Source organism: Lissotriton vulgaris, chromosome 5, assembly GCF_964263255.1.
Source record: "Lissotriton vulgaris chromosome 5, aLisVul1.2, whole genome shotgun sequence".
Lineage (NCBI taxonomy): Eukaryota > Metazoa > Chordata > Amphibia > Caudata > Salamandridae > Lissotriton > Lissotriton vulgaris.
The window spans coordinates 493,385,335-493,457,423 of NC_141693.1; positions in this window are offsets into that span (position 1 = coordinate 493,385,335).

Genomic DNA, 72,089 nt, shown 5'->3' on the forward strand with positions numbered 1-72,089 from the left:
TATAGAGCAGCTCTGCTGATCTGGTTATCTGGCTCTACAACAGCGCTGCTGACCTGGTTCTCTGGCTCTAAAGCAACTCTGCTGGACCGGTTCTATGGCTCTAAAGCAGTTCTGCTGACATGGTTCTCTGGCTCAAGAGCAGCTCTGCTGACCTGGTTCTCGCCCTCTCGAGCAGCTCTGCTGACCTGGTTCTCTCCCTCTAAAGCAACTCTACTGACCTGGTTTCTCTGACTCTACAGCAGCTCTGCTGACCTCGTTCTCTGGCTCTAGAGCAACTCTGCTGACCTGGTTACTAGGCTCTAGAGCAGCTCTGCTGATCTGGTTTTCTAGCTCTAAAGAAGCTCTGCTGACCTGGTCCTTTGGCTTTAAAACAGCTATGCTGCCTTGGTTCTCTGGCTCTCGAGCAGCTCTGCTGACTTGGTTCTCTGGCTCTAGAGCAGCTCTGCTAACCTTTTTCTCTTGCTCTAGAGCAGCTCTGCTGACCTGGTTATATGGCTCTAAAGAAGCTCTGCTGACTTTGTTCTCTGGCTCTAGAGCAGCTCTGCTGACCTGGTTCTCTGGCTCTAAAGCAGCTCTGCTGACCTGGTTCTCTGGCTCTAAAGCAACTCTGCTGGCCTGGTTCTCTGACTCTAAAGCAGCTTTGCTGACTTGGATCTCTCCCTCTAAAGCAGCTCTGCTGACCTCGTTTCTCTGGCTCTACAGCAGGTCTGCTGACCTTGTTCTCTGGCTCTAGAGCAGCTCTGCTGACCTTGTTCTTAAGCGATAGAGCAGCTCTGCTGATCTGGTTATCTGGCTCTACAACAGCGCTGCTGACCTGGTTCTCTGGTTCTAAAGCAACTCTGCTGAACCAATTCTATGGCGCTAAAACAGTTCTGCTGACATGGTTCTCTGCCTCTAGAGCAGCTCTGCTGACCTGGTTCTCGCCCTCTAGAGCAGCTCTGCTGACCTGGTTCTCTCCCTCTAAAGCAACTCTGCTGACCTGGTTTATCTGACTCTACAGCAGCTCTGCTGACCTCGTTCTCTGGCTCTAGAGCAACTCTGCTGACCTGGTTCTTAGGCTCTAGAGCAGCTCTGCTGATCTGGTTCTCTAGCTCTAAAGCAGCTCTGCTGACCTAGTTCTTTGGCTTTAAAGCAGCTCTGCTGCCTTGGTTCTCTGGCTCTCTAGCAGCTCTGCTGACCTGGTTCTCTGGCTCTAGAGCAGCTTTGCTAACCTTTTTCTCTGGCTCTAGAGCAGCTCTGCTGACCTGGTTATATGGCTCTAAAGCAGCTCTGCTGACTTTGTTTTCTGGCTCTAGAGCAGCTCTGCTGACCTGGTTCTCTGGCTCTAAAGTAGCTCTGCTGGCCTGGTTCTCTGGCTCTAAAGCAGTTCTGCTGACTTGGATCTCTCCCTCTAAATCAGCTCTGCTGACTTTGTTCTCTGGCTCTAGAGCAGCTCTGCTGACCTGGTTCTCTCCCTCTAAAGCAACTTTGCTGACCTGGTTTATCTGGCTCTACAGCAGATCTGCTGACCTGGTTCTTGGCCTCTAGAGCAGCTCTGTTGACCTGGGACTCTGGCTCTAGAGCAGCTCTGCTGACCTGCATCTTAGGCTCTACAGCAGCTCTGCTGACCTCGTTCTCTGGCTCTAGAGCAACTCTGCTGACCTGGTTCTTAGGCTCTAGAGCAGCTCTGCTGATCTGGTTCTCTAGCTCTAAAGCAGCTCTGCTGACCTAGTTCTTTGGCTTTAAAGCAGCTCTGCTGCCTTGGTTCTCTGGCTCTCTAGCACCTCTGCTGACCTGGTTCTCTGGCTCTAGAGCAGCTCTGCTAACCTTTTTCTCTGGCTCTAGAGCAGCTCTGCTGACCTGGTAATATGGCTCTAAAGCAGCTCTGCTGACTTTGTTTTCTGGCTCTAGAGCAGCTCTGCTGACCTGGTTCTCTGGCTCTAAAGCAGCTCTGCTGGCCTGGTTCTCTGGCTCTAAAGCAGTTCTGCTGACCTGGATCTCTCCCTCTAAATCAGCTCTGCTGACTTTGTTCGCTGGCTCTAGAGCAGCTCTGCTGACCTGGTTCTCTCCCTCTAAAGCAACTCTGCTGACCTAGTTTATCTGGCTCTACAGCAGATCTGCTGACCTGGTTCTTGGCCTCTAGAGCAGCTCTGTTGACCTAGGTCTCTGGCTCTAGAGCAGCTCTGCTGACCTGCATCTTAGGCTCTATAGCAGCTCTGCTGACCTGGTTCTCTGGCTCTACAATGGCTCTGCTGCCCTGGTTCTCTGTCTCTAGAGCAGCTCTGCTGAACTGGCTCTCTGGCTCTAAAGCAGCCCTGCTGACCTGGTTCTAAGGCTCTAAAGCAGCTCTGCTGTTGTGGTTCTCTTGCTCTAGAGAAGCTCTGCTGACCTGGTTCTCTGGCTCTAAAGCAGCTCTGCTGACCTGGTTCTCTCCCTCTAAAGAGCTCTGCTGACCTGGTTCCTTGGCTCTAAAGCAGTCCTGCCGACCTGGTTCTCTCCCTCTTAAGCAGCTCTGCTGACCTGGTTTCTCTGACTCTACAGCAGCTCTGCTGACCCGGTTCCCGGTCTCTAGAGCAACTCTGCTGACCTGGGTCTCTGGCTCTAAAGCAGCTCTGCTGACCTGGTTTCTCTGACTCTACAGCAGCTCTGCTGACCTGGTTCCCGGTCTCTAGAGCAACTCTGCTGACCTGGGTCTCTGGCTCTAAAGCAGCCCTGCTGACCTGGTTTCTCTGACTTTACAGCAGCTCTGCTGACCAGGTTCTATGGCTCTAAAGCAGTTCTGCTTACCTGGTTCTCTGTCTCCACAGCAGCTCTGCTGACCTGGTTCTATGGCTCTAAAGCCGCTCTGCTGACCTGTTACATGGCTCTAAAGCAGCTCTGTCCACTCCTACAATCATCCTGACAGAAGCATTTCCTTATTTAATCACTCTGCTGACACATAAGTGCTTATACACATATCCTGCTGTCAACTACTAGCACGCTAGGAACCCAGTCACTGTCTATGCACCTGCAGAATTACTCAGGCATTGTGACAAGCAGTGGTCAAATGTGCACAATATATGAGGTCCCTTAACCCCCTGCAGACTAGTGAGTACGTCCTGCAAAAGTCCAGGTAATAGTCATGCTTGTCTGGAATCACACTGTGAGTCTGAGTCCACTCCTACATCATCTTGAGATAAGCATGTCCTTATCTAATCAGTCTTCTGAAACATAAGTGCTTATAAACGTATCCTGCTGTCAACTACTAGCACTCTAGGAACCCAGTCACTGTCTATGCACTTATTATTATTATTATTATTATTATTATTATTATTATTATTATTATTATTATTATTATTATTATTATTATTAGTAATATTATAGTTGCTTGTAGAGTGCAGCTAACACCCTTCGGGTAACCTGGCGCTGTGATAGAATGTAGACTTAGTGTAAAAAAAAAACTGTTGCTCCTGTCAGGCGAAATTAACAGGAAACTGGGGAGCATGCCTGGGAAAAAAGCCAGGTTTTATCCTCTTTTTGAACTGCAGAAGGTTATTTATATGTCTTATTTCAGATGGCAGTTTATTCCAAAGGCAGGGGGCTGCCGTGCAGAAGGCCCGGCCTCCTGATTTATCATTCTTGACTCTATGTACCCTAACCAGGTTTGCCGAGGTAGAGCGAAGCACTCGGGGGGAGCATACCAAATAATTTTTTCCTTTAGAGATTTGGGTCCCTGTCCATGCAGGGCCCTGAACATTATGCATAGGGCCTTGAATTGTACTCTCTGCAGGACTGGCAGCCCATGCAAATCAGAGAGTGCCTGGGAGGCAGAGGAGCGGCGTGATCGCCCTAGTGCTAATTTTGCAGCCATGGTCTGTATTCTCTGCAATCTATCTATCAGATATTGTGGGGAATCTAAGAGCAGTGCATTGCAGTAGTCCAGTCTGCTAAGAATAGTACTACAGACCATCAACTTTCTAGCCTCCAAGGAGAACATCAGGAAGATTTTCCAGAATGCTCTAAACAGACTGAAGCAACTTCCAACTGTCTTGTTGACATGTTTCACTAGTGTCAATTTGTTATCAAGCATGACTCTCAGGTTGTGTACAGCATTACTGGGAGCCAGAGAGATACTGGAAGAAGTTTTCCAAAAATTCAAAGGAAGTGGAGAAATAATTCTCCCTACTGCAGAATGCAGAATCTCTGTCTTCTCAGAGTTACATTTAAGAGACTTCTCCCTGAGCCAGGTTGCTATATCCTACAGACACGTATGAAAGTCTGCTAGAGACGCTGAATGCTCACCCTGAGGAAATATAAATTTTATGGTCAAGAAATGTTCCCTAACGTGTACCCCACCGTCTCCATGTACAAGCTTAAAGTGCATGTAACTTCCCTCCTGTGCCAGCTATGAAGACGCAAATACATTTGCGTCCAACGTTAACATGTCCTCTTTCAGATCCACCCCGAGCGGGTTGGATATTCCGTTTCTAAGTATGCCGTGCCAACGTCTTTTATGTAGTGTACTTTACACGTTTTCCAGCCCAGGCGAAGTAGGCCCTGAATTCTGCCATCGAGCCTTTTCCTGCCTTCTGACTCAGAATGCCTCAGCCTGGGGCTGCCTCTGTATCCGTGACCTTTACCTTACTCCCTGCGCGGCTCACGGCACTTAGCTCAGCCTGCTGCCTGCCAAGACTGTATTCAACCTTCGAATTATCTGCTCCGCTCCTCAAACATACATTCCTGCCTACTAGTTCAAGTAAACATCCTTCCAGCTGCAGAGCAAAGGGCCCGGCCTCACTGTCTCCGTGCAAGTAATTCATAGCTTCTGTTACCATGGTAGGCCCATGCCCCCTCGCATCTCATGTAGACATGTAGACGCTTATACACGCACTCACAGTCAGTATAGGATAGCCTCTGCCCAAGAGACCTTTCCCTCTAGATAATATGGTTCCCAAACATCAGATATCAGATATGATATAGGTACAAGTTGATCTGACATGCCAGACTTCTGTCTCTTTCCGCCAGTGTAGATGTCAAGTCCCCTGCACCCTCTAGCTTCACGTCAATCACACGTCATGCAGCTGCGCGCGCATCCAGACCTCAGATTTCTGCTGACATTGCAAGATTCTGCTATGTACCCACCCACTTGTGACACTTTCATGTGACGTTTCTAGCACACACCTCTATGTTCACGCCTAGTTCACGCCTTCTGATTACGTATTGCTAACACGTGTGTGCTTTTATCTTGTTTCTCTCAGCTGTTACGCCTACTGTATTGGTTTTCAGTATATGCCTTAAGTATAAAAGTTATGTCTTGTCAATAAAGTATGCTCTATCCCTTCCTGAACCCCAGTGGTGTCAGGAACCCGATATCCGGTTCAAGAACCATTCCTTTTTAAGGAATAAAACCCCTAAGAACTCTAACACCACGGACTCTGCGTCTTTCTTTCCGATTGAGTTATTTTTGTTTAAGTACTTGAGAGATAGGATAAGCTGAGTGTCACCTGCATAGTTTCCTAAATTAACATTATGAGATCGGATGAAGGCATGTATTATGTTGAAGAACCTGGACCGTCAAGGGGGAAGGGCTACTGCCTGTTGTCTGTTGGATAATTAGGAGTGCATGTCACTCTAACATCTTCAAGCCTTGTCAAGAGAATCCCATGGTTTACCGTATTGAATGCAGCAGACAGGTCAAGGAGACCCAATATGGCCAACTGTTCCCTGTCTGCTCGCATCCAGATATCATCCATGACGGTCACCAGGGCAGTCTCTGTCCCATGACCTGGGCAAAAACCAAATTGTACTTTGTCCAGAATATTGTTTCTTTCTAAGAACTGGGAGAGAGAGCTCTACTGACCACCTGTTCCAAAATTTTCACTGGATATGGCAGAAGGGATATTGGTCTATAATTTTTTAGACAGGCTGGGCCAAGTGTCACTTTTTTCAGCAGGGGTGTCACCGACACCTGTTTCCGGCAGGCCGGCATGGAGCTATTCATCAGGGATTGGTTACAGATTTGCCGCAATGCCGGAAAAAGCTCAGGAGCCAGTCCCTTCCATATTTTGTGTGGCAATGGGTCTAGAGGCAATCCTGTGGATACTCCCATGGCCATTTTTTCAAAGTCGTCTGCGGAGAGCTAATCAAAATGATCTAGGGGGTGTAGTTTCTCCCCCTCAGCTCGACTAGCAGAGAGTGGCTCCTTGGGCATGTTGCCCAAGAGTAACCCATTGAGAATGTTGTCAATCTTGTCCTCAAAGAAAATTGCCAGTCTGTCACATAATCCCTGACTAGGCACAATCTCATTCTTTGAGTATTCTGGGTTAATCAAAGTATCTATAATCCTAAAAACATCTTTGGTACTGTTTTGTGCCTTCAGAATGGAGTTTGCAAAATACTCCGTTTTTGCTACTATCATTTCTTTCCTATATTCCATAAAGGCTATCCTCCAGGAGATTTTGTCCCCCTCCATGTAGGCTCTGCGCTGTTTACTTTCTGCTTGCTTGCAGCCAAGTTTCAGAGTTCTAATTTTCTCAGTAAACAACAGGGCTAAAGGTCTGCCAAGTTTCCTATGGTTTTTAACAGGAGCAATTTGGTCCAGCCTGGTGGTTATATTATCGCAATAAATTGCGTAATTATCCTCCACTGTCTTATTAGTGTCACAGTTCTCAGTGGGCATAAATATTGGGACGGCTGTTGCCTTCTCCAGAAGGCCCTTCCAGTCACTACTTTTGAAGTTTCGGTCATTCTTAGGGATTGAGTGATTTAGCCCGAGATTGTATAACTGGAAAATGATCAGATTGTGGTCTGACCAGCATACTGGTAGGACCTCAATTGGTCCCATTATGTGTTCATTAGAGAACACTAGATCCAGTATATGTCCCCCCCTGTGTGTGGACTCCATAACCCACTATTGAAGATTAAGGGTTTCACAGGATTGTATAATGTTGTAGTATCCTGAATCTAATATTCCGTTCGGCCACAAATTGAAATCCCCTACACTGAGTAATCTGGAATGGGACAGTGCCAGGTTACTCAGGGCATCAATAAATCCTTGTTGAACCGGAGGGCTAGCTGTTCCAGGGGGTCTATAGCTAACTAATACAGTCAGTAATTGTCCCTTAAGGTCTTTTGATGAGAAACCCAGAAGTTCTATACCCTCTGGCTCATCAATGTTAAAGGGGGAAAAATCCCAGCTATCTCTGAAAATAATCCCCACCCCGCCTCCTGTACCACACAGGTGAGGTTTGTGGAAGGCTTTATATCGAGAAGGGCAGGCCAGACCCAGCCCAAATCTTAGCCAGGATGTGTCCATGTTTCAGTCATAAACAACACATCCAGTCCATTTATTTCCACCAACAGTTGAGTCTCCAAAAAATGCTTTGGCGGAGACCTGACATTAAGCATCCCACACCTTAGGATATCTCTTTTTACAAATTCAGACTCCACTCCTGCGGTCTCCTCCAGTCTAAACCTACCTCTCCTACCTCCGCTACCCCAAGCTCAAGTAACTGCTCCCTCAAGTAGCAGTACCTTATATCCTCGGTTCCAGTTTTCCTGTTACGGGAGGCATGGCTGGCCCTGAGCGTGGTCGGTGCGTGGACTGGGGCAGACGGGCTTGCCTTAGGTGCGCCAAAGGTGCACGTCCGCTGCGCAGCCACGCCAATGTGATGTTTTTATGGGTGTAGGGACTAAAAAGACCAGACCGGTGACCTCAACGTGGGCAGGTCCGCTCTAACAGGTGGGCACCGCGAGGTAGGGAAGAGTCCGGTAAGCACTAAAATTAATTTGCAGCCTGCGAGCAGTTCGGGCAAATGTAAATGTTAAAAAACAAAATACAGTACAGTTTTCCTAAAAATGAGAGTAAAGTGCAACATTCAGTATTTAATTTCCAAAAAACAAGAGTTGAGTGCAAAGTATGGCAGAAGCAGAAAAGATCTTGCGTTCACGTTCACAACAGCTCTTAATGCACCAGTCACCTCATATCATGCTGCTCAGCCACAACAGTGTGATGCTTTTATGGGTGTAGGGCCTAAAAAGGCTAGACCGGTGACCTCAACGTGGGCGGGTCCGCTATAACAGGCTGGCACTGCGAGGTCGGGAAGAGTCCGGTAAGCACTAAAATTAATTTGCAGCCTGCGAGCAGATCAAGCAAAATTAAAAAAACAGTTTTCCTAAAAACAAGAGTAAAGTGCAACATTCAGTATTTAATTTCATGAAAACGAGAGTAGAGTGCAAAGTATGGCAGCAACAGAAAAGATCTGGCGCTCACATTCACAACAGCACTTAATGCACCAATCACCTCATATCACTTGCAGAATGACTCAGGCATTGAGACGATACATAAGCACTTATACATCAACTGAGCACTGTTTGCTGCACTGCCATCATTCTAGTTACCAGTGATGTTCTGCACCAACACATGTATGCGTACAATATTCTGTGCACAATCCCTACAAACCTCTGAGCAGATACATACTATTGGTACACTCCACTAAATACTGAAGTAGTGCTCATGCACCCTAGGATACCTCCTGTCAGTCTTATGCAGTTCGTCAATCAGCCATCCAGCACTATGTTCTTATTGTATCACTCTGCCAATACCTAAGCACTTATGGGGCAGATTTACAAGCCCCCGGCTCCACCAGTATGTCACTTTTTTTAACGTAGTGATGGCGCTGGGGACTCTTCCATATTTACAAGGAGAGGAAAAGCCATCCTGCGTGGCTTTTCCTCTCCTTGAAATTAAGACCCATTCAAACGCAGCACTTTACGTTGAAGGTGCTTTCCATGGGTGTTGCTGTGTCTGTTCCCACACAACACCCATGGAATAACATATCTCAAGACTGAAGAGAAAGTGTAAATCTGTAGATACGTGTAAATGGTGCGCCACCCTAAAGGTGGTGTAGCGAGGCACAACAAGGAGAAATGTTTTAATTTCTCCTCGTGTTTTCCTTTTTCAATGCATGCTGCATTCCACAGCACACATTGAAGGAGGAAAATGCCTTTAGTGATTGTTTTCTTGCAGGAAGTAGTCCCTTCCTCCACAAAAACAATCTCCCCATGACACAGATATCCTTGCACCACGGTGCAAGTGTGCCTGCATCCCTGCATGGCTGCAGTTTGTGTGCTAGTGCAGAGGGAGCACAGAACTGCGACATATTCATGGAAATATGTCACATCCCTGTACTTCAGAAGTGCCGCAGCGCGGTGCAGCTCAAGGGCTTGCAGTGTCACGCTGCAGCACTACCTCTAAATTCACCATCAGTACTAATGCATTCTTTCAGTCAATCATGCTCTACACATACATTCAACCAAACTTTCAGACATTACCATGCCATTATAGTTCTTTTTTTTAAACAAAATATGGTAGTTCTCAACTTTTTTTTATTCAGTGTTTTGTTTTCTCTTTTTTTTTAGTTTTTTTACCAATTTTGCACTTTTTTGTGTTTTTTTAAAATTGAACAAAAAAGTAAACAGTTAGCTTTTGGAATTGAACATCATTCCAAAAACAAAAAAAATGCATGTGTGGTTCCGTTGAGCTGCACAAATAGCGTCCACTGACTGCTCACCATAACAGATGATGTTTTTGCACTTAGTGCAGTGCTGCAGAAAAGCAAATTCTGGGCAAATGTCTACTGGTGGTGCTGAAATGGAAGCTCCGGAGGTGCTAGCAATGCCTGGTGGTGGATTTTTTGCAACACGCCTCATTTCATCTTGTGCTAAATTCTTCGGGTGAATGGTCCGCAGATGTTTATACATACTGGCTGTTCCACAGGAGTATTTCTTGTCACTGCCTTGCGACAGGACCCTGTCACACAGCAAGCATGAGACTTTTCTTGTGTTGACCTTTTTTTCTCTGGCACGAAACGTGAACAATTTCCATACCACTGATTCAGGCCTCTGTTTGGGTGGATCTGACTCCAAGATATCTTCGTCTGAAGAATGATGAGGAGTTTGTGAACCAGATGCCAATTCTCCAATGCAATTTTTTAAAAACACCCAAAAAATTCCAAAACCAACTCTGGAAGAAGAGACGTCTCTCATCAACTCCTCCAAACAGAATAATTAAAATGTGTGAGGTCCTTCAATAGTTACAGTGGGAAATTTTATGAACCAATCAAATCTTTTTTTTTAGGTCACTTGGGATCTGCGCACCGTGCGCTCATGAAACATGCACCCGACTTGACTTCGCAAAAATATATTTAAAAATAATATGTTTATAACAAGTAGAAATATATTATTTTCAAGAATTCCTTAGATAATCTTTTGCCATGATATGTACATTAAAGACACTTACATATCATTCTAGAACATAAGCAATTTAACTGGAGTCACACACCCAGTGCAACCCAGCACGGATATGACATTACGTGGGGTGTCGCGGACTGGTCGCATACTGGTCGCGCACACGACATAACATTGTACGTTTATGATGTAACTGAAAAAAACTCACAATCATCGCTCACCATATGCGGATCCTTCACGACTTTTCCAAAATGGCAGCTAGAATACCCTGACCCACTGCGGTAGGTACGCTTTGGGTGCGCAACTCCCCCAAAAAAATATTGGAAAAAAAATTTAAAGAGAAAATTATATAAATATATTAAAATACAAACACATATTTCAGTTTTAAATGTATTTTAATTTTGTTTGTGCAAGTTTCAGAAAAATATATAATGTTGTTTATTCAATAAAATATTTATAAATAAACGGTTAAAAAATTGTAGAAAGTCAGTACGAAAAAATAGGTATAACTCCTACTGCACTTAAAAATTAGCATTTAAAAAACACCTTTGAAATTTACTGAAAAAACTATAGGGTTCAGAGATGTTATAGTTAGAAATTAGCATTTAAAAAACCTTTGAAATTCACTAAAAAAAACATCAGTGATGTCATCAGTGATGTCATTTGAGGTGTCATCAGTGATGTCACTGACCATATCCTGAATTATATAATATATGACATCATCAGCAGTGCATTTTGGGCGCACAAGTTATAGTTAGCACAACTAACTATAACGGAGGAATTTCTATAGTTTTGTATGACTGAAATGTCCAGCTAACTATAAAACTCATGAAACCTATGGTTTTTTCAGTATATATATATATATATTCACTGAAAAAACCATAGGTTATAGACCATATATAGTTAGGGATTAGCATTTAAAAAACCTTATTTTACTCGCACAAAACCATTGAAATTCCCATATATAGTTAGTTGCACTAACTATTTATCGCGCACCCGCAATCCACTGCTGATGATGTCACATATTACATCATTCATGACATGGTCAGTGACATCACTGATGACATCACTGATGACATCTCAAATGACATCACTAATGACATCACTGATGACATCTCAAATGACATCACTGATGACATCTCATTTGACATTACTCATCACATCACTGATGATATCATTCATGTGATAATACGATGAACCTCTTCAGATTCTAATGTAACCTTAGATACAATCAGTGTAAACAGACACTCACAGACTGTCACTCATCCATGGAGTTACTCACACACCTAGTCACTCATGCAGAACATCAATCACACCTCCATTTCCTCAACTATACAGTTATACACACCTTACTTATTCAAACATATACTAACACATATTTACTCTCTTATATAATCCCTGATACAAGTTTACAATGATCCATACAGCCACTCACACATTCACTGGCTCATATGCTCAGTAATGTATATATGACAACTCTCACATGTACTGTGTTTTACATATGTACTTACTTTGACATGTATCACTGAGATATACATTCACTCACCAATACACCCATGCACACAGTCAACAACCCATACAGTTGTTTCCACATGCAGTTTTCAATCCATACATCTAGTGAATCAACTGTTGACACATCTATGCACAGAGTCACACACCTCCCAGCCACCCACACACACACACACTCTCCCATACAAATACTTGGGCAACCAATCAATAACCCATATAGTTACTCATATAGCTACTGATCAACACATGCAGCAGTTTACAGAACAACAGATATAATGATGCACAAATTAAGACAGTTTAGTCACTAACCCATGCACTCAGTGAGACTCATTTAATCACTCTCTCCTACAGTCAGTCATGCACCTACTAAATGCTTCATCCAGACACTTATACGTCCACTCATTCTTTAATATGTAAGACATATTTTAACTTTACAGAAACATACAGTCACTGGATAATGTCATCAGTGATGTCATCAGTGATGTCACTGACCATGTCGTGAATGATGTAATATGTGACATCATCAGCAGTGGATTGCGGGTGCGCGATATATAGTTAGTGCAACTAACTATATATGGGAATTTCAATGGTTTTGTGCGAGTAAAATAAGGTTTTGTAAATGCTAATCCCTAACTATATATGGTCTATAACCTATGGTTTTTTCAGTGAATTTTCAAGGTTTTGTAAATGCTAATTCCTAACTATATATGGTCTATAACCTATGGTTTTTTCAGTGAATTTCAATGGTTTTTTAATAGCAAATATCAAAAGCTGTAAAATGTATTCTTCTTTTAAATTACACTTTTTCCCCAAACTGCCTTGGTATATTCCAATATATGTCAAAGACAAAAATGTAAGTGGTCCAATCAATTTTTTCCACAATTTAAGGAAGCACAGAAACGTGAATAAATCTGTTTCTGTTTACATGAGAGACTATGGAATGGGTTTAATATACAACAATAACGTGCGTTCCAACATGAAACACATCTACAGAAGAGATGGTGTGCACTTCTCTGATGAAGGGAATAGAATATTCGTCCTTTATTTAAAAGTGTGCATTGGAACTTACTTGTAGGTACCTAAATTAGCCACAGAACACAATAGCTCTTTTCAGAGCTACCCTACCTCTGATCATTCAAAACGTTTATCTTTTTCTATTTTTTTTTTCTTCACCAAAGTACGCTCTCCGGTTCGCTTACCGGTGCGCGTACCGGCGCTTCCCCCGCAAAATTTTCAAAAATGTTATTTTTGTATTTTTCCATATATCAGCGTCCTAATCCCCCCTCAGAAAACCTAGAGGGTCATAAACTGTCTACCGTGCCCCCTTCTACCCATTCCGTACATTGTTTGTCCTCCATCCTATGTATCAATTCTACCGATACACAAAATGGAGGACTCCCGCAATGCTGCCGGTTCGCGTACCGGGGAGCGCACCGGTAAGCGCTCGATAAAAAAAGGTGGGAAAGTAATTTACAGAAAAACTACTACAGACACTTTCACCAAATTTGGAATAGTCCCTACAACATACCAGTCCCTACCATTTTCCAAAATTTGATGGAATTCCATAGAGCCATTCAAGTTGTAGCCCTGTCTAAATAACCTGAGGTAAATTACATGGCAAAAACACATTAGAAAGAGTTGACATTTTCAACCAATGATAACATTACTTTCAAGTTGTATTTTTATGTGCTGACATTTGATTGGTTTGTTACATGAATATATATGAAAAATAAGAGGGAAAGACAGCCATTTTGACCGGAACTCCCTGAGGCACATTTACAGAGCATTTCCTGAGAAGCCTAAGACACTTTTCCAAATGTAAGTTAATAGTTTTGAAGGAGAAATATGTTGTGCACCTAAAGATATTTTTATAAAAACGTTTCCTGTTAGATATTTACTGTCCCTCAGTTATAGTTATAGATTGCGTAAGGCTTCTCTGTTGTAGTCATAGATTGAGTTAGACTTGATCACATGCAGTACTTTATATTTCTACTTCCTGCCTTGTAGAATACACTGCCCAAACATAAATTCACTCTTAAAAACTCAGAACTATGTTGTACACGTTAAGTTATAAATAAAAATGTTGACGTTTCTTACTTAAACTCTATTTGTCTCTCTCTTTTTTTTCTACCTTAACAGCAATTATGGATAAAGAAGCACAGGATTCCAAAGTACAACCTGAAATACAGGACAATAATGATGATTTTTTTAATGTGACAGTAGACGAACAACTGTTGGAATTTATGGACAATTTTGATAAACAAGAGACAATTTATGAAAAAAAAGATCATGAAATTTCAGATGAAGTACTACTTGAAATTTCCACAGATTTTTTAAATTAATATCAATACAATTTTATTTATAAATTAAAAATTGTTTAAGACATTATTCATTTTTTTCTAAATTTAAGATATAATAGTAGAGTAATTATAAAAAAAGTCAGACTAATGGTAAAGAGTACAACATTTGTATATTACTATGTGCTCAGGGAATGCTCAAAGGATCTGTTTCTACTTTCCCATGAATCTAGGAGAATAATTTACTTACTTGATGTGTTTTAAAAATGTGTTTTTTGACTTAAAATGGCTCAAAGGCTTTGTAAATATGCCCCATGCTGACTATGAATCTCTAGCAGTATATATCAAGAAAACTAAAGGACTTCAATAAACGTTTTTAAACACATCAAATAAGCAAATTATTCTCCCCCATTCATGGGGAATTTACTTAAAATGCCCTAACACACATGAGGGCGTATTTACAAGGCCCTTGCACTACTTTTGCATTACTTTTAACATGGGAAAAATAACTTGAAAGTGGCTTAAAGGCCTTGTAAATATGCCCCATGCTGGCTATAAAACTCTAGCAGTACATATCAAGAAACCTAAATGACTTCATGAAACGTTTTTATACACATCAAGTAAGCAAAATATTCTCCCTGAATCATGGGCAAGTGAAATATTTGTTTAAAGAAGCAGACACCATTTTTTCCTTCTCTGGGGTAGGTCTGGAAATGCTTTTTAAAGGACACCTTTGAGAAATTGATGGCACTTTTTCCTCAAACTGCCTTGGTATATTCCAAAATATGCCAAAGACAGAAATGGAAGTGGTCCAATCAATTTTATCCACAAATTGAGAAAGCGAGGAAGCATGTAAATAAGTCTGTTTCAGCTTACATAACAAACCATGGAATGGGCTCCATCTACAACAATAACTTGCGTTACTACATGCAAGATATCTACAGAGGAGATGGTGTGCACTTCTCAGATGAGGGAAACAGAGTTTTCATAAAAAATTTAAGACAGTGTATTGATACCTACTTAGAACTTACACAGAACCCAAAAGCTCTTTTCAGAGCTATCTTAACTATAATTACTCTTTTAAAATTTCGAATGTACCTTTTTTCACTAATTTTCACTCATGTTCGCTTCCCGGTTCGCTACCCGGTTCGCGTACCGGCAGCTAACCACACGAAAAAATCTAATTTTTTTTTTCTTACGACCTATATGAGCCTCCTCAGCTACCTTCAGAAAACCTAGGGGGTCAAGATACTTCTCCCATGCCCCCTTACACCCATTTCCCACATTGTTATTCCTCCATCTTGTGATAAAATTTGTCCAAAACACAAAATGGCGAACTCCCGTTACGCTGCCGGTAAGCTACCCGGTTCGCGTACCGGGACGCGCCTCTACGGCGAAAAATTGCAAAAAAAAAAAATTCTTTTATTTTTTGCCCCGTGGGGCACTTTAATTTCCCCTCATCAATCTTAGGGAGTCAGAAGGGGTCTACCTTGCCCCCTTTCATTAAATTCCCCCTTCGTTTTTCTCCACCTCTTGTCTCTCAATCCTACCGAGAGACAAGATGGCGGCCGGTCCAGACTGTTTAGAATGTTGACAGACACCGGAGAGCCAATCAGCTTCTCCCCGCGAAGTTCGTTACGCGTCAGTTACGCGAACCGGGGCGCTAACCGGGACGCTGTCACAGATATATCTGTTTTTTAGAACGTTAATTTCTCAAAATCCACTGGAGCACATATATTGAGACCTAGCAAAGGCACATTGGGCTAACAGTCCCTACAATTTTGCCAAGTTTCGTGCAAATCCATTCAGCCGTTCGAGCTAAAAGTGAGGCCAACCGCCCTATGGAAAACTCAATGTTAAAAACGCGTTTTGGGACCCCCCTTTTTTCTCAACCCCCCCTTGACTAAACCCCCCCAAATTTTCAGGGGCTGCTCAGAAACAAAATGTGCCATTTTCCTGAAAATTTCAGCCAATTCCGTCCACAAACGCCAATGTTATTAGACATAGAATTTTCAAAAATCCCTTAGGGAAAAAATCCTAACTATATATACCTACTGGCGACCGCCAGTAGGTAATGTATATATATATATATATATATATATATATATATATATATATATATATATATATATATATATATATATATATATATATATATATATATATATATATATATATATATATATATATATATATATATATATATATATATATATATATATATACATATATATATATATCCTACTAGTGGCCACCAGTAGGTAGTTATAGTTAGGACCAAGTTTCCATAGGAAGAGCATTTTTTTATTTTGATTATAACTTTGGCGTCGTTTGATGAATCTTCATAAAATTTTCTACGCTAATTCTTTGTTCATATCAGCTTTTATGTTGAAAGTTTAGGGGTGATTCGTCAAGGGGGGGCAGAGAAAATACTAGGAACCCAAAACATGTTTTATCCATGCAATTTACACAGGAAACTCTAGACAAGGCTACAGGTCGAATGGGTGAACGGAATTACCCCAAATTTGGCAGGGAGAAGGCTCTTGGTCTAGAAAGCATGCTTTTATTTATTTGGTGTAAATCCGCTCAGCAGTTTTAGAGAAATATCGAAATGTACAGTTATCGATATTTGGGAATTCCACCATCTGATTGGCTGAGGCCTTACGAGCACAAGATTGCTGCTTATTGGCTGAGAACGGTTGCAACTAGAAAGTGTTGGCAGCCATTTTGTGTTTCCAGTGAAGCGAGTAAGGGGAATAAAGGGCGAAAAAAGAAGGAAAGATGAGGGTAGGAGCACTGTGAGCTCTGTCGGGTGGTTAGGGTGTGCTATACACGGAGTGTGAAGCAAAGTCTTGACCCCTACTGGCGTGAAAGTACTGTTTTGCCCACAGTGAGATGGTGCTGAAGTGACATGCCAGTACACTCGGGGATGAAAGCATGTGCCTAAACTGTGAGCTGAGTTCTGTAATCTGATGTGCTCTGGGCGCTGTAGCATACTGGCCGAAGCGAAGTATTTACCCCTACCGGTGTGAGAGTGCTGTTTTGCCCACAATGAGATGGTGCTGAGGTGAGGTACCAGTTTACTCAGGGATGAAAGCGTGCACCTAAACCGTGAGCTGAGTGCTGAAAAACTGATGTGCTACGGGCACTGAAGTATACTGACCAAGGCAAAGTATTTACCACTACCGGTGTGAGAGTGCTGTTTTGCCCACAGTGAGATTGTGCTGAGGTGAGGTGCCAGTACACTTGGGGATCAAAGTGTGTGCCTAAACCATGAGCTGAGTGCTGTAAACTGATGTGCTTTGGGAACTGTAGCATACTGGCCGCTGTAGCATAGCTGTGCAGGTGGTGTTAGTATGCATTTAGACTATAGCAGGAGTGGGAAGGAAACTACTCACTTGTACCAGTCTGAAGACTCGGGATAAAAATGTGATCGTGAGCTGATTGATTTAAAGTGATGTGCTGTGGGTGCTGTAGGATACTGGCCGCTGTAGCATACCTGTGTAAGTAGTGTTAGTGTGCGTTTATACTATAAAGGGAGTGGAAAGCGAACTACTCACCCCTATCGGTCTGCAGAATCGAATGAAGTTTTTTAGGAAGCAGGAATAAAGAAATAATTGTGAAGAATATGCAGAATGTTGCAATGCCACAGAAGAGAAATGGTAAAATCAGGTGTGTCTAAAAAAGTGGCTGTGTGTAATAAAGCAATGGAGTCTTAAAGCTATATAAAAAGTGTCATTATTTAAGTGCCATAAATGGAACCACTGGTGCAAGAACTAAGGCATCCAGCTGAGACAATCTCCAACCGCTTCTGCTGTATTCAAACATACGCTACTGCATTAGTGAATTCCACATTAAATGATACAGTTCCATGTGACATAAACAATACCTATTAAACTTGAATGATTCTAAATTCTATAATGAAAATAACAGTAGGATACGATTACCACATGTATCCTTTAAGAAAACAAACAAAAAAATTAGAAAATGTAATCATCAAACCTCTTACCTACCCTGGTACTCCTTTTTTGTACCACAAAATTATCAACAATAGAACAGTCAGCAATCTCTTGTTTAATCTGGTGCATGTCAGAATTGGTAATAGTTCTACCCACATCAAAACTTTGAGGAGGAACACAAAATTGCGCTTCTGAGAAGCACATTCGGTACTCTTTTTGGCGAACCATACATTACTGTATTTAGCTCTTTCAAAAAAACATTCTTGTGCAAAGAGCTAAGGCATCGAGCTGAGGTAAACTCCAACCACTTCTGCTGTATTCAAACCGAAGCTCCTGCATCAGTGAATTCCACATTACATGTTACAGTTTCATGTGACATAAACAATAGCTGTTAGACATGAATGTCTAAATTCTATAATGAAAATAAAGGTAGGATAAGATTACCACACTCTGCCAACCAGTTCTCAAACAATGTTGTGTTTTTTTATCTTGATTGCCAGCTCGTGAGCAGAGGCTGAGGATGAATACATTTGTGTAAAAGGGCTTCATGGATAACAGGCAGGCAGAGAGACGTGTGCACAAAGAATAGACATGGTTTCAAAATGAATGTCGGGTTTAGGCTAATTTAGCAAGTAAAAAGCATATTTGCATAGGTCATACGTCACCCATCCCTGGTTAGACTGGAGACGTAAGGGGCAATAATGAAAACAGAGTTCAAATGTCTGAGCATACTTAGAAAGTTATTATATGAAAATAGTTCAATTAAAGTGTATTAAAAACATTTTAAGAAAACAGTCAAAAAATTTGAAAAAAATCAATTAAAAAATAACGTAAATTTCTTACAAGTCTTGGAGATTGCAGTCCGGAAGTTCTTCAACGCTTGAGATGCATAATGTTCCAAGAGTTCATTGTTGCCATTCTGTGAGAAAAGCGAAGCAATCCAATTCATATCCTAGAAGGGACAGTAATGTTCCTCGAATGTTGGAGCGGCAATTTGAATTGGCAGGCAATCTGCGATGTTGTGAAAGGTTGCACATTGCAGGAGGTTGCACGCTGCACAGGAATCCCATTCCGCCACAATACCTTTTTGCGTTGCATCCGCCATTCCTCCACTGACTGAACAATCAAGTTTATGGTTTTCATGATACTCCATTTCCGGCTGGATGTCGGGAGCGATTGTTCAGATGTTGACAAGGCCTAGATCCATTCACCACTCGAAAGGGCAAGTTTTGCAATAAAAAGAGGGTTGCATGCAGATTGCATATATGTAAATAAATGTCATGTTGTAGATGGCTCCGATAATAGATAGAGGCAGGCAGCCGAAAAGTTGTTACATTTTTTCAGGCTATTGATGTAGCTTCGCGTAGAGGAGTATTCTGTCTGATATGGTTATTACAAGCAAAAATAGTAGTAGGATGGCCGCAAAGAGAGCGAGAATTTTGGGCACTGTTCCTGTTATTTGTGAAACTAAACAAGGACCCCCTGATAAGGATCAATTTCCTGGGTCAGGGAAAACAATTTATGTGAATACAACACCCAGGCAAATATCTAATTACCACTAACACATGAATACTGGCATTTGCAAAACACGAATAATGATGATCAACAACTGTTTTTACACAAAGATTTACAGTTTAATTCCTTTTACATAACATACTGATTGATACAAATTGATACATAATTATAAACAAATGATAAAATATTTTAGCATTGTAGCATATGCATAATTTCATACATTCATCAATTAAAATATAAAAAAGCTAATAGATGGTTTCCTGTCTACGCGTCTCGACACAGGTGTGTCTTCCTCAGGACTGTACCATCGTACTTCTGAAAGAAATGTTTTAAAAAATATTTTTACAAGATGATATTTACAGTGCAAAAACAGTTTGTCTTTTAACTACAATATCATGTGTTAGATACTAGTGGTTAACCTGTATTGATGATACCGCTCACAAACGTATACTGATATTCAAATTTTCAAAAAACACATAATTTTCATATCTTTACATTCATTTCCATATTATCTATCAAACATGTATTTACATTTTTAACAGCATCATTCAAGGTCTAATCTGTTCATTTTGTACAATTTCCTACATTTTACTATTTTCCTCAGAAAGTTTTATTCTATTTAAACAACCTAACGCTAAAGATAAGAAATGAGGGGTATATGAGGGAAAGAGGAAACACAGAAGAAAAGAAGAAATGTTCAGTATTTCTATCTAAAGATATTGGGTTTAGATAGAAAAAACCTTTTAAACTCTTTTTATCATGAGTTACAGTTGCTTTATGGTAATCTATATTATTGACTTTTGTTTATCTACCCTCTTTTAAGTGTCCTCAATTTGTTGTTCTAAGCTTATCTTGCTAATTTAGTTTCCTGTCAGAGTGCATTGTTGATAACCTCTTAGGAGCAAGTGAGTACTTCTTTATTCATGGCGGTCCTATATAAAAAGTACACATACCATCACTTTAATGTCAGTTTAGGCTTACCTATATGGTATTCAAATTATGTGGCTGATGTCAGATGCTTGGATAAAATAAGGTATGTGGATATAGCGGTGGAAACAGCAAGTTTGTTCCTCTGTAAATAGATAATAATCCATCAGCAATAAAATCACCCTCCATTTGAATCGAGCTAAATTTATTCGCAGCTTTATGTTGTATATACTGTTTGGTCATACGCTCTGTTAGAATTGGTCTACGATATAGAGATGGTATATTTTTGCTAGTATTCAGTGAACTACGTTATCCTTTTATCTTAGTTAAAGGTGAATCGACATACCTGATATAACATAAGTAACAAATGCTACTGATACATGGTTTACTTTTTACTATGAGACGTCACGCTTACCCTGTTTTTTAAATATTTAAATCAAAAAGCGACGTGCAATGTTAATTGACGTATATTATGTCGAGTTAACCGTTTGTTATTCCATCTATAAGAAGCGGTACAGCTCGCATTCTGCAATTGTCTAGTTTAAGCATGTCCTCTTTCTAACTTTCTAAAAATTGATAGATGTCTTACCAAGTATAACAATTTATATAATATTAGATTTCTGTGGAGTAAACTTGTGACACTGGTTCAGTCAGGCGTCTCCGATATGTTAATCTTTTATCTAAATGAAAAAGAAGGCAGCGCGCATTACGTAACCTTGATTGAAGAGTTAGTTCTTCCAACTGTATTAAGAGGGGTAATTTGCATTTTGTGGTTGTCTAGTTGGTGCAAGTCCTTTTGTTAATTTGCTAAAAAATAATGGACTTCTTACCAAAATATCACGTGATGTGATTTTTGTGGGGCGCCGTATAGCATTGATGCAGTCGGACGTCCTAGGTTTTGTGATTTTTTCTATAAATAACAGGAGAATGGAAACGTGCATTTTGTTACGATATGGGCATCTAATTTGGAGAGTGATAAACGTATTCAGCGTTTTACAGCAGATTATTTTATTACCTGTGTTTATGTAGATTAAGACGTACAGGCTGCCAAAGGTTCCCGGCGTCTTTTATCTAATGGGAGACAGTCGGACTTCCCAGGTTTTGTGATTTTTTCTATAAATAACAAGAGAACGAGAATGTGCATTTCGTTACAATATGGGCATATATTTTGGAAAGTGATAAACGTATGCAGCGTTTTACAACGGACTATTTTATTACCTGTGTTTATGTAGATTTAGGCGAACCGGCTGCCAGAGGTTCCCGGCGTCTTTTATCTAATGGGGGACAGGGACGCGACTTACGTTATATTTTGGATAACATATGTTAACTTTGAATTGAAATATACTAGCGCCTACAGCGTTCTTGTGTGGGATAGTCCTTACCTTAAGTTTAGGCAGGTGTAGCGGACCGGATAAAATCAAATCCCGGCGGTATCTGTATTTTCAGCCAAGAGTTTGACAAATGGATTTTCGGTGGTTTTTATAACACCCCAGTCCATTGGCTTATCGCGTATCACGTACACCTTAAAGGGAAATGGTCCCTTATTAGTGATTGCGATGTATCTAGGGCTTTCATGATAACATATGTTAACTTGAAATTTAGATATACTAGCGCCTACATCGTTCTTGTGTGGGATAGTCCTTACCTTAAGTTTACGCAGATGCAGCGGACCGGATATAATCAGATCCTGTCGGTATCTGTATTTTTAGCCAAGAGTTTGACAAATGGATTTTTAGTGGTTTATATAACACCCCAGTCCATTGGCTTATCGCGTATCACGTGCACCTTAAAGGGAAATGGTCCCTTATTAGTGATTGCGATGTATCTAGGGCTTTCACGATAACCTCCATGGTACTGATTCATGGAAAGTATATTCGTTACTCATTCTTTCTTAAAACATTTGTTACTAGGGTTTTTTGGGTACTAAAGGGGACCTGAGTTTTTTTATATATGTAGACATTAGTATTGACACAGTATATAGAGTATTGAGGAAGTCCTAGGTTTTGAACCATCTATTAGCTTTTTTATATTTTAATTGATGAATGCATGACATTATGCATATGCTACAATGCTAAAATATTTTATCATTTGTTTATAATTATGTATCAATTTTTATTAATCAGTATGTTATGTAAAAGGAATTAAACTGTAAATCTTTGTATAAAAACAGTTGTTGATCATCATTATTCGTGTTTGGCAAATGCCAGTATTCATGTGTTAGTCGTAATTAGATATTTGCCTGGGTGTTGTATACACTGTTCCTGTTATTCCAGAGATGATCGAATGAATGAAGTCTGGTATTTTACCAAAATCAGTTTGAAAGCCTGTGACAAGGCCGGAGGAGAGTGTGTTAAAAAAGTGTGCCAGACCTTGACTGTATTTTACTTGAAGTTTGTGCTATCTGCAGTCAATAAATTTCTTTTGCAGAAGTGAGGGACACTTTTGTTCTGAACAAAAGCGCTTTCAGTTTGGTTAGGTTAATGAAATCTGTTTTCAAAGTAGGTATTGAAGGCCAAGTTGAAATTTGGAAGTTACTTTGTGTGGGTGGGAATAGACATTGCTACAGGAAGTTACTCGATTTAAAACAGTAAGGACATACGGTATGCCAGCTCACATTCTGTTGTAGTGCATATTATTGAGAAGCAGACAACTGCCGTTAGAAATCTGTGTGAATGTTGGTCTGCTTGTGGGAGTCGGCGTGCTTTTGGGGTAGCACGCAAGATTGGGGGCTGTAAGGTTCGAAGTGTTTTCAGTTGGACATTCTTGGATAGTAATGAATGACAGCCATTGTGGTCGCAATTTTCACCTGTGAGAAAACTTCGGGGAGAAACCACTGCTCTTGAGTAATGTGCTACTTTGTATATTCACATACGACATGACAAACAACATGTATACCTATCAGATACAAGAACACTATGTACTGTGGGAACCCAGTACACATCAAAAGAACACCCTTTCAGTATTAGCTTCCCACATACATATTGCAAAAAGGAAGCATGGAGCTTTAGGTCATTCCAAAGTTTTAGGTGGCGGTCAGCTCCTTTATATGGAACACTCTACAACTAGGGGTGGGCAGTAAACTGTGATCCGCCCAAGGAGTTTGCCCTCTCGGTGCTCTGCTTAGAGTGTGGAGTTTGGCAAAAACTCTGCCGACTGACTTGTGACTGAGTTTAATGCCCACCCCACAACAAAAAGCTTGGCAACTTCCTAAAATTACTCTTCTTCTGGCTTTCAAGGTGTCGGACTCATCACATGACCACAATCACCATCCGTGCTCAAGCAATGCATGCCCTATGCTCTTCCCTTTTTGACTTTTCATATTCTAGTACATCAGTAGGCAGTACAGGGAAGATGTCTGCCACTCTCGCTCTCTCTCTCTTTCTTGGCCATTGGTTTAGCACAGTGTGCCTTCTGTAAGATACCAGGTTTGTGGCACTGTGAAGGGCAGAGAGGGAGGGCTAGCCAGTCTCTGCGATGACCTCTACTACATCCATGCACAAGTGCACACAGGACTGGGAGGAGCTGCAAGACAACTATCAGCAGCTTCAGGTGGCTTCACATGACCCTGCCACTACGGCAGTCAGGGTACAATGCAATGGAATCAAAGCTGTGTGTATTATCCATTGTTTCCATAAGTGGTGTGCTTTTTATGGTTATTTTCTGTTTTTGTGTAGCAATTATTTTATTGTTAAAAATTTTGAATTGAGCAATAAGAGCAAATTCACGGACGTGCAAGTCCAGCTTATTTGGATATTGAGCTTCAGATGTTAATTGTGATACATGCACCAATAACAAACCATATTAAAGTTTAAGATAAGATGGAAAAAGGGAGAAAGGGGTGAGAGAGAATAAGCTATAGAAGTAAGAAAGGAAGAAGGGGAGACAGAGAGACGAAGCGAGGACAAGACAGAACTTCAAAACAGGGAATAATAACACAGGTGGCTGGAGAAAGGTGGCTTAATAATTGTGATGAGGAAGACTTCAAAATCTATGTGAAACACCAACAGGCAGAGTGATGGAGCAACCCTGTAGCCTGAAGCTGTGCCTGGTACAGTGCCAGCCCAGAAGGATCATAAAAGACTGAGCTTCATCCATGCCTCATGGACTCCTCGTTCTAGGGCCTTCAAAACTTCCGTCCATTCTTTCCCATCATATGCCACCTGTAGGCAAGCCTGCCAAGTCATCCTGAGGCTTGCGAATTAAGGGGGTCATTAGGATGGCGGACGGAAGTGCCTCCGCAGCCCCAGAGTATGCGGAACAAGCCTATTTTCCGTGCGTCCGTCGCGGACACTCCGTCCGCCACATCAGGATACGAAATACGTGCCAAAATCCGTCCGCGGCGGTAGAACACGGTCCGCCGCACCACCACACCCAACCACGCGGCGGACGTAACCTTTCCAGAGACTCCGCCGTACGGACTGACGACTAGGACCGTCCTCCAAATCAAGATGGCGGAAAACACACATAAAAGCGCGGCGGAAAAACAACCTGCCTGAACACGGCGGATGCTCCACAGCGACCATACCCACCACGAGCCGCACGCCGACATGGACCCTGCACTACAGGCTTACCCGATACTCTACACGATCCAGTACGTCCTCGTCTTGGCCCACCATCGACAACGACGCAGGTAGGCAACTAAGCATTCGCTGTCTGGAGAGGAGTACCGGCAAGGGCGGTGACGCAGGGAGGGGGGAGTGACATGCCCCGAAATGCACATATGCCTGTGTACGGCAACGCCTCCAAGGGCCGTGACCCAGGTAGGGGAGAGTGACACGTAGCAGAACCCACCGCCCCCAACAAAATACCAATCCACACTAGCATCACACACGCAAGAATTACTCTGACAAACCACGACACATTAATCCCAATTTTATTAACGCAGATTCGGAGCAAAGTCACAGTCTAGGATGGAGCATGGCCATAGTGGACACCAGAGCAGGAACATCAGAGGCAGTAAATCAATATCAGAACATCAACAGGGCAACAACAGGGCAGTGTTGCGACCAGAGCAGGTACATCAGATGCAGTACATCAGTATCAGAACAGCAACATGGCAGCAACAGGGCAGTGTGGACACCAGAGCAGGTACATCAGAGGCAGTACATGAGAGGGGCTAAGTGCACCAACAGTCCATGGCAAGGCACAGGTCCATCAGAGGCAGTACATGAGAGGGGCGAAGTGCACCAACTGTCCATTGCACTGAAAACGTCCATCAGAGGCAGCACATGAGAGGGCACAATGCAGTATCAGAACAGCAACAGGGCAGCAACAGGGCAGTGTGGACACCAGAGCAGGTACATCAGATGCAGTACATCACTATGAGGATAGCAACAGGGCAGTGTAGACACCAGAGCAGGTACATCAGAGGCAGTACATGAGAGGGGCTAAGTGCACCAACAGTCCATGGCAAGGCACAGGTCCATCAGAGGCAGTACATGAGAGGGGCTAAGTGCACCAACTGTCCATTGCACTGAAAACGTCCATCAGAGGCAGCACATGAGAGGGCACAATGCAGTATCAGAACAGCAACAGGGCAGCAACAGGGCAGTGTGGACACCAGAGCAGGTACATCAGATGCAGTACATCACTATGAGGATAGCAACAGGGCACTGTGGACACCAGAGCAGGTACATCAGAGGCAGTACATCAGTATCAGAACAGCAACAGGGCAGTGTGGACACCAGAGCAGGTACATCAGATGCAGTACATCAGTATCAGAACAGCAACAGGTCAGTGTGGACACCAGAGCAGGTACATCAGATGCAGTACATCAGTATCAGAACAGCAACAGGGCAGCAACAGGGCAGTGTGGACACCAGAGCAGGTACATCAGAGGCAGTACATGAGAGGGGCTAAGTGCACCAACAGTCCATGGCAAGGCACAGGTCCATCAGAGGCAGTACATGAGAGGGGCGAAGTGCACCAACTGTCCATTGCACTGAAAACGTCCATCAGAGGCAGCACATGAGAGGGCACAATGCAGTATCAGAACAGCAACAGGGCAGCAACAGGGCAGTGTGGACACCAGAGCAGGTACATCAGATGCAGTACATCACTATGAGGATAGCAACAGGGCAGTGTGGACACCAGAGCAGGTACATCAGAGGCAGTACATCAGAGGGGCTAAGTGCACCAACAGTCCATGGCAAGGCACAGGTCCATCAGAGGCAGTACATGAGAGGGGCTAAGTGCACCAACTGTCCATTGCACTGAAAACGTCCATCAGAGGCAGCACATGAGAGGGCACAATGCAGTATCAGAACAGCAACAGGGCAGCAACAGGGCAGTGTGGACACCAGAGCAGGTACATCAGATGCAGTACATCAGTATCAGAACAGCAACAGGGCAGCAACAGGGCAGTGTGGACACCAGAGCAGGTACATCAGAGGCAGTACATGAGAGGGGCTAAGTTCACCAACAGTCCATGGCAAGGCACAGGTCCATCAGATGCAGTACACGAGAGGGGTGAAGTGCACCAACTGTCCATTGCACTGAAAACGTCCATCAGAGGCAGCACATGAGAGGGCACAATGCAGTATCAGAACAGCAACAGGGCAGCAACAGGGCAGTGTGGACACCAGAGCAGGTACATCAGATGCAGTACATCACTATGAGGATAGCAACAGGGCAGTGTGGACACCAGAGCAGGTACATCAGAGGCAGTACATGAGAGGGGCTAAGTGCACCAACAGTCCATGGCAAGGCACAGGTCCATCAGAGGTAGTACATGAGAGGGGCTAAGTGCACCAACTGTCCATTGCACTGAAAACGTCCATCAGAGGCAGCACATGAGAGGGCACAATGCAGTATCAGAACAGCAACAGGGCAGCAACAGGGCAATGTGGACACCAGAGCAGGTACATCATATGCAGTACATCAGTATCAGAACAGCAACAGGGCAGCAACAGGGCAGTGTGGACACTAGAGCAGGTACATCAGATGCAGTACATCAGTATCAGAACAGCAACAGGGCAGCAACAGGGCAGTGTGGACACCAGAGCAGGTACATCAGAGGCAGTACATCAGAGGGCACACTACAGCAACTTACAGCACACTATCAGGTGGATTGCGTGACGTACCCGCATCGGACACACTGACAGCACCAGAAACCGGAGTGTGACACACAGCCACAGATGTAGTGACTGACACGTGAGCCACAGACCCAGATACACTGCCAGCACCTGATACATGAGTGTGAGACACAGCCACAGACCGAGTGACTGACACATGGCCCATAGACCCAGATACATTGCCAGCACCTGATACAGGAGTGTGAGACACAGCCACAGCCCGAGTGACTGACACATGGCCCATAGACCCAGATACATTGCCAGCACCTGATACAGGAGTGTGAGACACAGCCACAGCCCGAGTGACTGACACATGGCCTATAGACCCAGATACACTGCCAGCACCTGATACAGGAGTGTGAGACACAGCCACAGACCGAGTGACTGACACATGGCCCATAGACCCAGATACATTGCCAGCACCTGATACAGGAGTGTGAGACACAGCCACAGCCCGAGTGACTGACACATGGCCCATAGACCCAGATACACTGCCAGCACCTGATACAGGATATGTCTCGACTGATACCCTGCCACTAACAGACACATGCGAGTCAACTGCACCAGCGCCACTGTGACCACTGAAATGATGAGCCACAGGGCTGTATGGTCCAGGAGGCAGGGTGGCTCTGGGAGCGGGGGATAATTGCAATTGGCCGACATCGGATTGGGCATGTGTCAATGCTGTGTGTCTACGCTTCTTTTGGACATGTGCCTGCACCCTGGACAGGACAGGACTCACAAGTCGACCGGACTGAGAAGCAATTTCACCCACCATGGGAGGTGCATGTGCTGGGGGGAATGGTCTCTGGGGACGTGCAGGAGCCTGCTTGTCGTTTGCTATGTGGCTGCCTTGTGGCCTCTGCAACATGTGTCATGGGGGATGCCACTACAGGGTCCAGCTGCATCCGTCCCTGACGGGCCATGATGGGAGTGGAGGTAAGGGGTGACTCCACTGCGGAGTCTTCTGTATTCCATTTCCCAGAAAACAGCTGTCTCAGTGCAACAATGGGTGACGTATGCCTGTCCCTGACAGCGCCACTGTTCATGGGCAAGTCCTTGGGCCTTGGATGTTCCATTTCAGTAGGGGTACTGTAGTCTGCTGACTTGCCCTGTTCCCTGGATGGTGCCCTCTTCCAGGCAGCAGACTTGTGGTCTGTGGTGTACATATCCCCAGGACACCCCATCTGCCCGTGTGTGTCCCTGCCCCTGGGACTGTCCGTGCTCCTCTTATGTGCATTTGTCTTGTGACTGTCCTTGTCCCTGCCCTTGGGAGTGCCTACATCCTTCCTGCTTTCCCTGCCCTTGGGAGTGGCACCTTCCTTCGTAGTCTCCCTGCCCTTGGGAGTGCCTACATCCTTCCTGCTTTCCCTGCCCTTGGGAGTGGCACCTTCCTTCGTAGTCTCCCTGCCCTTGGGAGTGCCTACATCCTTCCTGCTTTCCCTGCCCTTGGGAGTGGCTCCTTCCTTCGTAGTCTCCCTGCCCTTGGGAGTGCCTACATCCTTCCTGCTTTCCCTGCCCTTGGGAGTGGCACCTTCCTTCGTAGTGTCCCTGGCACTGGGAGTATGCGAGCCCTCAAGAGATGTATTCGTCTTCTCACTGTCCTCGTACAGGGTAGTGTCAATGGAAGCGGGAGAGAGTCTTGGCCTGGTAGTACATTGTGTGTGGGATGGCTGTGCAGCATGTGTAGCCATTACACCCAACCCCTCTTTTGCTTCACGTGTGTGTACTCCACTATATCCGACGTTGTCCTTGTGAACAGATTTACCTGACCTAGGGGATGGGGTCTGAGGCCTCCGTGCCTTGACGTGCTGGCTGACGCTGCTTCTAGTGCAATAACCTGTATTAGAGTCCAGGTCAGAAAATTCACTCCCCCCTGACACATCCAGAGTTGTAGATGGTGGAACAGAAGTACCACCCACTCCATGCGACTGTGCAATGGCAGACGACACACTGTTAGACAATGACTGCAGTGTCCTGTGTACACCAGCCAGATCACCATGCATACCTTCCATGAATGCCACCACCTGCCCCAACTTCCTATCGTGGTCTTGAAAAGCATTAATCATATTGGTCTGCCCCACACACAGCTGTCGCAGCAGATCAACAGCCTCAGCACAAAGTGCATTTTGGCTCACCGAGGCTGGGGCAGCGGTGCCGACACCGAACACCACTCTGCTCCCCCTACTCCTGCGTGCACGAACAGTACATGGTGCAGTTGGCGGCAGGGTGGGCCCTGTGTGCTGTGTCCCGACCGAAGGTGTTGGTTGCCCACTCCCAGTCTGTGACAACAGTGCTGACTCACCAACACTGTCGGAAGATGATGACGATGTTGTCTCCACATGCGAGTCCTCCGGGACGGTCCTGTCCCCCTCTCCGGCGCTGGCCCCTTCGGTGTCAGTCTGCGTGTGCGCGACGTCTGATCCGGATGCATTGCCTTCTGTCATCTCCGCCGTCTGAGGCTGAGTGCCCTCTGCCAAAGCTGAAATGCACAGGAAATGGGTGTAAGTAATGGGCACACACACGTACAGTACTGCTGCGGAATCCCTACAGCCACTGATGACAATGTCCATCGATCCCCCAACCTACACACGGCCCACCCCAACCAGTCATCCTCACAGGAATTCTGTGGCGTTGGCCGTAATACATGTACAGCATGCACACTGGGCATGAGGAACTACATCAGCACACAAGTGTTGCCAAGGGGTGACGGAGCACTACAGCATGTGCATGACAACTGAACAGCTTAGCAGGTGGCGTCTCAACATGCCGCACCTGCAACTGAAAATTTAACTGTGGCAATGTCACCAACATGCCATTGGAAAGAGACTCACGATCGACGGAAGACCCTAATGTGTGTGGGCAACCATACATGCATTGCACTCACAAGCAACATACACTGACAGTATGCTTACCGCCACGTTGCTGTTCATCCACACGCAACCGCTCGGACAGGTCAGGATGCGTCACAGCTATGATACGGTGCATGAGAGGGGTCATTGAGCGTCGGGCCAGACGTGCCGTCCTTGGAATCAGCCCTAGTGTCACTTCCGCTACATTCTTGCTCAGTCTGGAAATGTCGTCCCAGCGTTTGTGGCAGTGTGTATGTCGTCTATTGGACACCCCCGCTGCTCGTACTTCACGTGCAATGCTCCTCCACACGTCCTTGCGAAGGTGCAGCTTCACCTACCATGACGGGAGACAAAAGGGTGGAAGTCAGGGGACAGTTGGCCAGTCACACAGATAGGAGCAACACATTACTCTCAGCAGCCATGCACATATCGATTCTTTAGTTGTTCACACATCACACCGCCAAGTTTCCAGAGCCCAGGTGCCATATGACACCTCATGCACTACAACTCATCCCCCACAGCACTTACCGCCTGTCCGGGTGCGCCGTACAGGCGTCCGTAGTTGCGTAGCACAGCGTCCACGAGGACATCCAGCTCCGCGGCGGTGAAGGGACGAGACCGGACCTCTTTGACTCCCGACATGGCAAGGTCACGGAGTATGGCACTAGAGCGACAGTCGGTTGTCAGCTCCGCAGCAGCAGGTGGAGGTGATGGTCACAGGCAGCAGTCTGTGGTCAGCTCCGCAGCAGCAGGTGGAGGTGATGGTCACAGGCAGCAGTCGGTGGTCAGCTCCGCAGCAGCAGGTGGAGGTGATGGTCACAGGCAGCAGTCGGTGGTCAGCTCCGCAGAAGCAGGTGGAGGTGATGGTCACAGGCAGCAGTCGGAGGTCAGTTCCGCAGCAGCAGGTGGAGGTGATGGTCACAGGCAGCAGTCGGTGGTCATCGTAGAAAGTATGCTTTTGAACATCACACATATATAGGGCCCAGTGGCCATGTCAGTGGCATACGGCGCCAGCCATTGGTCCGCCGTGAGAGCGTGTTTGGAATTGGGCCAATGATTGGCCCTGGTGTTGCGGTGAACAGCATACGGTACTTGCAATTGGCCAACCGTGGCCCATGTCCACACCTCCCATTGGCTGCACGTGCACAGACCGTCACGCTCACACACCGGCAAGTGCACGTGCTAGACACCGGGACGGATGCATCATTTGCAGCAAAGTTGTAACAGTGGTGCCACCATGGCGGGGCACGTATTCGGCGGGGGAGGTGGAGGCCAAAACATCCATAAGCTGATGTCCATGCACATGGCAGTTCATGACCCCCCTTACAGTGACATTGCATCAGCCAGCCTACACCGGCCGGCCCAGCTCTACCCACTACTGCCGTGCCAGGCCATGCCAACTACCGCCGCTTCAGGCCCCCTCCACTACCGCCGTGCCAGGCCCAGCCCATGACCACCATGCCAACTACCGCCGCTTCCGGCCCCCTCCACTACTGCCGTGCCAGGCCCAGCCCATGACCGCCATGCCAACTACCGCCGCTTCCAGCCCCCTCCACTACCGCCGTGCCAGGCCCAGCCCATGACCACCATGCCAACTACCGCCGCTTCCGGCCCCCTCAACTACCGCCGTGCCAGGCCCAGCCCATGACCGCCATGCCAACTACCGCCGCTTCCGGCCCCCTCCACTACCGCCGTGCCCTGGCGGCCCTGGCAAGGCAGTCATGGGCTGGGCCTGGCACAGCGGTAGTGGAGGGGGCCTGAAGCGGCGGTAGTTGGCATGGCCGGAACGGCGGTCATGGGCTGGGCCTGGCACGGCGGTAGTGGAGGGGGCCGGAAGCGGCGGTAGTTGGCATGGCCGGAACAGCGGTCATGGGCTGGGCCTGGCACGGCGGTAGTGGAGGGGGCCGGAAGCGGCGGTAGTTGGCATGGCCGGAACGGCGGTCATGGGCTGGGCCTGGCACGGCGGTAGTGGGTAGAGCTGGGCCGGCCGGTGTAGGCTGGCTGATGCAATGTCACTGTAAGGGGGGTCATGAACTGCCATGTGCATGGACATCAGCTTATGGATGTTTTGGCCTCCACCTCCCCCGCCGAATACGTGCCCCGCCATGGTGGCGCCACTGTTACAACTTTGTTGCAAATGATGCATCCGTCCCGGTGTCTAGCACGTGCACTTGCCGGTGTGTGAGCGTGACGGTGTGTGCACGTGCAGACAATGGGAATGTTGAACGCGGGCCGCGTATGGCCAGACGTCAACAGCGGAAGCAGTGCACCGCCATGGCGGCGTCAATGAGTGCATGTCTGCTGACGATGCACCTTGTTTCATTGTCTGCAGCTGCATGATGAGGGTTGTGTGCGTGATTGCGTGACTCCACACTTCATGCTCTATCCCATGTTTTTCCATACCATGCCCATCGGTGTGCCAATAATGACCGTCACGTTTGGGTCATGTCACATGTCTTGTTGGCAGTGATGTTGAGGTGAGACAGAGTGCATTGGACATGTTGCAACACATCATGTAGCTGGTGGGTGCACATTGCTACGTCAGTCCATGTTGTTGTGACAATCAGAGGTGTCACACATATGCAAATAGTACACTGCCTATTACATGTTGTATAGAGTGCTGTGACATGTGAGTCAGTTGCACAGATATGCGTTGTATGTGAATTGACTACCATTCCATTTACTCCCACACAGGAGGGCTCAAAATGTCCATCGCCCATACATTGTGCTGGAGGATATGGTGGACGAGGAGGTGATCCGGAAATTCAGGCTTGATCGACGTCGATTGCTGGAGCTTGTGAACAAGTTGTCTCCTCACCTGCAGCCGCGGAGAACTTATCCAGGCTCAATCTCACCCACCCAAAAGGTGATGGTGGCACTCCATTTCTTTGCAACAGGCACATTCCAGTACACTATAGGACATGCCGGGGGAATGTCACAGGCCATGTTCAGCACGGTACTTCGGGATGTACTGACAGCCATGATGCTCTACAAGCATGACTACATTCATTTCCCACAGGCGGCAGAGTTGGCAGCGGTCAAAGCAGACTTCTATGCCCTGGGTCGCATACCACACGTTGTGGGTTCCATTGATGGCACGCATATTGCGATCATTCCGCCACGGGCACGTGAGCAGGTGTTTAGGAATCGGAAGCACTTCCACTCCCTTAACGTGCAGGTGGTGTGCCAGGCCGACAACATTATCTCACATGTGTGTGCAAGATTTCCTGGCTCTGCACATGACGCCCACATCATGCGGAGCAGCATTGTCCCCCAACTGATGGCAAATCTGCGTCCGGCACAAGCCTGGCTTGTTGGTGAGTATGCTGTGGTGACTGGAGTGATATCTGGGTGGCTTGGTGTGGCCACATGTTCAGGTAGTGATGTTTCTCTCTCTCTCTAATTTCCACATACACAGGCGACTCGGCTTACCCAAACAGGCCTTGGCTTCTAAGTCCAATTCGCAATCCCACCACAGCAGGAGAAATGCGATACAACGATGCCCATGGTAGGACACGTCGAGGGGTGGAACAAACATTTGGCCTGCTTAAGTCTAGGTTTCGGTGCCTGGATAAGACTGGAGGGGCCCTGCCTTACGCACCAGGCAAAGTATGCAAGATTGTGATTGCCTGCTGCATGCTCCACAACCTGGCTGTGCGAAATAACATTTCACTGATCTTGGACCCAGATGAACAGCAAGTTCCTCGCCCTCCCGACCCACCCATGTCGACTGATGAGGATAGTGGTGAGGAGGAAGGTGTGGACCAGAGGCGCCAGCTCATTGAACGCTACTTCCCTTGATTGTGAGTGTGCCCCTCTTGTGCTGCTTGTGTATGCCCTGTGTAGGTTGGATGCCCATGTGTCATTGTGTTGTGCATCATCTATGTGTTTTGTTATGTGATGTATGCATGTGTGTGTGTGTCTTCATTTATGAGTACATGCACTTCTCCATTATGTGTGTAGTGTCATCCCTTCGTGTAGTGATGTGTGTGGTTTGTTGTAAGTTGCACTGCAGTGTTTTGGGATGAGTGTGATGCTGTTTTCTAACGTCTGTTTTCGATTTCTATGTTTCCCTAGGTCACTCCCTTGCGGCATGATTCTGTACCTGTTGGATCCCTGAACCTGGTTACGTCTGTTTCTGATGCAATCATGTGAATAAACATGGAGGCAACACATCATTGAGTGAGTAAGTGGTATTTATTTACAGATTGTGCCTAGGTGTAGGTGCATATTTACAAAGGAGTGAAGGGGTGGGGGAGTGACAGTCCAAGGTAATGGAAGATGAGATGTCCGTGCAGACACCACATAGGGTGGTGTGTGCCTAGTGCAGCAGGCCTGTGGCAGGTGGGACCGGATAGTTACCAGGATGGATCGGAGGCTCAGGTACTCCAATGAGTCAATGTCGGCTCCTCTTGGAGCGTGTGGCATGAGCTCCGACACTGCTCTCACCCACTTCCTGCCTCGGACGGCCCCTCCGTCTTTGTGTAGGGACGGAGTCAGCTGGGGGCGCAGGCTGATCCGGTACCACATCCGCCACCAGGGGCGCAGGTGGCGGTGGCAGTGTTGTGGCCGGTGCCGTTGTTTGAGGGGGGGGGGGGGGGGGGGTGGGTGGTGTTGGCGGATGCCCTGGTGCTGAAAATGTCCACGAGTTGGCCAAGCCGCCTCTCGATGGCCCCCAACATGGCGGTGTTGTCCACAAAGTCCTGGTGGGCCCGGTCTGCATGTGCCTGGCTACGTGCATAGCCCGCCTCCACCCGGACTAGTGCTTCAAGACACTGTTGCACAGCATTCAGTGTAGTGTCATCAGGCCTTCTTTCCGCCGTGCTCCTGCCTGCAGGATCTGCCCTTGCATTGGTGGTTTGCCTCACTGTCTCCCTGCGTGGCTGGGATGGCGCTGCCCCAGCGTTGGCCGGTGGGTTGGGCAGGGTGGCAGGTGCAGAAGTGGTGGTAGTAATGGTGGTGGAGGTGGTGCTGGAGGCAGCTGTGCAGGTCACAGTAGCCGGTGTTGTCGTGATGCCAGAGCCCGTTGTTGTTGTAGGTGCAGGTGTGACCTGCGTGCCAAAGGTCCCTGGCTGGCTGCTTGATCCGGCACCATCCTCTGCCCCGGAGGTGGCTGCCCAATCGTCCCCTGAATGGTCAGAGTGTGGCGATGCTGGAGGCCTGGTGTCAATTGGAGCAGTCAGATTAGGATCCCCTGCAAAACAATAATGTGAGGATGAGTCATGTTGCCTATACGTGTACATTTATTTATGTTTGAGATTCAGTCGGCAATGGCACTCACCCCACCCACCACCACCACCACCCTCTCTATGGACATGGGGGCCTGTTGGAAGTAGGACTAGTGACCCCTCACACACCCCACCCAGCCACCACCACCCTCTCTGTGGACATGGGGGCCTGTTGGAAGTAGGACTAGTGACCCCTCACACACCCCACCCAGCCACCACCACCCTCTCTGTGGACATGGGGGCCTGTTGGGAGTTGTATTTCCGTCCCCTCACACACCCCACCCAGCCACCACCACCCTCTCTGTGGACATGGGGGCCTGTTGGGAATTGTATTTCCGTCCCCTCACACACCCCACCCACCACCACCACCCTCTCTATGGACATGGGGGCCTGTTGGAAGTAGGACCAGTGACCCCTCACACACCCCACCCACCACCACCACCCTCTCTATGGACATGGGGGCCTGTTGGAAGTAGGACTAGTGACCCCTCACACACCCCACCCACCACCACCACCCTCTCTATGGACATGGGGGCCTGTTGGGAGTTGTACTTCCGTCCCCTCACACACCCCACCCAGCCACCACCACCCTCTCTGTGGACATGGGGGCCTGTTGGAAGTAGGACTAGTGACCCCTCACACACCCCACCCAGCCACCACCACCCTCTCTGTGGACATGGGGGCCTGTTGGAAGTAGGACTAGTGACCCCTCACACACCCCACCCACCACCACCACCCTCTCTATGGACATGGGGGCCTGTTGGGAGTTGTACTTCCGTCCCCTCACACACCCCACCCAGCCACCACCACCCTCTCTATGGACATGGGGGCCTGTTGGGAGTTGCAGTTCCGTCCCCTCACACACCCCACCCAGCCACCACCACCCTCTCTGTGGACATGGGGGCCTGTAGGAGTGCTTTAGAGGTTGGTGAGTATGTGGACTGCATGCAAGGCTGGGGTATGTGGGATGTGTCTTCAGAGTCGTGTGAGGCACACCGTGTTGTTGTCTTTGTGGTGCTTGGTTGGTACTTACCAGCCTCTTCTCCATCAGCAAGCCCATCGATGGTCTCAGGGTGCAGGATGGTCAGCACCTTCTCCTCCCACTCGGTGTATGGTAGGGGCTCCGGGGGGGTTCCACCGCCTGTGTGGTTGGCCCGGAGGAAGTTCCTGGCTCTAATGGACTTCACCCGGGTCTTAAGGTCGTGCCACCGCCTCTGGATGTCATGCTTGGTCCTCGGGACGGTCCCGGAGGCATTGACCCTGGTGACTATCCGGTCCCACAGGCTGTTCTTCCGAGCTATGCTCGTCTGCTGCACGAGGGAACCAAAGATGTGGGGTTCCACACGAATGATCTTATCGACCATTACCCTGAGCTCGGTGTCGGTGAATTTCGGATTCTTCTTGGGTGCCATGGTGCTCGGGGTGTGAGTTTGTGTGGATTTCGGAGTTGCTGGTGTGTGGTGTTTGGGTATGGTGTGGTGGGTGTTTGTGTGCAGGGTGTGTTTGGGTGTGGGTTATGTGTATGAATTAAATTGTTTGCTGTTGGCCAAGTGTTGTCTCCTGCTGGCAGCTATGCTGTGATGCAGAGGTTTACGGGAGTGGGTGGGAGTTAATTTATAGTCTGTGTATTGGCCCTGTGTGAATGTTGATTGGCAGTCAGGTGATAGGTGGGTGTGTTGTCAGGTGTGGTCTATGCAGTTCTTGGGGGTGGGTCATTGTGTCTTGTGTTTGGTTTAGATGTGTCAGGTGGGTGGGCGTCCATTTTGCTGTGTTTGGTGATGGATTCTGTCGATATGTATGCCATTGGTTTGACTGTAGGGATGTTGGACTTCCGCTGTGGTGCACCGTTTCTCATAGCATTGCTACCACCGCGGACGTGGATCGCGGTGGCTACCGGGGTACTTGCGGAGTTATCCTAATTGCGGACACGGAAAGTACGCAGGTATCGCGGGGGAGGTTGTTGTTCTCCTGGTCATGTGCGTACGCGGCGGTCGGTGTTTTGTTGGTTCCGTCCGCATGCCGCGGACTCAGGTGTACTTCGACCGCCGCGGACGGGGATTGTTGTGCTCCGTCCGCCGCGGTCGCCGTTTCGGTCACATTTGATCCTAATCGCTAATGCTATTTTTCCGCGGGCAGGTCCGGAGTATCTTGCCACCTTCCTCGGCGGACGGAGCACGTTTCCGTCCGCGATCCTAATCGACCCCTAAGTTTGGTAGTAAAGATGGAGAATCAGGCACTTGTAGAATTCAGACATCACGTCTTTCAACTGACCCAAAGTACTGAAGCACCGAGAGCAGGGATAGTCCAGGGTTGGGGCCCAATCTGCTCAGCAGGCAGTGATGTTGTTGGACTTGGCCTTTTTTAAGGGTCATCCCAGAACATTTTACCTTCCTCCTGTATTTTCCCTGACCGGTTGCTGGTGGTTTTATGACTCTGTGCACTTTATCGCTGCTGATCAGTGCTAAAGTGTATGTGCTGTCTGTTGTAAACTTGGTAAGATTGGTTTACACCTGTTTGGTAAATTTAATTTACCTGTCAGTCCCTTGTACAGTGATATCCCATATACCCAGGACCAGTAAACTAAATGCTACTGGTGGGCCTGCAGCGCTGCTTGTGCAACCTACTTAAGTAGCCTTTCAAACCTGTCTCAGGCCTCTGCCACTGCAAGGCCTGCACACACAGTTTTCGTTGATGTGGCATTCATAGTGGTTACTAAGTCTACAACTCCCCTTTTACTACATATCATTCACCCCTGAGCCAGGCCCTACCTACCCCTATGGGCAGGGTGAGGTGTAGGTAAAAGGTAAGACATGTGCCTTACCTGCGTGGCATATCCTGGTAGTGTTAGACAGCCTATTTGTTTTATCACTGCTGTGAGGCTGCTCTCTCATAGAGATTTTTTGGGGATTCCCTGATATGTTCTTCAGTGGTAATTCCTGACATGAAACGGGTAGCCTAAAAATGTGAGATATGTTTAGAATAGAAGTGATTAATGCTTCTTATTGGTGAAAGCAGGTTTATTATAACTATTTTAGAAATGCCACTTTAGAAGTGGGCATTTCTGTGTGCTAAGTGTCTTTGTGCCTGTCTGATGTGTATTGAGCCTTTGGTTCTTACTGAAAGGAAAGTGGGGAGGTGCATTCCCTCCAGCAGGTCCCTGGGGAGGTTGAGGTGTATCCTGCCCTGCTTGGGTGACTCAGCGCTAGGCTGATTAGACCTTGGCTGAATTTAGAATAGGGAGAGGAGTTTCCCCGGGCACCTGAATGGGCCTGGCCTGCATTTGGAGTAGTGGGCGGAGTAGCACCAGCACCTGAATAGGGCAGAGGCGGCCTTCGACAATGCTGTCTCTGCCCCCTGTGGTGTGTCTGGGGCCAAGGATTATATTAGGAAGGAAGGTGTTGTGCATGCGTGATTATATTTGTAAAGTGCCCTAGAACAAAGAAGTGTGGACTATAAGTTCTGGGGCTGTGACCCCATGTTGGTTGAACTGGAAGTGCACTGAAAGAAGTAGGCACAGTATGGACTGCTGTGGGACAGGAAGAAACGCCATTTGGGACTAAGCTGCTGCCTGCTGGGTGGTTGAAGGGACTGCCCTCTGCTTAGTGGTCCTGCGTGCTGGCTTGCCTGTGCCCTGTTCTCTGGCCCTGTGCTGTGTGCTGGAGAGATTGTAGTGCTGGTGAGCGCTTTCTAATTCTGCTGCCCCAAAGAGTGAGCTTACGTGGGGTTGACTTGGAGAGGAGCACTTTTTGCCCTGCAGCATGGTCAGCGCCACCCTCTCCTCTGTGGCCGGAGCAGTGGAGGGTAGAGCCAAGTTGAGGAAAGCGCTCTCCCGCTCCTGGACGTGCTCCCTGCTGTGCTTCCAGTTATTGGCAGCCGGGGCTCTGCTACGTGGCCCCAGGATGTGAGGAAGCACCTAAACCACAAGGAATCCCTGGCTGTGATTTCCTGGTGACATCGGGAAGGGGCGGAGCCCACCGCCCCCTGGAAGGGACTGGAGCCTCGCAGGCTCATTACTGGAGTGCCATGGGGGTCATGTTGCAGTACCCGCAACCCTGTTTGGTTCCCCTCGAGGTAGCATGACATTGGAAGCTGCAGAAGGATCCAGACTGCTGGAGAAGAATAGCTAATGTCTGTGCAGCCAGCAGTGATGGTGCGGGCCCCACCCTCCCTGAGGAAGACGGGGCTGCAGAACCTTTGTTTTCCCGGCATTTTGGGTGGCACCTATACGGCAAGCTCAGGGTAGCTGCTTGAGGGGGCGATTCTGGGTTCTTTTATCTTGCCACCACTGGCGGATCCTCAACGGAAGCCCCAGTGCTGGGAATCACTGCCATTGCCCAGGTAGGCGCACCCAACAATCAGCGGCCTAAGAGGTCGGCCCCAACGAAGTCCAGAACCCTACATGTGCAAGGAAAGGTGTGCTGGGGATCCAAGGCTCCTGGGGTGGGGGGGGCTAATAGAAGCACAAGAGGTGTTGTCAATACGGGCCTAGGGGCACTGTGACCTCTACATTTTTATTTATGATAAGTGCCTCGTGGTCCAAGGGACTTATGTGATGAGTGCAATCTAGGGGTAGTTACCCCTTTGCCCTGCTTGTGGTACATGCGCCATAGTGTGCTGGGTTATGCCCTGATTTAAAGTTGCCTATTGATGGGATATTCCCAATGGGGAAGTGCTTCTAATGTATGCACTTTACAGGTGTCTACCATAGTGCACTGCTGATGATGTATGCTCATAAGGTGTTAAGCTAAAGGTAACCTTACCAATAGTTACTAGTCAGCCTAATTGTGATGATGCTGACAGTGGCCCGATTGGCCTAGTGATTTATGCAATCCCTGCAAAGTCATGACGAGTGCCTGGTGGCACTGTGTATACATGCAATTGTGTTCTAATGTGTTTTTATGTATAATACAAAGGCTGTTTTTATATAACCTGGTGTGGAGTATCTTTGTGGTAGGCCTAGGGTGTCACTGCTGTGTGAGAGTGTTGCGCAACCGATTTACACATTGCCTCAGGGATAAGCTTGACTGCTCTGCCAAGCTACCAAGGGGGTGCGCAGGGGTTATATTCAGTGTGTACCTCCCTTGTCCTCCTAGAGTGGTGGGTTCTGCCTAGGTATGGGCGGAAAATCCGTTTCGCTCGCGGATTTTGCGGATTTTCGGGAAATTCGCAATCCGCGAGATTCGCGAATCTCCCGCAAAATCCGCAAATCCGCGAGCAGCGGATTTTGCTCGCACTGCTCGCACTGTTCGCGTGAGTTCGCGGCTTCCCAGTACAACTTCGCGCCCCGCGAATAAGTGCTAAATTGCAGAAATACGATCTTAGCAAAACTGAAACTACTTACCAGGTTCAAAAGTTCAGGCTCATCATTAGTAGCCATTTCCTGTAGTGCTTCCTGAGGGGCCCCTCCAGAGTTCAGTTGCCAGTTGCAACTATTATGTGACCCTGCTCTGAACCTCAGAATAGTTACACATATGCCACAAAGGTCCTGAATTACAGCTAAGGGAGACAAGCAGGAGCCAGGCTGGAAGTTAAAATCCATTAATCAGCCCCTAATTCATTATTGTCAGTTGGGGCAGGGCAGGTGTTGTAACTAATTTTGCAACAATGAAAGCACTTAGCAAGTGCAAAAGATCACTAATCAGGGCGCACTAAGGAAGCAGGTGCCAGCTAAAAAAATATTCTGTGACACATTAATCAGCCCCAAATTAATTCAGGTCACTTGAGGCAGGGAAGGTGTGCTTTGCTTTGCCGAAAATAATGTACACTGGACAACCAGAGGGTGTGGTGATGAAACAGAGGGTGGCATGGGTGGGCCAAAGGGTGGCATGAGTAGTCAGAGAGTGGCAGTGGTGACAGAGAGTGGCAGTGATGAAGAAGAGTGTCCCAAACAGGCTGGACACGTAGAAACAACAAGTTCGCAAAACTTGCGACCCGACAGGTAAGTTCGCAAATTGCGAAATTGTAAAAACCCTCGCGAACTGGCAGAAACACGGGCGAACACAAAAAAAAAAATCCGCAAATTCGCGGGAATTCGCGGATTTTGCGGATTGCGAGTTCGCAAATTCGCGAACGCGAGATCCGCAAAATTCGCCCATGCTTAGTTCTGCCTGGTTTAAGTGCATCCCTAGCCAACCAGAAACCCCATTTCTAACAAATGATGTGTATATCACCGTTGTCGGGTAAGCAACAAGTCAACTTCATCCTGTAGCATCTGAAGGGACTTGAGTTCACCACAAGAGATCAGGTGTGTAAAATTCAGGAACCCAGCTCTGCACCAAAGCGTCCCAATCAATAATTTCTCCACCTATGTAAATGTCAATATTATTCCAAGTGGGATATTTGTCACGAAGATGCGTGTTTACTGATAAGAGCTTAGGGGCCCGCCTACAGTCAGCATACATGACTAATCTCAAATTCTCATCCATAGGACCACGTTGTAGACCGAGCAGATAGCGGCTCTGGCCTGCCTGTAGTAGTAACTCGATCAAGAGTCTCAAATGAGATGATACATTTAAGCTTATGTTCTCTTTTATTTTGTCACTGCCTCTCTCTAAAAAGTATGGAGAATATGTAATTGGGTTTCTCTAGTGCAGAGACTATAATCAACAGGAGCTATCTGCTGAATGTGAAAGCATTTCAATTCACTCGCAAATCTCGACTCAGACGCAATTCTTATTGTTCACAATAATCTCAAACTCTGGTTTTTACAGTCGATCATCAGGGGGAATAGACAATTTTAGTGAACTGCGCTATAAACATTTACAGCCATTGCCAGATGGGATATGCAGCAGAAAGTGACTTTCTTCGTTTCAAACGTCGGATAGACATTGCAATATTTTAATAGGATCAAAAGAAATGCATATAAATGAATACCTGAACGTGGGTGTTGGCGGGTGCTCCTGATGGCCTCGTGATCTTGCAAATCTATTGTCATAATAAGTGAAAGATTAACAGTCTAATTGCAGACGTAGAGCGACTAAATAATTGGATTAATGTTGCTTCTTAAATGTTTACGCTTTATTTAAAATGTCCTGACGAAAAAATGTGCCTGGACAGTAACCAGAGTCTTGTGCTGTACCCAGCTGTAGCCCTTTGTGTTGCCAGAGAGTCTTGTGTGTGTGTGTGGGCCTTAACATACTGCCCCTTATCTTTTGACATGCGTAAGTACCGAACTCCGAGTAGATTTATCTCAGCGATGCAACGCCCCCATAGAGCAGTGTAGGACGCCCAAATGGCCACACCGTCGTATTGAAAGGGAGTCCCTGAGATCCAGTGTACACGTCTACTCCGTAAGATTGGTTTGGTCGTGTGAACCGCCGGGGCTTGTGAAAGCTGCTATGAATTTAGCCGCACACCGCCCTGGTTATTTAGTACATTAGAGCAGAGGTGCCCAATTGAAGGAGGTGAATGGAGCGCAATATAACATCCTCGCAACCAAAGGGGCGCAATGCAAAACTCCCACCCCTGGGGGAACGTGGGAAAAGTGACGCAAAAGTGGTGCAAGGGGCTTGTAAATCTGCCCCTGTGAGTTCTATCCTCCCCCATCTGCAACATCATCAAAACTCTAAAACTGCGCACCTTCAATGTCTGTCTTTCTAGTAAATATTGTAAGCATAGGCACATGCCATGCCGCATGAAATATGCTTGAGGGCTTACTTATGAGCCTTTGCGTCACTTTTGCGCCGCTGGTGCGTCACTTTTTGTGACGCACCAGCGGCGTAATAAGTGAGTCTTGTTGCACCATATTTACAAAGTGATGCATCTACCTAGATGCGTCAATTTGTAAACCCCTGCGTCATATTATACCTGCACCAGGTATATTGTGTGCAGGGGGGTCGTTTCAACGCAAGAAAGGGTCATAGAAGTGGCGCAGTGAAATTTTTGAGCTTTCACTGCGTCACTTCTAGAACGCAAATGCATCAATATCTTACGCCTACCTCATTGCAGGCATAAGACTGACGCAGGCACGTCTCACATGGGACTTGCCCATGTGTAATGACACATTGCTGGAGTTGTGTCACCAGCGATGCGTCATTTTTGCGCCTATGGATACGTCAGAAATACTGACATATGTGTAACTCCTTGCGACATGATGCGTCATACTGTAAATATGATGCATGATTGTTGTCGCAAGGAGGGCACAATGAAAAGTGATGCATCGCTGTTTTCTCGCCCCGATGCGTCACTTTTCATAAATGAGGCCCTTGGTGGGGATGTCAGTTGCTAATCCTACGCTTAAAAGGCTTTTCTTTAAAATGGTGACTGTGCTAATCCTATCCACCGACTGTACAGTTTGAGTCACACTAGAATAAGTTATGACTATACCACCACATATCAGGAACACACTATAAATATAGTGACGAATGGTAATAATATTAGAAATGGAGTTTATCTGCTTGGTAACTTCCCTCCAAGTCCAATGGGACCTACACTGACACATAATTTTAGGACACCCGGCTGGCACCTCCAAAATGGCCTTCAGATATTAGAGTTAACGTTTCAGCTGTTTGGGCATGGACTGCAGGATGACTTCGTTAGTCCACACTACATTGACCAGACCTTACTTCAGGTATGATTCCTCCAACATGTCGAGGATAAATGCACTAGCGGTTTAGTGTTTGGACATTGACCGGGATATGACGTGAGCTTTCTGCCTCACACTTTCATTGAAACACGGAAGGCCGACATTAAGAGGATGCATCGGCTGAGGGAAAGCAATATTGGAGGATTATTGACTTTGGACACAGTGTGAGCAGGGAACATCGAAAGCGTAGGCATATTTAACAAGACCCCTGTAGTGCCATTTTTAATGCAAACCGCATTTGTATATTTCCTTCTGTTATACAGTTATTGATTGGTTTCCGTACGTGGCCCTGAACAATGGCTTTACACATCCTTTTCTTTAGTTTCACTGTGCTTCAGGGTCGGAATTATCTCCTGCCCGAATCACCCCCGGTACACAAGCAGACAACAGGGGGAGGTTTACGCTCCTTCAAACAATGGACAACATGTTTGAATAGTTTCCTGTGGTCATAAATAAGTACAATTGATTCTATTAAACAGACCACAGAATAATACAATACGAAGTTTAAACTACTAGTTAGTGTTGCTTTCATCATATTTTAAATACCACATTTTTGACTGCATTTTTTAATGCAGCAACGAGGATTAACAGGAATATACGAGACACTGCATTGACTGATTTTTTAAGGGCTTTTGGTAAGTGCTACAAATGGATATAATTAAAGTAGTTTACACAACTACTAGACATGGCTGACAGTCACGCACATATACGTTATAGGTAAGGTTACCCATGTGTATATTAATTGAAGGCTTGTTGCTAGCAAAACACCTACAAATAATTCAGGAGGTACGCCATTATTCATTATCTCTCCGATAACTTAAACTACATTGGTTAGCCCTGTAGATAACATTAAGGGCCCTCTTTCTTCCTGTAGAATACAACATCCGGTGACATCGTCCTGATGAGACCTTTGGAAATGAATGGGGGTCAAAACGTAAACACTACGTCGGTGGTTGTAATGTGATTAGGAGTCAAACTAGCATTATTCCTATGACTAAAAGTTAATGATACAATATAATATTTGCTTTCTCAAGATGTTGGTCAGAGTTGCCTCTGACCAACACCATTTTGTGCTAGGAACCGCCCGGCCATAAGTCGGCAGTACCAACCGCACAACAGGGGCGGCTCTAGGCTCATGGCGGCCCTGGGCAGGGAGCGTAGGTAGGGGGCCCCGGAAGAGGGGGTTCAGGCGGGACAGAGCCCCCCAGAGCTCAGGAGGGGGGGGGTCAGGGTGTTAGGAAGTGGGACAGAGCCGGAGGCCGCCAAATCCCTGCCAGGGGCCATCACGCAAATATGTATCCATCCTCAGAGGATTAATATATTAAGGATATATATTGGCGTGGAGGCCCCCTGGGGTTTGGTGGCCTGTGCAGGTGCACAGCTTGCACATGCCTAAGGCCACCCCTGGGCACAATTAGGATGCAACCGCACATGGTGTGGTCACAAGCTTCCATTTTTCAATGGGAGCTTGTGCTGTGGGCTGAAACCGGGTGCAGCAAAAGCTCCCATTAAAAAATTGAAGTTATTATACATCCCTTCGCTGTTTGGCAGGCACCTCACTGTGCCTGCCAAACGGTGCAGGTATGTTTATGGGAGCACCTAAAAATGTGGAGGGCCAGGTTGAAGGGGGCCCAGCTAGCGGCCGCTAAAGTCAGTTTCCGACGGCCAATACATGTCAGAAAGGCTGACATAGATTGGCTGTCGGAAATCAACATCATAATCCTGATGGCAGAAACACTATCCTTAAGGGATAATGAGGGCTTTCCAACTGGCCGGCAGGCTCCTTGAGCCCGTCGGAACCTCGTTGAATTTCCCAGCCGGTTTAAACTCCGACCGCCTTCCCTTCATCATAATACGGCGGCTGGACTTTAAACGTACCATGTCGGCCAGAAAGCCTTACTGATTGACATCGTAATCAGCCCCTAAATGTATCATTTTTTAATGGAATAGCCTCTGTGGAAATATTGTAGACATTTATTCTGCAAATAATAGAAATACATTGGATCATTTGGTAGATGTAGATTGGGTCAACCACAAAATGAATCCCAATAGACACTTGGATATATTAGATCCCATAAAACCCAAGGCCAGAATATCAGCGAATGAGCAATATATTGATGCTCTTTCATATCTTGATCCTCAGGATAAGAAGCCCACATTCACCGGAACTCCACAAAAGCATTCTCATTCTGTGATGGGGAACACCCAATTAACACGTTTGCCCTGTTTTTGATTATGTCATCTAGCTTAAGGCACACAGGATGTAGTGCAGAGAGGGTCTCGTCTCTGCCCACCCAGCATAGAACAGACTGCCATTCTTACAGATACCAAATGGGACGGCAGGGTGCATTTTGCCAAATTTGCTTCTGTTGCATTAGCTAAGCACTTTTGTTGAAAAATTAAATGCACGGCAGGTTTCTATGTTTTTTTTTTTACTTTGCAGAAACAAATTCCCATGTAGTTGATATATTTTAGTAAAGCAAAATTGCAATAGCCCTGAAATATGGGTAATGTTCTTACTGAACAAGTGGAGCATTCACCTATTCCTGCCTAGAGCCCTCCTGATTTTCATGCCATTTCCGAGCAGGAAAATTTACCAGCCCAAATTAAGTTCATGTTTTTAGTTGTGGCTGGGAAACACAGGTGGCAGATGGGCTGCCATCTTTACGAAGATGGATCCTGCTGAGGCTTTGCCATTGACGGTCCTCCAATCTAATTGAGGCAACATAAACTTGGATTTCGGAGGTTAGGACCATTGCTGATTAGATGATCCCATCTGGCAACCCCTAAAGCTTAATCTGTAAAAGAAAGAGTGCCCATGGTCAAACCTCTCTTCAGAAGCCTGCAGCAGTGCAAGTAAACGATGGCCTGCAGAATACCAAAGCCAGTAGTCTTAAACCACCTCATGCATATTATAGGGGCAGATTTACAATAACTGGCGCATCCCCAGGGATGCGCCAGTTATTGTGCGCCTCAGCTCCGCCATCCATGGTGCGTCTCATTTACAATGCGGTGCACCATGAGGCAAAAACGCCACAGATGTGTGACACATATGTGGCATAAAGGTGGCACATTGCTGGAGTTGCATCGCAAGCGCGACACAGCTTCAGCAATGCTCTGGGGGGCCCTATCTGTCCAATGCTGCGTCAAGCCTTACGCCAGCTTCCAGCAGGCGCAGGGTTTTGACGCAGCATTGGCCTAAAAGTGACGGAGTGAAATCTTGTAGATTTCACTCAGCCACTTTTAGGAGGCGTTCCTGCGCAGGAACGCCCCCCCCCCCCCCGCCGGAACGCCTCCTTATGGCGCAGGGCTTTACGTCACGTAATAAATACCCTGCACCATGGCGCATCTTTTGCACCGACGCGGCATCACAAAAGTGACGCAAAGGCGGCGTAAAAGATGTACAAGGGGCTTGTAAATCTGCCCCTATATCCACTACCAGACACTCCCTGCCCTTCATTTAACTCTTTCTGGCCACTGCTTCCTCCTTATGCGGCACTTTTCTTTCTCCGTCTTTCTAATGTGTGTGTTTTTCCCTCTCTTGCTATCGGTAAACACTTGATGTAGAAAAATAAGTGCTGGTCGCCTTAAATTAGGGCAGGTGGCCACCACTGGCTCAAATTAAGCAAGTACCCCTATGTATTAAAATTCGTGGTAGAGGTACTTGTACAAACCAACACATATTTATTCAAAAAAACGTTTTTAAATGGTCACCCTGCACATCAGCCTCACTAGATGTCAGATAAAAAATGGGCATTGTTCATCTGTTTTACCATTAATTACATTTTATCGCTTTTTTCTATTATTTTTCGCTCTAACATTGAACGTTATCTCCCCGAATCAAGGCATTTACAAACTGACTTGCTTCTAATGACAATATCATCAACAACCTGTATTCTTGATATTAGTTCTCTCAGTCTTAACATTGTAATTTCACAGCGAGCCTGAATCATGTTATGTACATCGTGTAAGACGCGGTTCATCTGAGCCTATCGAAAAATGTGTATTAGAATATTTAATGGCAGATGAGCATTCCCTTGTAGGTCATTAATTACTCCTGGCTTGAACGTTCAGAATACTAAGTCGTGGCATTCAAGGCAAAAAGGGAGTAAGAGAGCTGCCCTCCTACATGATTTAAGCTTGGCATATTCTGAGCAGCAAATGTATTCTCAGAACATGATTAATGTAGGCTGCCAGCGTCTAATGCAGTAAGAAAAAAAAAGATGCACTTTGCTGTGTTTCATCACATTATTCAGTCAAAACAAAGGTCGTATCAGTTTCTTTCATTTAAATTGCAATGCATCGTTAATAGTGGTAGGATCATGTACATGCCAAGCAATGCAGCAGTATCAGTCGATACAAGATCGATTTTAAGGCAATCAGCGCAAATTTAAGCGAACAAAAGAAGCATTTTCTCCCAATATCTTTTTGAAACTTTGTGATCGATCATGACACTTACACTGTGGAAAATACGTGAATGTTCCACATTAAAAAAGGATGATTAGTGGTGGCGACCAGTGTAATTTAGAGAGGTTGCACTTCGAACGTGGCACACGCCCAAAATAATCCATAATTTACATGTAGTCTTCAGTCGTGGAAACACACACAAACATTTTCCTGTGCAAGAAAGGATTTAGGGGCAGATTTACAATATCTGGCGCATCCCTGCATATCAGCAGGGATGCGCCAGTTATTGTGCGCAGCAGCTCCGCCACCCTGGATGCGCCGCATTTACAATGCGACGCACCATGGGGCAAAAATGGCACAGATGCGTCACGCATCTGTGCCGTAAAAGCGGCGCATTGCTGGAGCTGCATCGCAAGCACGACGCAGCTCCAGCAATGCTTTGGGGGCCCTATCTCCACAATGCTGCTTCAATCCTTACGCCTGCTTCATGCAGGCGCAGGGTTTTGATGCAGCATGGGCCCAAAAGTGACTGAGTGAAATCTTGTAGATTTCACTCAGCCACTTTTGGGAGGCGTTCCTGCGCCGGAACGCCCCCACCCCTGCAATGGAACGCCTCCTTCTGGCGCAGGGCTTTACAACATGACGCATCTGGGAGATACATCACGCTGTAAATACCCCACACCATGGCGCATCTTTTGCGCCACCGCTGCGTCACAAAAGTGACGCAACGGCGGCGTAAAAGAGGCACAGGGGGCTTGTAAATCTGCCCCTTTTTGCCTTTAATGGGTGGAAAAATAATGGGAACACCACATGTTTTTAGGAAAGTAGAGTAGGTTTCCTCTGGAAGAAAAAAAAATGTCTTTATGAAGAACATAAAATAACAAGCTTCATGTATAAATGCCCTTTTAATATTATTTACAAGTTATCTACATGGTGAGAAATTCACAATAATATTTTTTCGAAGCAACAAGCAATATGTTGTAACAAGCAGCCTGTCACGACGTTGTCCAGGTACGAAAAAGAATGTCTTAAATGGTTAGAATAGGCAAGGCAAAGTTTTTTTCAAAGTTCATGGCATAGTACATTTATAGTTTCATGCGACTTGCCTGTGCGGCTGCACAGAACCCCTCTTTTTGTTGGTCGGAAGGTGAGCGTGTGCTCTGCGGATTGTTGTCCTTTCCGCAGAATGCAAACGTGTGTGTCCACTCCTGCCAACGCCCCTGATCAGTCCTGGCATGCACACTGAGGGCGGTGCCTTAGTAGGTTCACGCACTCTTTAAAGACTTGCTTGGTGCACTTAGACGCCCCACATAGCGTCACTGTCAAACGCCACAACTCCAAGGACGCTATTCCCCCACTCAGTAATGCTTCCGGTGTCTAGGTTCACGCACTCCCCAAAGACTTGCTTGGTGCACTTAGACAGCCGGCATAGCGTCACTGCCTAACGCCACAACTCCAAGGACGCTATTCCCCCTCTCCACAATGCTTTCGGCGTCTCTGAAGGCACAAACCCACAACAATGCTAAATGAAACGCCCACTTCAAGACGTGTCAGAACGCTATTCTCACACAGAACGCTTTTTGCAAGCATTGCTTTACAGCAGAACGCCCACGCCCACAACAGACTACTTTGTCCCAAAACAGTCTTTTTCACTTGTAATGTATATATTGGGCTGGTGTATAGCCTATGTCCATCTGCTAATACTCACCTTTCCAATGCTGTATAGGTGTGTTTTGATTGGCGCTGTAGTTCCGGAGCTTAAAGGTTTGGGCTCTCTCTATATAATATTAGTATAGAAGATATGGATATATATATTACCTACTGGCGTCGCCAGTAGGTAGTTCTAGTTAGGATTTTTTTCAATGCAAAATCCCAAAATTCTATTGTGAATACCGGTTGACGAATCTGCCTGAAAATTTCCTCAAATTTGCCTCGCGGAGCTCCGGTCCTTACCTGAAAGTTTGGGGGGTATTCGTCAAACGGGGGCCGAGATAAAAGGGGGGTCGCAAAATGTGTTTTCCCCATGTTATTTTCCATAGGGTGGTTAAACTCATTTTTAGCCCGAACGGCTGAATGGATTTGCACCAAACTTGGCAAAATTGTAGGGACTGGTAGCCCGATGTTACTTTGCTATGTCTCAAGATATGTGCTCCAGTGGATTTTGAGTAATTTAGGTTAAAGAAATATATATATCTATGGCCGCGCCCCAGTACGCGCACCGGGCACGCTACGCGACTTGCGCACGGAAATCTGATTGGCTCTCGGGTGTCTGTAAACATTCTAAACAGTCCGGAGCGGCCGCCATCTTGTGTCTCGGTAGGATCGAGACACACGAGGTGGCAAAAACAAAGGGGGAATTGACCATAAGGGGGCAGAGTAGACCCCCCTGACCCCCTTGGTTTGATGTGGGGGCTATAAAAGGGGCCCGCGGGGCAAAAAAAATATATATTTTTTTTTTCGATTCGCGCGGGGGGAACGCCCAGTACGCGCACTGGGGAGCGCACCAGGGAGCTTACCATAGGGAAAAAAGAATGACAGACTTTTCAAAAATTGTATGTTTATTAATTGTTCTTTATGTTGTTTTTTTTATTTAAGTACCAACATGTAGGTACCAATGCAGAGTCTAAAATTTAATATACACCATCTCCTTTGTAGATATCTTGCATGTTGTTACAGAAGTTATTGTGGTATATGGAATTCATACCATAGTCTGTCAGGAAAGCAGAAACAACATGGAGGCAGGATATGATAAAGAGATGTTAAATACACATTGGAGATAATATAGTGGGAGAAAAGAAGTAACTATGAGAAAAATCACTATGTAACATAAAAAAGATGCACAGTATATTTTAAGTCTCACTTTATATTATTTCTATTTTGGTACTATTTCATAATTTACATATAAAAAAGAATAATGTCTCAAACAATTTTAAATTTTTAAATAAAAATGTATTGCTGTGATTTTTCAAAATCTAAAAGAATTTCCAACATTATTTCATCAGGTATGTCCTCATTTGGATTCCATGATTCAATTTCTTCTACACAATTAAATAAGTCTTGGTCCAGAGACTGATCCAAAAAGTCTAATTCATCAATGTCTTCCTTAGGATTGTTCTCCATATCAATTTCAAATGAAATATTAATTTTATTTTGTTCTCCTTCCATTTTCTTGCTGTAAATTGCATAAAAAATAAATATATCAGTAGAGATAGGGCACTGTTGGGTTTAAGTTCAGACAGGTACTTGTGAATTTTTAACAGTGAAGTTATCTTTGGGTAGTGTATGGTATAAGGTACGAAGTAGAAATATAAAAAAGTGTATGTGAAGAAGCCTAATATAATTCATAATTATACCAGAGAAGCCTAATTCAATCTATAACTATAAAAGAGAAGCCTATCTCAATCTGTAATTATAACAGAGGGACAGTAAATAACTGTCAGAAAACGTTTTTACAAATGAACTTAAAGTGCCCCTTCACAAATTTATAACTTACCTTATAGAAAGGTGATGAAGATAAATGAGTAAATCTTTTAAAGATGTATCTCAGGTAGTTGTAGTCAAAATGGCTGTGTTTCCCTCTCATTTTTCATTTATATTCATGTACATAACCAATCAAATGTCATGAAAAAAAGGAGGAAATGAAAGTAACATTATTAATTGGTTGTAAATTCCAACACTTTCATATGTGTTTTTGTCATGTAATTTACCTCAGGATATTTAGACAGGGCTACAGCCCAAATGGCTGAATGGAATACTATCAAATGTGGGATAATGGTAGGGAGTGGTATATAGTAGGGCCTATGCTATATTTGGTGAAAGTCTGTCCAGTAGTTTTTATGTAAATTCGTTTCCCACATTTTTTTCGGGGAGCACTCACCGGTGCGCGCCCTGGTACGCGTACCTGGAGCGCTACGGGAGTCAGCCATTTTGTGTTTCGGTCGAATTGAGGCACAAGATGGAGGACAAACAACATTGGGAATGGGTAAAAAGGAGCACAGTAGACACCCCTTGACCCTCTAGGTTTGCTGAGGGGAGTTTTGGAGGGACATATATGCCCAAAAAAAAAAAATTAATTTCGCGGGGGGGAGCGCCCGGTATGCGTACCAGGGAGCGTACTCTGGTGAAAAATAGTGAAAAAAGTTAGAGAAAGATAATCATTTTGAGTGATCAGAGGTAGGGTAGCTCTGAAAAGAGCTTTTGGGTTCTGTGGCTGATACAAGTAGGTTCCAATGCACAGTCTTAAATTCATGAGGAATATTCTATTCCCATCATTTGAGAAGTGCACACCATCTCCTCTGTAGATGTCTTGCATGTTGTAACGAAAGTTATTGTTGTATATTGAACCCATTCCATAGTTTCTCATGTAAGCAGAAACAGATTTATTCACATGCTTCCATGCTTTCTCAAATTGTGGACAAAATTGGTTGGACCAGTTCCATTTCTGTCTTTGGCATATATTGGAATATACCACGGCAGTTCGTGGACAAAGTGTCATCAATTGATCAAAGGTGTCCTTTAAAAGCATTTCCAGACCAACCCCAGTCAAAGTGCCCAAGTCATTTCCACCACAGTGCATTATTAAGAGGTCAGGGTTTGGCAGATGCAAAAAGGTTTTCACCAATGGTATCAATTGGTGACATGTCAATCCTCTCTGGCCAATCCACTTGATTTCCACATTTGATAAATCAAGGTTGTGAAAATTTCTGCTAGCTGCATACCTTTGAGCCCAGTGGATGTAGCTATGTCCAATAATCCACACAGAATACATGATGAGAGAAGGTTCTGGTGCAGTCAGATGAAGTGTGGGAATGAAATGGCAGTTGGAAAAGTAGGAGTTTACAAAAAAATAATTGGGGAGTTTCCCTGCTCTTGAATCACAAGCAATGATTGGTAGATTCAGATAGTTGAAAACTGAAAGTTAGGGTGCATGGTTGTGTTGTGTGAAAGAAGCAATTTGAATGGTTAAGAAAAAGTCAATTGAAGCAATAAAGCCCTGGATAAGCTGGTGTATTGAGAGGTCAAACTTCCTTGCTGACTTAATTTGCAACATTTTAGAATAAGCATTTGAACCTGAGAGTTCAGTAAGGAGGGAGTTGCTATGGTAACAGATAGAAAGGGCTGAGGGGGGAAGGGAGTTGGTTTGAAAATAGTGAGGGAAGAGTTTTGATTGGTTGAAATGAGGCATATCTGTGTAGAATTAGAGATTTTCTGTGCCATTCATGGTTGCAATGTCTGGAGTGCATACCTTTTGCTCTGCTAAAGAAAATTTGGTGTGTTTGTTTGACATTGTTCTCTATCTCCCAAAGCATTTGTAAAGATAAGAAATGGTTCATTTAATTTAGATAGAGACTTGTATGCTATATGGAGAAGATTTGGAAGCAGATTGTTTTTTTTAATGTTGTTCTGTGTCATGTTTTTTGATAATGCTTGGTTAAAACATTTTAATGAGTAGAGGAATTGTATTTTGGGAAATAGTGAATTTTCAGTAGTGAAATCGAATGCTTGTACATAGGACCTGTGCTGTGTTTCTAAAATGTTATTTAAAAAACGATTTTGCAGTAAATGCATGCTTTTTATATTTTTGAAAATGAATTATTAGTGCTTGCCTCAGTAAATAAATATATTTGAACCTTTTACAATGATGTCACCTGCACTACCTCAGATTAGGATGCAGATTGGGTGTCTTTCTGGTTGGTTTGTGTCATGTTTTTGGATAATGCTTGGTAAATAGGTTTTGCAGCATAGGGGAATTGCATTATGTAAAATTGAGAAGTTTCTCTAGTGACATGGAATGCTTGTACATAGGACCTGCGCTGTGTTTCTAAAATGTTATTCAAAAAACGATTTTGGGGGCAAATCAATGATATTTACATTTGAGCCTTATTTATGATTGCCTTGTGCCGCCGGTGCGTCACTTTTACCATGGGAAAAAAGTGACGCACCGGTGGCGCAAGGCCTTCATAAATAAGGCCCTGAGTTTCTTTGCTGTTGGTTTGTGTCTTGCTTTTTGATAATGCTTGCTAACAACATTTGCAAGATAGAGGATTTGTATTTTGTGAATCAGTGAGGTTTCAGTAGTGAAATTGAATGCTTGTACATAGAACCTGCGCCGTGTTTCTAAAATGTTATTCAAAAACAGATTTTGGGGGCAAATCAATGGTATTTACATTTGGGCCTTATTTATGATTGCTTTGTGCCGCCGGTGCGTCATTTTTAACATGGGAAAAAAGTGACGCACCGGTGGCGCAAGGCCTTCATAAATAAGGCCCTGAGTTTCTTTGCTGTTGGTTTGTGTCTTGCTTTTTGATAATGCTTGCTATCAACATTTGCAAGATAGAGGATTTGTATTATGTGAAACAGTGAGGTTTCAGTAGTGAAATTGAATGCTTGTACATAGGACCTGCGCTGTGTTTCTAAAATGTTATTCAAAAAACGATTTTGGGGGCAAATCAATGGTATTTACATTTGGGCCTTATTTATGATTGCTTTGTGCCGCCGGTGCGTCACTTTTAACATGGGAAAAAAGTGACGCACCGGTGGCGCAAGGCCTTCATAAATAAGGCCCTGAGTTTCTTTGCTGTTGGTTTGTGTCTTGCTTTTTGATAATGCTTGCTATCAATATTTGCAAGATAGAGGATTTTTCAAACACAGAACAGGTCGTATGTACAAGCATTCCAGGTCACTAGTGAAACTTCTCAATTTTACATAATACAATTCCTCTATGCAGCAAAATCTTTTTACCAAGCATTTTCAAAAAACATGAAACAAACCAACAAGAAAGAAGCTCAATCTGTTTCCTAATCTGAGGTAATGCAGATGACATTATTGTAAAAGGTTCAAATATATTTATTTTGATGAGGAAGACACTATTAATTCCTTATGAAAAATATAAAAGCCATTCAATTACCCCAAAGTCGTTTTTAAAATTACATTTTAGAAACACAGCACAGGTCCTATGTACAAGCATTCAATTTCACTACTGAAAATTCACTTTCACAAAAGACAATTTCTCTATGCCACAAAATGTTTTAAATAAACATTATCCAAAAATATGACTAATCTGAGGAAACATAGATGACATGATTGTGAAATGTGCTAATATATTTTTGAATCATGCAAATACTATCTAATCAACCTTTTTCTTTGTAATATTCTAGCCTTCAGTTACTCCCTATTACACCTTTTGTCTGTTTTATACCGTCTCTCTTTCTCTTTCTGACTTTTTTCTCTCTTCCTGTTACACCCTCTGTCTGACCTACTTCTTGTAACATCCTGTCTCTGATTTACTTCCTCTTACACCCTCTCTCAAACTTACTCTCTGTCTCTTCCTTTACAGGCTTTCTCTGTTTTAGTCTCTTTTACAACCTTTTCTCTTCTAACACCCTCTCTCTGTGTTACTTCCTGTTACACCCTCTCTCTGTTTTACACCCTGTTACACCCTCTGTCTGACCTACTTCTTGTAACATCCTGTCTCTGATTTACTTCCTCTTACACCCTCTCTCAAACTTACTCTCTGTCTCTTCCTTTACAGGCTTTCTCTGTTTTAGTCTCTTTTACAACCTTTTCTCTTCTAACACCCTCTCTCTGTGTTACTTCCTGTTACACCCTCTCTCTGTTTTATACCCTGTTACATCCTTTTTCTGACTTACTCCCTTTTTTGACTTACTCCCTCTCCCTATTACATCCCTTTTCTGTCTTTCAACATATTATACACTCTCTTTGTCTTAGTCCTTTTGTATGTTTTACTCCCTCTACCTGTTTCTTTGTCTGAGTCTCTCTGTGTTTTTGTGTTACTCCCTCTAGCTGTTTTTCTTTGTCTTACTCCTAGTTATATAGTTGCTGTGGTAAAAACTTAGATATGTTGCAAATTAGTGTTTATATTGTTTGCTTATTGTCATTGCTTTGTTGTTTGCTAATAGTGGTCTATAATGTGTTATTTTTTTCTTTACCTCAGATTGAAATCAACATTTGAAAAGTAAGCAAAAATGCCATCACGGCAAAGGAGAAGAAAAAATACCATACGGAATAGAACAAAATAAGCAACGGAATTAAAGGAATCCTCTACAACAAGTACTTCAAAAAACACCCAAAAAAGTCCTGGTAAGACAACTAAGTTTTTTTTTCGCAACATATGTAGAACAAAAACAAATGTTAACGGTAATGTGAAGATCCAGAAGGAGAGAGCAAATTTGAAAAGGAAGGAGAGGCCCTCAAAAAATGTCTCTACTGGAGGAAGGAGAGAAGAGTATGGATAGCAATAGAAGGCAAAATGTATTTAGGGACATTCGTAGAAGAATGTTTCGCAATAGGGTAGTTTTAAATTTGCTAAAAAATGAAAAGAAAGGTAAACAGAGAGCTGCTTTTTACAAGAAAAAGAAAAGTGTAGAGAAGATTGTTGATCAGGCTTTTGAAGTTAAGAAAAAAATATTTATTTTAGTAATCAATAGAATTAGGATACTTAACAAGGCAATTGATGTTTTCAAATCGAACAGTAGATGGAAAAGAATAATTAATCGGACTAATTTTTGTGAAGTATTTTCTGGAGAATGGATGCATAGTTCAAGTTCTGAGCCATTTTTTATTGAGGAGAGTTACGTTCAGGAAAATGGAAAGGGGCGACCACTCGGTCCCCCCGAACGTATGGTGGAGTAGCCCGATCCTCCCGGGAGGCCATCTTGGGCGGGAGGCGAGTCTCGGCTGGTATGCCCAAAGCGGCGTAGCCGGGGCGCGCCTTTTCCCGCCTTGGAGTGGGTTGTCCTAGACGCTGACGCCACCGGCCACGCCCCCGGGGGGCAGGCGGAGGGGGGTTTACGCCCGCCCGAAGACGGATAAAAGGAGCAACAAGCCAAGAAAGCATCCTCTTGTTCCTGTGCTCTGAAGCTGCACCTCCCCGCTGCACGTGAGCTCGAGACGGAACGAAGAGACAATTTTGAGCGTTGTAATTTTGTCCTTGTTCTTTCAGATATCTTCGTTGGAGTATGCCGAGCAAGAAGGTCGGAAAGCGGGTCGGTACCGATCAGATGCTCCGCATGCTCGTAAAGGAGGTAGCCGAGTTGAAGAAACAGATGGCGGTAAAGAACGGGGAGGGAGGCCCGAAGAAAATCGTCGGACCAGCATTGCCGGGAGTAGTCCCTAGTGGGAGAGGCAGGAGGTCCAAGAGGGTGGCACCTGGGGGGGAGGCCCCGGTTCCCGATACACCGATAGAGGAGCCAATCCCGGTTCCGAAGGAGGGGCATCCGATCCCCGTGGTAGTTACCCCCGTGAACGGAGAAGATATGCCTCCCGAGTTGGCTGCACAACTGGCAGCGTGGTTGGGAAGGGATAGTGAGGGCACCACGGCGGACGACGCCAGGACAATGATGAGGCAATTGCGGGAATCTAGACAAGCTGCGAGGGCGCCATCTTCTGTTCCCCCGCAGGTTCCGGTGGTGGAGATCGCAGCAGGCGCAAGTTCAGCAGCAAGTACAGCACTTTGTTCAGGTAAGCGGCTACTGCCAATTGCGGGGGAGGGGTCTGTACCCTCGCGAAGGGAGAAAGTGGCCCAGCATGTTCCACTCGAAATTAAGGACAAGATTTGGGCGAATAAGTATGTGAACATGTTTTCGTTGCTTACTGACCATTACGAGATCGAGCATGTGACGGCCCAAAAAGAGCTTATGCATCCAAGTGTTTGGCGCACAAAAATGGCCGCCTTTAAGGTCGACAAAACCATAGGTACTTGGGGCAGAGCGTTTGGCATTTTCACCTCCATTATGGGTGAGCGAAGGCCTGAGTTGTTGACGGAATTGCCCATTTATCAGACACGTATTATGGAGTATTCTCTAGCGTACGAGGGCAATCAGTGGTTTTGTTATGACAATATTTTCAGGAAGGCTAAGGAGCACGACCCAGCTCTAACTTGGGATTGTTATGACTCCATTTCTTGGCAGAAAATGGAGAATTCAGGCATGTTGAAGGTACCATTGTTGGGGGGTGGCGGGGGTGAGTCTTCCCGCCAAACCTCTGGGACACCCTTTCGGACGGGTACAGGTAACGAGCATCACTCGAAGTCGAGTGGCAACGCAGGTAAAAAGGGGATTTGTTGGAATTTTAACAGGGGAAAATGTACAAGGCCTCAGGGGTCATGCAAGTTTAGACACGAATGTGGGGGGTGTGGACAGTCCTCTCATCCCGAGACCATGTGCAGAGCCAAGACGGGTGATAACGGTGGTAGGGGAAGCGCCAAACAGGTCTGAAATAGTCCGGGGGGCGCCTTTACCTACCCCGGTTGATACCATGGCAATGATTCCTTGGCTCAATGTATACCCAGATCATGTCTCCGCTGGGATGTTGCGGGACGGGTTTTCGTACGGTTTCCGCATTCCAGTGGGGAATTTTCAGGGTCAAACAAGTTGTAAGAACCAACTGTCGGTCCGGCAGCATACGGCGGTGGTACAGGTAAAGATTGGGAAAGAGGTGACTCGAGGGCGGGTTGCCGGTCCATTCGATTTACCACCGGTTGCTAACTTTGTTTGTTCCCCTTTAGGGGTGGTCCCCAAGAAGGACCCGGGTGAGTTTAGGCTAATACATAATTTGTCAGCCCCACGAGGTCTTTCCGTGAATGATGCGATAGACCCGGAAGTGTGTTCGGTGCGGTACGCATCTTTCGATGAGGACGTCGCCATGTTGAATCGCCTGGGGCCCGGAGCGCTGATGGCCAAATCGGACATCGAGTCAGCGTTCCGGTTGCTCCCGGTACACCCAGACGATCAGCGTCTCCTTGGTTTCATGTTTCAGGGTCGCTATTATATGGATAAATGTATGCCAATGGGATGCTCTATATCTTGTGCTTATTTCGAAAAATTCAGTTGTTTTTTGCAATGGGTATTCACAAGAAAGACGGGTTTTCAGCATGTTATGCATTATCTCGATGACTTTCTGTTTCTGGGGGCAGCCGGGGATTCAGAATGTGGACAGGCTTTAAAAGAATTTTGTGGCTTAATGAATCATTTTGGTGTGCCATTGGCACCAGGTAAGACTGTGGGTCCCTCGACTTCACTCGAATTTCTTGGGATAGAGCTCGACTCGGAGGAGGGTTGTTTTCGGTTACCCAAAGAAAAGGTGGTAAAATTCAGGGCCTCCCTTGAAACATGTATTCGAGAGACTAAGGTGAACTTACATCAATTGCAGCAAACGGTGGGCCAGTTGAATTTTGCCCTTAGAGTAATGCCGATGGCCCGCCCCTTTTCCCGCTCGATTGCACAAGCCATGGTCGGTCTTAAAGAGGGCCACCACCGCACGAGGCTCTCGGCAGAGATTCGCCAGGACATGCGTATTTGGTTGGCATTCCTGGCGGATTTCAATGGTCGAATTGTCTGGAACAAGCCGACGGTGTCCTCCGAGGAGCTGGGGCTGTGGACAGATTCGGCGGGGAGTATAGGTTTTGGCGCCATATTCGGTACGCAATGGTCGGCTCAAAGATGGCCGTCATGGTGGCACGAGTGCGGCCTGACGAGTAACATTGCGTTTCTCGAACTCTTCCCCATTTTGGTGGCCCTGAAAACATGGCCTGAGGGGTTCTGGGATCACTCTGTGGTGTTCTGGTCTGATAACATGACCGTGGTTGAGTGTATCAACAGTCAGGCAGCACGTTGCAAATGGATTCTGAGACTGCTCAAAGAAATTGTGTTATTGTGCATGCAGTTGAATGTGCTCTTTAGGGCAAGACATGTCCCAGGGGTGCTGAACCAAGCGGCTGATGCGCTTTCTCGTTTCCGTATGCAGGCCTTCTGGGGTTTTCTGCCCACAGCGGACCCGGTGGCGGCACCCTTTCCCGAAGCTCTCTGGTCTCTCGGTGCCCCGAACTACAAAACCTCGTGGGAGAGAGTTTAGCACCCAGGACAAGGAAGGCATATCAAGGGGCGTTCCGTTCCTATTGGTCCTTTTTGGGTTCTGCCAGGGGGGAGCTTTGGGGCCAGGAAGAGCTTGTCGTAAAATTTTTGCTGTCTTTACATCAGGCAGGCAAGTCAGTAGCTACGGCCCAGAGGCATCGGGCCGCCATTTCCTTTATGGCAAGGGCTCATGGGATCCAGGACCCGACAGCGTCTTTCGTGGTCCAGAAAGCGCTACGTGGGTGGCAACGCCTTGAGGGTCGCAGGGTAGATGAGAGGCACCCGATAGGTCTGGATAGATTGGCCCTGTTATTTTCCGTACTCCCTGCGACATGTTCATCCCTGTATGAAACAGTGTTATTCCGGGCCGCCTTTGCGTTAGCATTCCATGGGGCAATGCGGGTAAGCGAACTAGTGGCGAAGAACAAGCAGGATACGGTGGGGGGCCTGTGCCGAGAGCACATTCAGGTTAAGGGGGAGACGATGAATGTCTCGTTTGTCAGGTCCAAGGCCGATCAGGGTGCGGTTGGGGACTGCGTAGTAATACATAGGATGCCCGGATCTCCCATGTGCCCTGTGGTTTGCGTAGAGGAATATTTAGCGCAGAGGGTGGCATCATGGGAAGGGACCTTGTTGAGACACGCTGATGCCACCCCACTGACGAGGTTTCAGTTCCAGCGGGTGCTTACAATGGCAATTTCGGCCGCGGGCTTGAACCCCGGCGAGTTTGGGACCCATTCCTTTCGGATAGGGGCTGCTACTGAGGCTACAGCCAGGGGTCTGAGTGTAGAAAAAGTGAAACGTTTGGGGCGTTGGTCCTCGAATTGTTACAAAAGGTATGTGCGGTTGCACATGTTGTGAAGCGGCTATCATGTACTCACGCTTCTTGTTTTTTGTTTGGTTTACAGTTTCGCAAGCTTACGAGGCGGGGCGGACTGTGCAGTCGACCCGACACCTGGGAACCAGCGGTCAAACATCACCGGCTGCGGGAAAAGTGGTGTGGGTCGTGGGCCACTCATACGTGAGGCGTGCCGCGGACGTATTCGAAGCAGGTGACATGGTTCACATAGCTGGGGAATACGGGTACAGGGTGACCTTCTACAGAAGGGGCGGGCTCTGTATTGACCAGTTTCAATCTTTTTTCGAGGGTTTGTTAGGGCGGACAAGGTCACCGCCGTCTATAATCATAGTCCATCTTGGGGGTAATGATTTGGTGACCACTGGTAGACGACTGCTTCTCGAGGCAATGCTTTCCACTGTAAGTTGGTTGGCGAGAAGAGTTCCAGGGTGCACAATTGCATGGTCCCATATGATTCCACGAAAAGTGTGGCAGGGGGCAATTTCGGTTTCTGCTCTGAATCACTCAGTGAAGAAGGTAAATAACAAGTTGGGTAGATTGTTTCGTTCAAGTACACTGCATTCTATTCCGCATGGTTGTATCAAGGGGGACAGTATGTATTTGGGAGATGGGGTCCATTTGTCCCGGGTGGGGAATGAGTTACTCATAGGAGACCTCATAGCTTGGCTAAAGAGTTTAAATCATGACCTTTAGGCAGGTGTTGTTGTGGGGGGTCCGGATAGCCGGTCAACTATCCGGCCTGTGGCGGTAAGGTCATGATCGGTGAGCAGTAATTGGAAGATCCCTATGGGGGGGCGTCACCCATTACGGATGGGAGCGCCCGGGGGAGGTGGCCATTGGCCCCTCAACGGGGAGGCGGTCCCTTCTAAGGATGGGCCCCTCCGAAAGTAAAGGAAAGGCGGTCAAGGCCCCTTCCTTGATAGGAGGGGCTACGTGCCCCTCCTGGGGAATTTCCCGGGGCCAGGACACCTGCGACGGCAGATGTGGTAAGTTGTGTGGGGTGGGGAGGGGGTTTACGCTACCTTCTAGACACCTCACACGAGTCCTCGGACGACCTTTAAATGGCGTCGAGTTCATTGGGGCCCCCGTCAAGTCAAGGGAAATTGGTAGATGCATGTGAGGTACAGCCTCTGTGCGGTCGCCCCTCCCAAGTGGGGGGGGTAATTCTGGTTTAGGGATCTGACACCGGTTACGACCTTGCCGTTGGCCCTTAACGTTAGGATGTACAATTTCAAGTTAAATGTTTTGTAGGATGTTAGTTCGGCTAGGAGAACCTTTGTATTAGAAGTATGTTAAGGTTAGCCAAACATCGTAATGTGGAAATGAAATTGTACATAATATGAAACTGTTATTTTAATGTTTTGATTTTGTTTCATATTTTAATAAATACGGCCGGGAGGGTCACTCCCTCCCGCCTTCCAAAAGTTCGGAACCGTTTCCGTTTTCCCATCCTTGGGGATTGCGTCGAGAGGGGGTGGCGGGTATCTCAGCCATATGGAAAGGGGTGACCACTCGGTCCCCCCGAACGTATGGTGGAGTACCCCGATCCTCCCGGGAGGCCATCTTGGGCGGGAAGCGAGTCTCGGCTGGTATGCCCAAAGCGGCGTAGCCGGGGCGCGCCTTTTCCCGCCCTGGAGTGGATTGTCCTAGACGCTGACGCCACCGGCCACGCCCCCGGGGGGCAGGCGGAGGCGGGTTTACGCCCGCCCGAAGACGGATAAAAGGAGCAACAAGCCAAGAAAGCATCCTCTTGTTCCTGTGCTCTGAAGCTGCACCTCCCCGCTGCACGTGAGCTCGAGACGGAACGAAGAGACAATTTTGACCCACCCACCAGCCCCTGAAGACAGCAAGTGGTTTGAATAAAGTTTTGATGTGTTAACTCTATTTCTTACAGGTTGTGATGATGGACGTGTTATCTGTGTATGCAATAAAGAGAATGATCATCTAGAGTATGTTTTTTCGAATAAAGTTTTGCACTAGTGTTGATCAGTAATCATACGTGAAGTAGTTATGGTTGTCTTTTAAATTAGTAATTTAGTTAATTGTCGTATTTATTTTGGTCGGGCGGTAAGGTCATGATCGGTGAGCAGTAATTGGAAGATCCCTATGGGGGGGCGTCACCCATTACGGATGGGAGCGCCTGGGGGAGGTGGCCATTGGCCCCTCAACGGGGAGGCGGTCCCTTCTAAGGATGGGCCGCCGAAAGTAAAGGAAAGGCGGTCAAGGCCCCTTCCTTGATAGGAGGGGCTACGTGCCCCTCCTGGGGAATTTCCCGGGGCCAGGACACCTGCGACGGCAGATGTGGTAAGTTGTGTGGGGTGGGGAGGGGGTTTACGCTACCTTCTAGACACCTCACACGAGTCCTCGGACGACCTTTAAATGGCGTCGAGTTCATTGGGGCCCCCGTCAAGTCAAGGGAAATTGGTAGATGCATGTGAGGTACAGCCTCTGTGCGGTCGCCCCTCCCAAGTGGGGGGGGTAATTCTGGTTTAGGGATCTGACACCGGTTACGACCTTGCCGTTGGCCCTTAACGTTAGGATGTACAATTTCAAGTTAAATGTTTTGTAGGATGTTAGTTCGGCTAGGAGAACCTTTGTATTAGAAGTATGTTAAGGTTAGCCAAACATCGTAATGTGGAAATGAAATTGTACATAATATGAAACTGTTATTTTAATGTTTTGATTTTGTTTCATATTTTAATAAATACGGCCGGGAGGGTCACTCCCTCCCGCCTTCCAAAAGTTCAGAACCGTTTCCGTTTTCCCATCCTTGGGGATTGCGTCGAGAGGGGGTGGCGGGTATCTCAGCCATATGATTTGGTGCATGCAATTGACACCAGTGGTCGAGCATATGAGGTGAAAGATGGTTGTCCGATTGAAAAAGAGAAACTTATGTCTAGAGATGCAGAAAAGGTGTTAGCAGATGAAGTTTTAGGGAGACGTACTAAGGGTCCAGTGTATACATGGAAGTGCGGTAGTATTTGTAGTGTGCGACAGGATTCAATCGATTTGCTTCGACATTTCTTACGTACATATAGTAAGAAAAGTGTAAAACAGAAAGTGAAGATCTTGCAAGAGTTAGATCATTGCAGAGTGAGAGACAACACAGGTTTGCATGGGCATTCACTGGTTTGTCTTTCTAGAAAAGTATGTCAGAGTGTTTTTCACCATTTTAGGATGTTAGCAGTGCATCATAATAAGGTGAGGAAATTAGTAAGAAGGTTGTATTATGCAAAAAGTCCAGCACTTAAGCTTAAACAGTTAAACAGTGCTCTTTTGCATGGATCTGAAGTAGATGTGAAGACTATTTGTGAAGAAATTCAGTTTTGTTATTTTGGGAACAAAGAGGACAGTGTAGAAATGGATATAGTAATGGATGGTAATGTGGACGACAATGTACAGATTTTAAGTATAGAAAAGTTTGACGAGGAAATTACCAATTTTAAGGTGAAATCAAGTGAAAGGCCTAATTTAATTGTGGGTGTTGTCGACGGATTCATTATAAGATTCAGACTAGGTTAGTTGATTTATATGCAAAATGTGAATTGGAAAATAATAGTGAATGGAAGGATTTTGTAAGTTATTTGTTGGTGGAGAATTCTTTCGATTTGAGTTTTGATCAACGTATTTGTACTTATTTTTTGAAAAAATTAAATGAAAATAGAATGCCTGCTAGAGCTGTTCATAATAATCTTCAGTTGATAGATATTCCCACTGAATTGATGGATTTAAATACTTATGAATCAATTTTGATTCAATGTGTCCATCCTTTTCAAGCTATTGTTCGCATGGAGCCTAAGATAGGGAAATTACCTCCTACAGATTTACAAAGAGGATTAAAGGGAAGAGTTGTTTATTTGCCTCTAGATGTCAAGAAAAATATTGATACAATTGGTGTAGAAAGAGTAGAAGAGGATCCTCTGGTTATTCCAGTTATTGGGGTTCCGACAAAGAGTAAGAAAATCTGGCAAGATTTAGTGGATGTTAGGAAAGTCAAAAAGGCAACGTTGTATTTGGTCAAAAACAATGAGTACTACAAAGATGTAAGTGTTGGAGCAGAGGAAACAGCTACAGAAGAAGACAGTGATTGTTCAGTTGGCCAAATTGAAAAAGTTGATGTGTCTAGAAGTGAAGAAATATATGGACATTATACTGTTCATCCTTTGCATTCCAAAGAAGTAATGGGGAATGCAATTGACTTGTTTCAAATGAAAGCAGCAAAAGGAAGTCCTATTAGTGTATGGGAAGAAAGTTTGGAAGCTCGTTGTTTTCCACAGTTATTTCCAACAGGTCGAGGTGGACGATATGACGATCGACCAGCTCAAACTCCTGCAGCTGAATACCGGACTTTCAGATTATATGCTGAAGATCCAAGGTTTCGTCAATGCATTCCGTATTTGTTTCATCTACTGTATGAAAGTGATTTGTCTGAGCTTTCTTATGCAGTTAATCATATATTGAAAAGTGGAGCTCATCTGCAAAATGTTTCGGCGAGGGACTTTATAGAGAAAGTCAATCTGCAAGACAGTATTTTGGAATCTCAGCTAATGAATCTCATGGCATGTCAGCGTGGAACAAACGAGTATTGGTTCCGTCGTCATGGGGAATTGAAATGTATGCTAAGAAACTTAGGAACTCCTACATGGTTCCTCACTCTTAGCTGTGCTGAGTATGCATGGGACAACTTACTTCAATTTCTACAAGAGGCAAATGGAAAAATATAAAATATAGAATTGAAAACACCTGGAGAACTGTGTTCTTTAGATCCAGTGAATGTTTGCAGATATTTTAATCATAGATTTGAAGCTATGATGTCTTTTATTACCAACAAAAAAAATCCTCCTCTTGGAGAGGTTTTGGATTTCTTTTGGAGGAAGGAGTATCAAGCGAGAGGTGCTCCTCACATACATATGTTGTTATGGATTAAAGATGCACCCAAATTTGGAACTGATTCGGATGACACAGTGATGAGTTTCATTGAAGAATATTCAACATGTTAGTCAGAAAGAAATTCCCTTTGGGCAAATTTACAATAGTACGTAAGTACTCACAGACATACACACAGCCACTTAAACAACCCACATCTCACAAGGAAGCAATGTAGACAGGTGAAACTTACAATATATGTAAAAACACTCTAAAAATATTTCAAATTATTAAAACAATTTATTAAAGATACATTACATCAAATAAAAACAGAAATTGGGAAACACACAAGGACGGTGCAATAATCAATAAAAACAACATTCAAGTAAAGAAGGAGTATACAGGGAGAAAGGATAAAACTCAAACAGAAGACAATAATTTTGAATTTCTCCTTAATTTGTATTCCCAGATTTACTCCTTAGGCGTCGACGCGTTTCGGCGGTGCATTCAATTTAATCCACCTTCATCAGGACAGTATATAAATAATGTTTCCCAAATAATTTCTGAAATTTAAATAAGACCAGTCTTAGGCTTAAGTTATGAAGACAGAAGATCTACTTAATTTACAGAAATATAAAGACACAATCTTTAAAAAAACGTAATGTTTCCAACTCATTATGCTAACACACATATATACATTGCTTCCAGAACAGTAAACATAATACAGTAAACATAATACATAAATCATGCTCATATAGGTATACGACATTCATAGTCTGAAGATAATAGTTCAACACTTTTAGTAATACTCTCATAATTGAGGACATTGAACCCATATGTTCGTGCCTAAGTTAGAATCCAGGAACATTTGATTTTCCATGAATACTAATACACCGAATTTACCAAAGCTTAACATGATAGAGGTGGCAAGAAAAGAGAGCAATGATGCATCACCTACCTCAGACGAGAGATAAGTCTAAAATATATTATAAGGGGTATTCAGCCTCCTTATCGTCAAGTCAAGATATTCGTCCAGCGAATACTTTTTTCTATATGTGCAAACACCTAGTCAGGGGAAATAAATGTATTAAATCGCTTGTTTGTAGGTTGATGTTATCTCTTTATATATCATAGCACTGGATTCATCAGAACATCAAATTGTATATATCTCCTTTCAATCGCTCTACATCACTATCCACAAAAATTGGGGCAGTGAACCGCTCATCTCTCCCTTCAATTGTAGTGTGCCCGTTAATTAACACGTTGAAAAATAGTTATGCCCCAGTTATATCCGATGTGGTTACTATAGTTGAGCGGAGGTGGGGCTAGAAATTTATGAATAGCAGAAAGGCGGCCTCAGTGAGAGCTTATTGCCTGTTGTTTAACAATCACGACAACCAGGAAATATCCCGGTGCTATTCCAAATGGCGCATTCATATATTGAGAAAAAAGTACTCCCAGTACTTACTATTTAAAAGTTACTGGTATAAGGCGCAAATACGTCTCTCAGAATCATGAAGATCTCCAGCTAAATGGCTGGTAGCTGAAAAAATATATACGAAAACAAGCCATTACTAGCTGAATGCTACGAAGTAAAAGACGCTTACTATTCAGTTATCTTGAGGCATACTTACAAATAGTTAAAAAGCTAGTTCGTAAGCACGCAGTAGTGATACGTTCTATTCCGACTTCGGTCTCTTTTGATCAAGCTTTTGCATAAATTAGCCACAGCATGGGTTCAGGGAGTTGTGGTCCAAAGATACCCACTGTACGAGGGATTTCCTCTTTGTAAGCCCTGCATATTGTGACGAAAAAGGAAGGAAGCAAATACCTTTGTCACAAGCGTGTCCCTTTAACAGTAGCGCATTACTATCTGAGGTGCCCATTCAGTGCAGTTACCTTAGGCGTCTTGTCACACAGTAGTGATACGTTATATTCCGACTTCGGTCTCTTTTGATCAAGCTTCTACATAAATTAGCCACAGCTTGGGTTCAGGGAGTTGTGGTCCAATGATACCCACTGTACGAGGGAATTCCTCTTTGTAAGCCCTGCATATTGTGACAAAAAAGGAAGGAAGCAAATACCTTCGTCACAAGCGTGTCCCTTTAACAGTAGCGCATTACTATCTGAAGCGCCCATTCAGTGCGGTTACCTTAGGCGTCTTGATCGCGGACGTCCTGCGTGCTTCTCTTCGTCTTCCCGGCTAGCAGCCTCTGAGAGAGACGTGTGAATTTAAATACCCAGCGATTCGCGGGTGTTTGTTCATGACGAAAGCGGAAATGATAGAACGGGTAAAAAGACTACCCGTACTGGTAACCGCGTTGGTCAAAAGATAGCGTTTAATTGTTATATATAGGCCAGTTGGGAATTATATTTGTCGTGCTTTAAACATTATGTGATGCTACAGGAATTAATACAGCGGTTGATATTGTAATTTGTATTCCGTGACCATAAAAAATCTTTTTTTTTAAAAAATATAATTTTTTATTTTTTAGAGGGTCGCTATTGAAAAAGTTATAAAGATCGCAAATGTGGGTCATTAATTTAGACATGTAACCTGGATACTATAGGCACATATAAATTCACGCGTCTCTCTCAGAGGCTGCTAGCCGGGAAGACGAAGAGAAGCACGCAGGACGTCCGCGATCAAGACGCCTAAGGTAACCGCACTGAATGGGCGCTTCAGATAGTAATGCGCTACTGTTAAAGGGACACGCTTGTGACGAAGGTATTTGCTTCCTTCCTTTTTTGTCACAATATGCAGGGCTTACAAAGAGGAATTCCCTCGTACAGTGGGTATCTTTGGACCACAACTCCCTGAACCCAAGCTGTGGCTAATTTATGTAGAAGCTTGATCAAAAGAGACCGAAGTCGGAATAGAACGTATCACTACTGTGTGACAAGACGCCTAAGGTAACTGCACTGAATGGGCACCTCAGATAGTAATGCGCTACTGTTAAAGGGACACGCTTGTGACAAAGGTATTTGCTTCCTTCCTTTTTCGTCACAATATGCAGGGCTTACAAAGAGGCAATCCCTCGTACAGTGGGTATCTTTGGACCACAACTCCCTGAACCCATGCTGTGGCTAATTTATGCAAAAGCTTGATCAAAAGAGACCGAAGTCGGAATAGAACGTATCACTACTGCGTGCTTACGAACTAGCTTTTTAACTATTTGTAAGTATGCCTCAAGATAACTGAATAGTAAGCGTCTTTTACTTCGTAGCATTCAGCTAGTAATGGCTTGTTTTCGTATATATTTTTTCAGCTACCAGTCATTTAGCTGGAGATCTTCATGATTCTGAGAGACGTATTTGCGCCTTATACCAGTAACTTTTAAATAGTAAGTACTGGGAGTACTTTTTTCTCAATATATGAATGCGCCATTTGGAATAGCACCGGGATATTTCCTGGTTGTCGTGATTGTTAAACAACAGGCAATAAGCTCTCACTGAGGCCGCCTTTCTGCTATTCATAAATATTTAGCCCCACCTCCGCTCAACTATAGTAACCACATCGGATATAACTGGGGCATAACTATTTTTCAACGTGTTAATTAACGGGCACACTACAATTGAAGGGAGAGATGAGCGGTTCACTGCCCCAATTTTTGTGGATAGTGATGTAGAGCGATTGAAAGTGGATATATACAATTTGATGTTCTGATGAATCCAGTGCTATGATATATAAAGAGATAACATCAACCTACAAACAAGCCATTTAATACATTTATTTCCCCTGACTAGGTGTTTGCACATATAGAAAAAAGTATTCGCTGGACGAATATCTTGACTTGACGATAAGGAGGCTGAATACCCCTTATAATATATTTTAGACTTATCTCTCGTCTGAGGTAGGTGATGCATCATTGCTCTCTTTTCTTGCCACCTCTATCATGTTAAGCTTTGGTAAATTTGGTGTATTAGTATTCATGGAAAATCAAATGTTCCTGGATTCTAACTAAGGCACGAACATATGGGTTCAATGTCCTTAATTATGAGAGTATTACCAAAAGTGTTGAACTATTATCTTCAGACTATGAATGTCGTATACCTATATGAGCATGATTTATGTATTATGTTTACTGTATTATGTTTACTGTTCTGGAAGCAATGTATATATGTGTGTTAGCATAATGAGTTGGAAACATTACGTTTTTTTAAAGATTGTGTCTTTATATTTCTGTAAATTAAGTAGATCTTCTGTCTTCATAACTTAAGCCTAAGACTGGTCTTATTTAAATTTCAGAAATTATTTGGGAAACATTATTTATATACTGTCCTGATGAAGGCGGATTAAATCGAATGCACCGCCGAAACGCGTCGACGCCTAAGGAGTAAATCTGGGAATACAAATTAAGGAGAAATTCAAAATTATTGTCTTCTGTTTGAGTTTTATCCTTTCTCCCTGTATACGCCTTCTTTACTTGAATGTTGTTTTTATTGATTATTGCACCGTCCTTGTGTGTTTCCCAATTTCTGTTTTTATTTGATGTAATGTATCTTTAATAAATTGTTTTAATAATTTGAAATATTTTTAGAGTGTTTTCACATATATTGTAAGTTTCACCTGTCTACATTGCTTCCTTGTGAGATGTGGGTTGTTTAAGTGGCTGTGTGTATGTCTGTGAGTACTTACGTACTATTGTAAATTTGCCCAAAGGGAATTTCTTTCTGACTAACGTCAATTGCGGAACCCTATCCCTTTGGTTTTGGGGTCCCTCTCTCTTTTATTAGAGAATATTCAACATGTGCTGTTCCAAAAACTACTGAAGAAAACAGTTTAAGGCAACAAGTTTTTCGTTTTCAATCTCATCGTTGTGGAAAGTACTGTCTTCGAAAATTTAAAAAGAAGGATAAATTCTACACGAAATGTCATTTCGCGTTTCCACGACCAGTGATTTCTAAAGGAAGAGTAAATAATTTAATGTCTTCTCTGCGACATACTGTGACAAGGAAATCACCAAAAAATACAATTTAAAAAGAAACGAAGAGTCCAAGTACATCAACGACTACAACCCAGTGATTTTATCCATGTGGAATGCTAACATGGATATTCAGTTCGTTGCTGACAACTCTATTGCTGTGGCTCGATATGTGACGTCTTACATCACAAAAAAAGAAAAGACTGAACTGAAGGAAATGTGGGAAGTGATTTCACTTGAAAAGAGTATAATAAAAAATTATACAGTTTCAGTCTGAAGATGTGTTCGCATCGAGAAATTGGAGCATATGAATGTTCTGATCAGTTATCATTAGCAAGTCTCTATGCCAAATCAAGAACAATCATTTGGGTGAGTCTAGGTCTTGCTGCAACATGAAACCGAGTTTTGAAATCTGTACAAGAAATTGAATATTTGGCGGAGAAAGAACCAAACAGTACAGATATTTTGAAGACAAACATGTTGGATACATACTATCCAAATAGAAGTACTCACCTTGAAAACACTTGTTTGTATGAAGTTCTGCAAAACTACAGTTATAAGAGGAACATCACAGAAGATATCAATAATGGAAAATATGCTATCATTGGGTATGAAGGATGTCTAGTGAAGCAGAGAAAAGGCCATTTGATTAATCATCGAAAATTGAGTTGCGAATCTCCAGACAAAAGAGAATTTTACTATTTAGCTCTTTTGCAACTCTTTAAGCCATGGCGTACAGAAGAGGAACTACTTGGAGATTTTCTCTGTTATGAAGACTTTTTTAGTGCAACCAAGGATACCATAGAATGTCCTGTTTTTCCAAATTATCTGCAAATGTTGAACGAAGAAATAGAGCAAGAAACCACAATTGCTGAAGCGATTGCTAGAGACAGGTCACAAGACAGTCAGAGTTCTACTTCATTGAGTCAGGATCCACTAGGAGGACCAATTATCCAAAATGAAGCTGCAACTGCCATGGATGAGGTGGAAAGAGCTATGGAAGCAGCTCAAG